We start from the raw sequence: 60948 nt of genomic DNA, 5'->3' as shown, positions 1-60948 counted from the left end.
GCATGAAAAGCAACTAAAACTTCAGCTATTCTCCATTTACTGAAAAGATCTATAAGGCTCGGGTTCCAAAGCAAATTATTGTGGTAAGACTCTCCCTTGCCTTCACCCCTCTTTTCTAGCTCTAGAAATACCCTGAGGTTTATGAAAGGAATTCAGCAATAAATGGGAGAATGATCTCAGATTCTGCCTCCAGAAAGAGCCTCAAGTAAGCAACATGAATGAAACTAAGTTTCATTTTTAGAAACAAAGTTTTATTCATTTATAAAACCAGAACTCCCCCATTTCATTCGGAAAGGGAGGCAGCAGCAATAGGCAATGCAGTAGAAGCAAGCCTCAACTTGTTAAATCAAACTGATAGGATTAGACTAAGGAAAGGAACATTTAAGATTAGCATTACCCCGCACCTTGGGGACCACTCACAACCCCAAGTAGGCAACAACTTCCCAAACCAACTGGTTAGCTGTCCCAGAACTGATAGCTGAAGTAGCTTTTGTCTTTGCCAATAAAGGAAACCTTTTCAAGCAGCTGGCTTTCATTCCGGAGCAATCTCATTTTTCTGGGGTAGAATTCTTCCTAGACTGTGTGGTGGCACAGTGGTTAGAATGCAGTATTGCAGGCTAACTCACTGCTCACTCCAGTTCGAGACTGGCTCAAGCTTGACTCAGCCTTCCATCCTTCTGAGATTGGTAAAATATTGTTGGGGGCCAGAGGCTAACTGTAAACCATTTAGAAAAGGCGGTAAAGCACTGTGAAGTGGCACAGAAGTCTGCTATTTCTATAAAACAGCAACGGTTGGAAAATGGGGCCTGACTCAAGCCAAGATTAGACATCTCCAGCACTGTATGTCAGGGAACACATATACCTGTCATTTGGGGACAGCTGCATAGATGTTCCATTTATATTTCTGCAAATGTAATGTTCTGGCTAGGGGGTGCTCAAATAGCAAAGAACAGGAAGTTGGATCATCCAATCAGCACTGGGGTGTGCACTTCTACACAATGTGCAGCTGGGACTCGGGAGCAGTGCACAATGCAGCCATCTGCAACCTATGTTATCCATCAGCCCTTTTGCAGTGTATGTATGCAGGGACACCTAGACAAAGTTGCAGGCAGTTCTAAATCAAGCTTCAATGAGACTGTTTGCAAGCAAAATTCCACCCATATTTATTCCAGCAATCTACTACCAGAGGATAGCTGTGGTTGAGTTGGCCCAATGCAACAAAGCGTAACTCAGGTTAACAAAATGTAACAGTCCCAAAAACTCAAATTATGGCCTAATAGAATGGTATTGCTATATCATACTGAATTACGGGTACCCACTACCATCTGTTTTTGCTATGAGCCCAGCCTTCAAATATCATGCAGAAACGGCATGGTTTTGAACCTCATTCTAAAATTTTTAGGCAGTTTTTTCTTTACAGGCCAGGGACCATAAAGAAGTAATGTGAAGAACCAGCCCTGGAATTCTGGACTGTTTCATTTTTGTGGGTCTGGTTTTCCCCAGATAAAAGAGGGCAATTTTGCTCGCCATCCTTTACTTCACAAATTAATACAAAAAGCTCCAGAAAATCTAACCCATTAGGTGCAAAATCAGTTTTTGTTTCTGACTAAAGATGACTGTAATCCAAAAGCAGAGCTCCAACAGGCAGTCTGGATTTCTTTCAGCAGGCTGAATTTTAAAGCTTGTAAGTTTATTCTTGAGGGGGGAAAGAATGTAAACAGAAAAGCCTCCGAAAACCTCCTTCTTATTGGCAGGCCGAGGTTTATATTCTGCCAAAGGAAAGCCACCATCCGATTCCCCTTTGAACCGGAGCGGGGGAAGCCGCCACGGCCTTCCCAAGCAAGCGACGGGTCTCCGGGAGCAAGCAGGTTTCCAGCGCCGGCTGCCCCGTGGCTCCGACTGCCCGCCGGGCCGCTCACTTGCCCGCTGGCTTTGCCCGAAGGAACTCGGTCCTGCCCTTGCCTCGGCCGCCGAAGGTGCGCACGCGGTGGATGAGCTGCAGCTGCTGCTCGATCGTGGCCCGGATGTCCACCTCGTCCGGGATGTGGACGTAGCGGACGTTCCTGCCGGTGATGAAGAGCTCCTGCAGGCGGCAGGCGAGGCCGCGGCGGTCGGTGAAGGTGGCCTCGCCCAGGCGGACGTTCATGAAGGCGTCCACGTTGACGATGCGGCCCACGGCCACGCTCTCGTCGCGCAGCTCTACGGTGGTGATGCGGCTGTGCAGGCCCTGCAGGAGCAGCACTAGGCTGTTCTCCGCGATGGTGCGCTCCTTCACTGAGTGGCTGATCTCCATGGCGGCCCGGAGCGCGGCTCAGCCGGAAGGCCGCAGGGCCCGCATCCCGGCCCCGCTCTCTAGCACTCCCTCCTGCGAACGACCGCGCCTCCCTGCCCCGCTCGCCTCGGAAGGAAGGGCCGGCCAACCCCGGCCGGCTTCAAAAGAGCCGGACGAGGCCCAGCCTCCAAAGCCGCGATGTCATTGGCCGGTCAGAGTTCTTCCACCCGCGTTGGAGCGCTACCATTGGCCCGGCTTCGTGAAGGAGGCAGGAATTGTTGGACCCCGGAAGAGGAGCTCCCTCCCCCTTCATCCCGCCAATGGCGTGTCTCGGCCTACGGCGGCCGCGATGGTCCACGTGGTGCCGGCGATTTTACGACAGGATGGGGCTCTCCAGCGACGGAGCCCAAGGCGGGGGGGGGGAGGGCGCCTGGTCAGTGATTTCTGAAGTGGGTCCATATCCCGCCAAAGGCAGCTCGGCGGGGGAGGAAGGGGAGGTTTTCCCAGCGGGGATGGAGAACCAAACTCCTGCACGGCCTTCCCCAGCCTTTCCTGGTTGGCTGCGCCGGGGGTGGTGGTGGGGGAGTGATTTTGTGCGAGGGGCATCCACTACCTACGCGGCCCGGTTCCGAATGGGCTGGGATCGCGGCGTGGGGGGGGGGGGGTCCTAGTGGACAGCCGCTTAATTGCGAGCCAGCAGTGGCTGCCGAAAAGGCCAGCACAGGCCTGAGTTGCACCGACCGAAGGGGAGCTTCAAGACCACGAGAGATGTTAGGTCAGGGACTCCTCGACTTGTGACCACAAGCGAGCCCAAAATTTCTGTTGCTAAGCGAGATGTTTAAGTGAGTTTTGCCCCATTTTGCCATCTTTCTTGCCACCATTGTTAAGTGAATCGTTGCAGTTGTTAAGACAGTAACGGGGCTGTTAGGTGAATCTGCTTCCCGCATTGACTTTGCTTGTCAGGTCACAAAAGGTGATCACGTGGCCCCAGGACACAGCGACCAAGCACCTGAATTTCGATAACATGATCACGGAGACGCTGCAATGGTCATAAGTGTGAAAAACGTAAGTTAATTTTTTCAGTGCTGTTGTAACTTTTGAGTAGTCATTAAACAAATTATTGTAAGTTGAGGACTACCTGACCTGCTGCTTTATACTGCACTGGTAAGGTCACACTTGAAGTACTGCATTCAGTTTTGGTCACAATGCCCTAGAAACTGCAGAGAAGAGCAACAGAGATGGTTAGGGGCCTGGAGGCTAAGCCGTAAGGCTGACTGACTGCAGGAACTAGGTAGGTCTAGTAGTCAAACAAAAGGGACGTGAAGCCGCAGACTGCCGGACTTGCCATCCTGCGCTTCAACCTTGCTCTGCTAGATGCCAGCCTGCCATAAACTGAGCGGGGAGAGGGGCAGGCGGACGGACGAGGAGCTGCTGGAGAGAAGGAAACAGAAGCCACTCATTGTGCCTTCTCCAGGCGTTAGCTAATTGTCCCAAGGCCAGGCGCCCGGGAATCATGGAATGTGACGGTTCACCATCTAACTCCTGCTCCTGTTGCTGGGACCCTTATCAAAACAACTTATTCCAAGGTCCGTCCCAAAAGTGCTTTTTTCAAGAGACAACTGGATTTTCTTGTTTTTCTTTGAAGCGAAAAATCTTCAAAGAAAAACAAGAAAATCCAGTTGCCTCTTGAAAAAAAGCTTCTTTGGGACAACCACGACCTGGAAGACTGAGAATCTCCTTAGAAATGTCTTCAAATGTGACTGGATAATGGGGAGATAATAGAGGAGAGGAACAGAAAAGGGAAAGTTAACTGGGGAACCTTTGGGCAGAAACTTTCAGATCTGACTTTGCTGTACTGTAACCACTTGGCTTTTAGTAAAAGTATACCTTTCACACAAATGGAGTTGAGGGTCTCTTTCCCAAGGACCCAAATTGGGCAGGTGTGACACTGTCACGGAGAAAAGGGGAGGTCACCTATTCTCTAAAACACTTGAGGACAAGAAGCAATGGGTGGAAGCTCATCAAAGGGAAATTCAACTTGGAAATGAGAAATTGCTTCACAGTTAAAACTATTAGCCAATGGAACAGCTGCCCTCTTGATGTTGTGGGGGCTCCATCACTGGAGGTTTTCCATAAGAGACAGCCATTTGTCTGAAATGGTATAGGGCCTCCTGCCTTGAGCAGGGGGTTAGACTAGCAGACCTCCACGGTCCCTTCCAACCGTGTTATTGTTATTTCTGCTCTGGCCCTTCTGTTGGCAACAGAGCATTTACCCACCGACGCTGACTGGGCCAGAAGCAATCTCCCTTGCCCCCCTATAAATGTAAACATGGCTATCTGCCTACCCTCTGGCCTACTTATACAACAACCTCCCCCCCACCCCCCGCCAGTCCTCTGTGCAGTGCGACATAAATGGATCTGGTCTTCAGAGGAGCAGTGGCCCTTGGTGCGCACATCAGACAACTTTGGAAGGTGACTGCAGAAACTGGCCTTTACTCTTTTCTGTGACTCAGCAGCTTTGCAACAGACATGCAGAATCCATGGCCAGGTAGATGGAGCTGATGCAGAGCAGACCAGCCGGATCACTTTGGGTCAAAGCAGGAAGCCCCACCTCACCCCTCCTCCGGGAGACCAAGATTGTCTGCAGGGGATGCCTTAGGCCAGCATTACATGGAAACACCACTTCCACCCTGGGACACTTAAAGCCATTTTTGATCCCCTTTAGTAGTGGACAGATGGTGTTCTTGGCAAAGAGTAAGTTTGTAAGGAAGGTCTTTGTACCCTGGCAAGGTGGCCATTTTTTGTGTTTTCTTCCCATCTTCGAATTAGCATATAATGTAAATTGTACTGAGCTTTACTGCACCCCACAAAGAGGGTGAGCAACCAGGTGGCCCCATAATTTTTAATGTGGGTCAATTTCAGGGCAACAATCGGTGGATTCTCTGCCTTCCTTTTCCCTGCCATCCACTGGCAAGAAACATAACCACCAGGTGAACTCTAATCAATTATAGGGTACCAAGATGAAATGTGCATCCAGGAGTCAGGCAGCTCTGGGAGAACAGTAACTTTCTTTAATCAGGTTTTGATTACAAAAACTTGTGAGCACTGCAGTTAAACAAGCTTGTCTTATTTACAGTTGCAGCTAAAAAGAATAGCTGCAATATCATTGTAAACTTAGCTTTTACAGTAACATAAATTGTTACTTCATAGTATGTATTTTTATTTACACAACTTACCTAGGGATTTATGGGCTTTCTTTTTAACAATAGCTAACATGAGCAGAGTCATTAACGGTACAGGAACAAAACTACTATCCAGTAGAATGTCCTCCCACACTTGTGCCCACATTTCCCTAATGCCAGAGAAAAGAACTGTAGATAGATCTCAGACAGTTCCCAAATGTCATGTCCTAACAAAAAATGGATAGCTGAAGAATCCATTGTATTCTATCCGACTTAGATCTTCTAACATCAAGCTGGGCGACCAAACACGCTTTTGCATTAAAGCTGCGTGTCTCTTCAGAGCTAAGGGTTATAGCTTATCCATCATTGCCAGCAAATCACATTCCTTGCTGCTTGTCTCACTGTGCTGTTCCAACATCTCAAATTCCCCCATGATGCGATCCAGCTCCTCGTTCCGTTGCTGGTCCTGTTTCAATAAATGTTGCAAGCAAGTATTTATGTAAGAACAGAAGTGTGGATAAAATACAATATTACCTTAACAGAGTATGACTAAAAATCTATGGATTCAAAACATCTCATTTGAACAAAACAGCTCTTTAAAAAAATCAATCCACTGTAGTAAAATTCTTCCTAATATTCAGTCTTAATTTCCTTTAATTTTGAGCTGTTGATATTTATTTGTATCTTCAGCATGTCTATCCTCCCCCATTCACAATAACCTTTTATTACAGTATTAGTGAAGAATAATGTAAGAGTAGCATATTTTTGATAGTCTCAAGATGATCTCAGTAAAATATGGACTAGAAGATTAATTAGATGCACTTGGTTGAATGATCATATCCAAAGACAGTTCGCTATGTTTGATTTCAAACAACAACTATATGATAATCTGTGAAATAAGATGTAGAAAATCCTACACTGAGCACTTAAGCTAACCTTTAAGAATTTAGACTTCGGCAAGGCATTCGACAAAGGAGACCACAACCTACTTCTTGGGAAGCTAGAAAAAAATGGGATAGATAGAATCACCTCCAGTTGGATTTGCAACTGACTGACAAACTGTATTCAATGAGTAGTCCTTAATGGATCTAAGTCTACATGGAGGGAAGTAAGCAGTGGGGTGCCACAAGGTTCCGTCTTAGGCCCAGTACTCTTCAATATCTTCATACACGACTTAGATGAGGGAATAGAAGGGGAACTTACTAAATTTGCAGATGATACTAAGCTGGCAGGAATAGCTAACACCCAAGAAGATAGGCTCAAGATCCAGATGGATCTTGACAAACTAGAACACTGGGCCATATCTAATAAAATGAAATTCAATATAGAGAAAAGTAAAGTCCTACACTTAGACAAGAAAAACCAAAAGCACATACATAGATTGGATGAAACCAGGCTTAACAGCAGTAACTGAGAGGGATCTTGGAGTATTAGTGGACAACCAGCTAAATATGAGCTAGCTGTGTGCAGTGGCAGCCAAAAAAGCCAATGCAATCCTAAGCTGCATTAACAGGGGGATACAATCAAGATCAAGGGAGGGACTAATACCACTCCATAAAGCCTTAGTAAGACTACACCTAGAGTTTTGGCCACCACACTATAAAAAGATGTTGAGACTCCAGAAAGAGTGCAGAGAACAGCAACCAAAATGATTAGGGGATTGGAGACTAAAACATATGAAGAACAGTTACAGGAACTGGGCTTGGCTAGTCTAGTGAAGAGAAGGACCAGGGGAGACAGGAGAGCAGTGTTCCAATATCTGAGGGGCTACCCCAGAGAGGAGGAGGTGGTTAAGCTATTCTCCAAAGCGCTTGTAGGCCAGACAAGGAATAATGGATGGAAACTGAACAAGGAGAGATTCAACCTGGAAATAAGGAAAAATTTTCTAACAGAACGATCAACCAATGGAACAGTTTGTCCTTGGAAGTTGTGGGAGCTTCATTAATGGAAGCTTTCAAGAAGAACTGAAGTACTAGATGGCCTACAAGGTCTCTTCCAAGTCTGTTAATCTGTTAATCTTTTCTTTTGTCAGTGAAATAACAATGTCTTTAGCCATTCCTCACATTTGTTTCCAGATCCCTTTAATCCTAGGAGCTTTCTCTAAATTCATGCTGATTTCCTAATGCCCAGAACAGAATACAAGTCTCCCAAGGTCTAAATTGTGAAAGTTGGGGGACTATTATGACCTGGCTGCAACATTTGTGAATTCAGTTCAAGACATATTTACTTACTTACTTACTTAATTTATATTGCTGCCTATTCTCCCATGGCAAGTTGAGGCGGCTTACACAATGTAAAACCATATTTAAAACAAAAATATATATAAAAAAACATAATAAAAACTAACAAAAAGAATCAAATAAATTTTAGTTGTTGCATTGCACTGTTAATGTTCAGTTAGCCAGAAGCAGTTTCTCACACGTGGGCATTCTTTGTGGGAGATCATCTGAATTTAAATTCTGACTTCAGTCACCTTTACAGATCTGATAAGCTTCCATTCCGCCCCTTAGGTCAGGGGTCCCCAAACTTGGCAACTTTAAGACTTGTGGACTTCAGCATAGCTGGCTGGAGAATTCTGGGAGTTGGAAGTCCACAAGTCTTAAAGTTGCCAAGTTTGGAGACCTCTGCCTTAGACCATTTAAAAAAATGTTGAATAGCACTAGGCCATGGATGGACTCAGATTAGCCACATCTGATGCAAAATCATTTACTAGTATCTTCTCCATATAGTGAGTTAAGCAACTGTATTGGACAGCAGTACCTACATTTGATCCATCTCAATCACAAGGATATCAGAGGAGACTTTAGATACATTACATTCACAGCAATCTCTTAGCCTACTGAAGGACTGGTCTACTGCCTCCTTCCAGCATCTCAAGATGTAACTTGTCGAGGAATGTGTGTTATGACATCACATAAATTCTTCAACTTCTGCACTTACAGTATGTCAGAATGTACATGTGGATGTACTTACAGAATGTACATGTGGATGTGTGTGTGCGTGCGTGCGTGCATGTCAATATTTTGGCATTGCTGTGGCTTGCTATAAATGCTCCTGATCAGATCCTGAAGATTTAAACTTGTTTAGGAAAGAAAGTCAATCTTTATATCTTCATCAATCCTGAGCTACACTTCCTACCTCCATTTCCTTGACTGTGTTAGAAAGGGCTCTAATATACCATCCTTAATTATTAGTCTTTACTTCCATTTCCTTTATATCCTTTCTGCTTTTCAATTTGTCAGTGAGCTCGTGAGTCATCCATAATGGATTCTTAACACTTCTCATTTTCTTTTTCACAGAAATGAATTATTTGTGTGTACACTTTTAATATTTTGTTTTTCATGATCTATTCCAGGCTTATTTATCTGATAGGATTTTGAGCCATGGTGTGCTGTCTTCCTTTAATCTAGCTTATTAAAACCTACTTCCAGAAGTCCTGCCTAATTGACCTCCCTCAGTTTTTCCTCCTCCGCTTTTCTTAAAAGCCCTGGAGAAGGTGGGGCCTCTCAATGACTATGAGTTATAATGATTTGTTCTGTTTAGGAACATTGCTATATTTCACTGAACATCAATCACAAGGAACAACTGATCCAGACTGGCTTTGGTCTGCATGTGGGTCCATGGAAGCTTCTAACTATTTTGCACAGAAAAATTATTTTCAGACTAATCCACAAATATAGTACAGTATTTCTGATGATGTGTGCTGTCTTGTTTTTGTATGTTTATTAACTGGAACAAAAACATTAAGAGGTATATGAAACTTAAAAGCTTACATATATAAATTGAAATTGGTCCAGTTAAAAGAAAATCTCATTTTTTGAAGAAATAAGACGCAGCAACGAATATCTACCTGGTCTGCATGGATATTGACAACTTGATAGGATAACTCCTCTGGACGACTCAGGGCAGCGTGTCTTAAGAGATCAGAATAAATACAATTAATTAATCTATCTCCATGTATTGACTTTTTATCACTAACTCACTTCTGGAGTATGACCTCTGATACTTCAAAGGCCAAGGCAACTCTAGATATATGAAAGACCCACCCCCATTGCTACTACCATTGAAAGTCAAGCATCATACTCTTCCTCCTCGTCAGTGGTGAAAAGATTCAGACGAAAACCCGCTTCCTTGACTAGGGGCTTCTTGATCTCCAAGCCACCCATCAGCCTGGCTAATAAATTCAACTCTTCTTTAGCAAGAGGGTTGGGAGCAGTGTTTTCCTGCATTAACAACAACATTTGTAAGAGCTATGGAAAGAAACACGTAAGTTACACAATCTGAACTACTGTGAAATGTTATTGGTGCTAATTACTACTTCCCAGTTTCTCCTATCTGGAAATCAGGCAGCTTGAAATACTGTCCTCCTTCACTTAATAAGTAGCCCTGGAGGAAAGCAGAATCCATCTTTACAGTAGTTGCAATGGATATAGTCAGATCCCAACAGAAGAAACATGAAATCAAAATTAAAAAGAAGTTCTGCAGAATACTCTGAACAAATAGCTTTTATCTGGAACAATCCAGGGATTTAGGATATTAATTCTGAAACACGAATGAATAGAAATGAGGCAAAACAGCAGCCTTGCTCTGTGTTTCTGAGGGTAAATCAAAGACACTGACCTTAACACGAGATGCCAAGTTTTTGGTGGCCCCTGATACATCTGTCTCTACAGGCCGGCTGATGCTGTATCTAGAGTGAATTGAATTTATCTACATAAGAGGCACACAGGAAAGTTGTTGAAAGCCCCAAACTGAAACTCTGAAGACCATGACTTACATGTTTGTTCCCAGTCTAATGACTCTGTCTCCATGAAGGTCAAATGAGCCTTCCCGATATGGAAGAACATAATTTCCTCCACTGCTGAACTCGATCCTCTGAATTTCATCTCCTTTATTGTTAAAAAGTCTGTAACATTGTAAAGTGTAAATACCATTTCGTTTTTTTCTTATACAATAGATAGGAGAGTTTGGGGACAGAGCAATTCTCTCATCAACCCAACCTTGTAAACACTGTTATCCCCCAAAGGACAGCCTGCAGTAAGTGGCTGGGGATCCACATCCATTTGGACTGGTGATCAGCACCTGATCCAGTTGGATAGTTAAGGAAAAAGGCAAGTCAAAGGATTCACCTAATGAGTCCAGGGATCTCTGTCCCCCAAGGAACTGAAGTTGAGGTGGGAAGCACAAAATGGCCGTTGGAATTCTGCACTTTATCTTTTAAGAGAATGGAAACCTAGGAAGAAATACCAAGGCTTGTCAATAAAGCTGTTTCACTTGGAAATCACTTATGCTAAACATTTTTCTTTTACCATTATCACCCTCATGGAAGTAATGTGTCCTACGCCTACCCTGATATGTATGTCCTGGAAAAAGATGAGCAGCGTTTGCCGGATAAGCTGAAGTTCCCCAGCAGAGAGCGAGACGTAGGTCTAGGGAAAAGAATCAGAAGCAACAATATCTGATGGTCTTAGTTCTTCTTGCCCATTTTAGAGCTAAGTGGACCAAGTATGTCATATGGTCTCATATCTGTCAGCAGATTATTATGATATTTATTTTGGTGATAGGTTGTAGGACCTCACTTTTTCTCAGTTCCAATGATCAAACTGAAAATCTAGATGCAGATGCATTATGCGGTTTAGAACTAATTTCATAATATTTTTAATATTTAAGATATACTTTTAATATGGATATAACTCTGACAAATGTATATGTAAATGATGTGATGATCCTGTTTGGTCTCTTATTGATGGTGTATCACTGAACCATCATTCTATGCCATGGCTGTTTATACAATATATTTAACTACGGTATGGTTAACTAAAATACATCGTTGTAATTCATTTAATTTTCCCAGTTTTTTGGATGGGCATTAGAGACCAAAACATAAACTAACTTTATTGTCTGGGTGATGTGCAAAGTTAAAATTGTAGATGGCTACTTAGGAATTTAGGGTGCCATGAATTCCGCTCATCTGCAATTGAGGTCCTTCCAGTAACTTTATTCCCAGAAAGCTAAATCTACTGTTGTCAACACTATTATTTTTTCCATAATTTACTTTGCCTTTCATTCTTTTATACGTTTTCTGTACAGAAGATAGAAGGTAGGGCATTCTTACATCAATGAACTTGCGCACGGTAACATCAATTTGGCTCAGAATTTTGGGCGATTCATAGACAAAATCTTTAATGGCATCTAGGTGGTTGAAAGTGATGAGCAGAAGGTCCCTGGGTCGAGGGCAGAGAAGAACTTGATACTTGAAAGCCATAGTCATCAGATCATAAAGCTACAGAATAGGCAAGAGATGCCAGTTAGTCACAGAGGCCGGGTCGGGATTTATAAAGTTACTAATACTTTGTTAGAACAGATAACTGATTTAACATTTCATGTTAATACAGCTAGCAGGATTTTACTTGAAGAATACCAATAATCCCGTCTAGCTTTCAGTTCAATTATTGTTAAAATGCAGGAAATACACTTTGCATTCATGCCCAGGACTTAGCCAAAATATATTGCACATTATTTACTTAAATGCATATGGTGATGGATAGAATTAAAAATGTTAAGATATACAGGTAGTCCTTAAGTAAAGGACTATCTGTATATCTTAACAGTTCATTTAGTGACTGTTCAAAGTTACGACAACACTGAAAAATGCATGAATATTTTTCATACGACCATTGCAGCATCCCCATGATTACATGATCTTGGCAACTGGCATGAATTAAGGACAGCTGCAGTGTCCCAGGATCCTGAAATCCCCTTCTGAGACCTTCTGACACAGCAAGTCAATGGGGAAACCAGATTCACTTAACAACTGCAGCAATTCACTTAACAATTGTTGTAAGAAAGATTGTTAAAAGAGGCAAACTCTACTTAACAACTGTCTTGCTTAGCAATATTAAGTTTGGGGACTCAATTGTAGTCATAAGCAGAGGACTTCCTATAGTAAACAGAAGCAACAGCAAAAAAGAAGTATGAAATTAATGGAAAGCCCTCAGTTGATAAAGCAAATGATCTGAAATATCTCCGTAGCAAACTTACTAGACATTATCACATCGGCATTCAGATATGTACTTAAACTTAGATCTTAAATGTGCAGGCATATTTTATATAATATAAATAGGTAAGTATTTACTTAACCACATACAGTTTCTTGAAAAAGATTGCCAGTAGTTTATTGAAGATATACATGTAAATACATTAATTCAGATGCTTTCCCTTAGCAAAGAACATCTTAGTAGCTATTTTGTTCAATAACACTATTGAAGAAAAGTGATATGAACGGAAATCAGCCAAATGAAAACTGAACATATGAATGAGTGAAGCTGAAGCTGAGAAATCAGACTGCCGTTTTGGAAGGCTGATGAGTATGAACTATGGGATGGAAAAGACCAGGCGGGACACGTTTCAAGGGCTAAGTCACTTGTTGGTTAAGAAAGCAGAAAAAGGCATGTAGAGGTGCAGAGTGACATTTCATAAGAGTACATAATGCCATATTTTGTCCTTGGCTGTAAAGTCAGTAGGCACGATGTGATTAAATACATGCACTGAAAATCAGTATTTCAGATCATTTCTCCCCTTCCATGTGCATCTATGTTTCAAATTGTGTGAACTTAATAATGGCTTTTCTTGATTAAAAAGGGTTACCCAGTTTCATAAGAAGACATAGAGAGAAAAAGAAAGGTTTGACCTCACCTTATCCATACTGGGGGCATTCAGTCTCATGATGGAGGCATGAACCAACCGCTCAAAAACTGCCCTTAGGGCTTTCCTGGAATAGAGTTCTTGCGGCTTAAACAGCTCATCCATAAAATTTTTATTGAAGATGCCCCCAATGATGTCATTCATCACTGAAAAGATAAAATAATCACAGAAATCAATTCTTTTAGTTTTCCCAGGATGAAGCAGGCATTTTGCAATTGGGAAGACAACGTGCTACTGAGGGTGCTTTTTCACTTGAACTTCCTTGCCGCCCAGGTCTTTCCTATGCATAGCAATGCTCGCTTCTGAATATCCCTCCACTGAAAAAGAGGCATGCAGAAGGTTATTTCCTGATTTCATTATAGCAATGCAGAAATTGGAAATCATTTTCTTATACTTGGAACGGAAATGCTCAAAACTGCTCCACCCACATCAGGTAATTCCTTCTTCCAACAAGATGGAAAGGAAATGTTTGCAAAATCCAAGAGGCATATTTCTCAATTTCAGCAGTTATAATTTGCGATATTACTTTTTGCACTTCCAAACTGCTTCAGTTCTGCTTCTTGCAGTCATGACAAAAATATTTTTAAATATGATGTAATTTATTGTGAAAATTATATCTCAGTTTTAAAATTCTACTATTAGTTGGGCTAATCTTCTCAGTCATTAACTACTAGAGCAGGGGTGTCAAACTCGATTTCATTGAAGGCCACATCAGGGTTGTGCTTGACCTCCAGTGGCCAGGGTAGGCGTGGCCAGCTTGATGTCACTCACATTGGGGGCGCCTGTGGTGATCCGAGCGCTCTGCCAGAGAAAACGGGCTCCCAAGCGCCATTTTTTTGCTGCGATGGCCTCCTGCTGCCTTCTGCCAGCAAAAACGGAGCTCGGGGGGGGGCACACGCCCCCCCACACTCCATTTTTACTGGCAGAGTGTGGAGTGCTTGCTAGCAGAGTGCTCGGGCCACCACAGATGCCCTGGCATGAGTGATGTCGATCTGGCCATGCCCACCCTGGCCCCTGAGGTGAAACATAACCCTGATGCGGCCCTCAGTGAAATCGAGTTTGACACCCCTGTGCTAGAGGATCCCTTTTTCTTATGAGGATCACATTTTAGGCATAGGAGTTTAATTATCAATATTTAGGTACCCTCCTTGCCAGGAGAAAATTCACAGTGGCATTCAGTACTATTAACATTAAATTTATCTATTGATTTATTGATTTAGTTAGTATCTTGCCCATCTCAGTTTGAGGCAACTCTGGATGGAGTTGTTTTTCGTCCACTCTAAGATCCATAATTTGGATCTCCTAGCTCTGAAGAACTCTCTCCTCCACGAATTACAAGATGTTAATAACCTTGAGCCTGAAGCAACTCAGCCTTTCTAACTGTGACTGTGTATGAGAGGATCAGACACCAAACAGGTTGGAAATTTATCCAAATATTAGCACTGTATCATCAGGCCTCAGATCAGATTCAAATTAATTACAGGAAGAGTTGGCTGTCCTTGAGGTAGATGAAGACACTGTTAAGTATTACCCATTTTCTCTTTCCATGGTGGAGGAAGTCAAAAATTGAATTTCTTCAGTTCTCCACTGTCAGAATCAATGGTGACCCCACAACACACTTAACTAGGTCTGTTGCAAATGTATTGGCTGCACTTGCAGACTTACTTTTAAATTGAGGTGGGTTTTGTGGGGAGCTTCATGTGCATATACTGTAACTTCACTCACATGTTGAGTGAATTGTGCAAAACCAGAAAATGGGTTTTGAACATTCCCCACAATGCCTTTTCGATCTGCCACTTTTATTTTTTCCCTACTCATTCAGCGTAGCATTTAACTGATGTTGCTAATCACAGAATCTCCAGAGGCACAATTCTGGAGCACAATTCCCTCTGGACAAACTCCGAAACAAAATATCCGTATTAAAGCCGTCATCACTCTTTCTGAAAAGATGTAACAAGTCTTGCTTGTGTGCTGATTAGACTCCAAGTCCAGAAACCTCTTAGCCATTCAATACTGATCCAATGGAAGAGCCTTTTGCATTGTGCTACCCGCACACACAAGCCCTATTCAGAGGGTAGTGGGGAGGTGCTTAATGCCTCATTTTTAACGGGGGATTCCTGAACTGTTCCAAGATCTATAGCAGAAGCCTGCTGCAATTTGCATTGGGGTGCCCCGAGACTGAATGCATCAAGGGAACAATTAAAAGAAAGGAATGCTCTGCAGCCACTGTATGGTACATTTACAATTTGGAACAGAGTTCTTTTTAGAAACCTGTTGCTCAAATCTATGCAAGTTAAGCAGGTTTTCCCCCCTAAATAAATGATTATCCCCTACTCCTTGCTTACCTGCAAGACTATGGTACAGGATAGGTAAGTGGATCAAAGGTAGCACACTGGGGTAATAATTGTGGCTGTCACTAGTGACCCACTATAAATTGCAATGATGCCAAATGCCACCATTATATATACATGTGTTCCAAACATGGGATGCCATACCTAAGAGGCAGACAGGCATTTGGATGATAATGCCACACATGTACTGTTACTTACTCCCCACACACTTATCATTGCAGTCTGCTTTGCATCACTATCTATTCAATTGATTACACGAATAATTTTTTTTATGACAGTATGAATAAATGTGGTACAGTCATATGAATGGTACTGAGAACATCTTCAAACAATAAACTTTTGGATTTCCCCATCCTGGTGTCTTTCCAGATGCCTTAGAGTTGAAATTTCATCACCCCCAACCTTGACCAAGATCTCTGAGGATGATGGAAAGTGAACCTATACATCTGGAGGGCACCAATTTGTGAAGAGCTGGATTACAAGTAGCAGATTAAGGCAGTTATCTGAAAGAATTGGTACCCTGGTTACTAATTTTACAGCAGAAGCAACTGATAGTAGGAGGACCAAACTGGACCAAATCGGTTTGCATATGCGTAATTAGACATTATTCACGGAACCCAGAGTGTTTCATAGCATTCTAGAGCTGGAAGCCAACCCTGAGGCCATATGTGCTTTACACAGGGCTACATTTGAAAGCAATGTGGAGGCTAAAACTGGCACATAATGCAGTGACTCCATCATGCCTGTACGCCAGACTTGCTATTGCACAGACTCAGAATGAAAGGAGTTGGAAGGGAGCTTGGAGATCATCTAGTCCAACTCTTTTGCCTCTGCAAGGGTCCATAACATCAACATTCCTGACTGATGGCCATTCAGTCTGTGTAAATGCCTTTAGCAAAGGAGAGCAATAGCAATAGGACTTAGACTTATACACCCCTTCATAGTACTTCACAGTGGTTTACTGAGTCAGCTTATTGCCCCCAACAATCTGGGTCCTCATTTTACCCACCTTAGGATGGAAGGCTAAGGCAACCTTGAGCCTGGTGAGATTTGATCTGCCAAATTGCAGGCAGCTGGCAGTCAGCAGAAGTAGCCTGCAGTACTGCACTCTAAACACTGCACCACCATGGCTCCTGAGCCTACCATTCTCTAAGGCAGTGTTTCTTAAATATTTACATATGTAAACATTTACATATATTACATATATTTATTGACATTACTGTATTAAAAATGTAAATTGATGCATTCCTTGTCACTACCACTTCGCATCTTCATTTGATAGGATATTAATTCTGTGCTGCTTTTCAACATAGGCTGGCAAATAAATTAGATTTTGTGGATCCAAGAGGTGTACTAAAGCCACACTTTAAGAAACACTGCTGATGGAGTCTTGATCTATTGTTGAACAGCTCTTACCAATACATTTTTTCCTAATATCTATTCGGAATTGATTTCCTTGCTATTAAAACTGTTTCTTGTACTGTTTCCTGAAATAGTTCTGAATAATTCTGCCCTGCCTTCTACATGATAGCCTTTCAGATATCCCAATATCCAAACATTCCTTGTGAGATTTTCTTTGCATCATTACTATATTGATTGCATTCCTATGAACAAACTCCAGTTTATCAATGTCCTTCCTAAAACACAATACACAGGGATGGGATACAATATTCTAGATGCAGTCTGGCCAATATAAAACAGACAATGTGTTTTATTGATCTTAAGAACCTGTAATTCTGTTGGTCACACACCCTCCTGATTTCTGATATTATCCTCTAAAAGACAATGTTTCTCAACCTAGGCAACTTAAAGGAGGGTGGACTTCAATTCCCAAAATCCCTCAGCCAGCAATATGGCGGGGGGATTTGGGAATTGAAGTCCACTCATCTTCAAGTTGCCCAGGTTGACAAATACTGCTGGAATATAATAGGAATAGAAATAGGAATAGAATAGAATATTTTATTGGTCAAGTGTGATTGGACATACAAGGAATTTGTCTCTGGGGAATAAGCTCTCAGTATACATATGAGCAGCAAGTGATAAATCATAATCATAATAAAATACATTCATCATAAATCATATGATAAATCATATGAAATCATATAAATCATATGACTTAACGATAGTCATTGGATACAAAATAAGCAATCAACATAAATCATACTAGGATACTAAATAAAATATAAATCGTAAGATACAAGCAACAAAGTTGTAGTCATACGAAGATAGGAAAGATGAGAAAGATAATAGTAATACAGTCGTACTAGATAGTTTGACAGTGTTGTGGAGATTAGTTGTTTAGCAGAGTGATGGTATGGGGAAAAACTGTCCTTGTGTCTATTGTTTTGGCATGCAACACCCTATAGTGTCGTCTTGAGAGAAGAAATGGAAACACTTTCTGTCCAGGATGTGAGGGGTCTAGAGATATTTTCATAGCCCCCTTTCTGGCTAAAGGTTTACTAGTTCCTCATCTGTTCTATTCCTTCAACATTGAACAACATGATGCAGACTTACTTAAAATGCATCGAAGCATACCTTTTGGGCAGGATAACCCTTTTTTCTAGTTATTCCAAGCCCAACTCAAAGTGCTGGTTATTATTTATAAAGACATTGATAGTAGAGTAACGAGCTACGTCAAATTCTACTTTGTGCCACGTTATTCTGATTCTCATATTGGGTCATGAATGATCTATGGGGGCCCTGTCCAAGGTTTCATCATCTTGGGAGAAAAGGGTAATTAGATGAGAAGGCAGCCTTTCTTTGTGGCCAATCCTCATGCTTTGGTATTTATTTCCAGTACAGACATTGTACAAGACTGTGAAAACAAATTTCCCCTGCAGACCTTTGGAGCTTAACGGTGACTGGGTTTGCTACTGTTTCTTCCTTTATATATTTTATGTATTGGGAGGAATAAAGTGTGTGATGAGCATGGCTATGATGTTTCGTTATGCAGGCTTTTTTAGTTTTGTACTTTTTTAAATTTGGTGATATCAGTTAAATGTTTGAAAGAATTAACTGCCAACATTATCATAATGAAAGTGTAAGATGACAGAGGGGATATTATAGACATGATTGGGTTTACTTCATTATCATTCCATATTGATTTAAAATCCATAAATTTGTTCATATGGCGGGAGAAAGATATAAACATGATTCTGAATTATGCACCAAAAATGCAGAATCTATCAATGTTTTGAAAACAATGGAACTACAGAATGAAACATATCAAAAATAATACTCTTTTATAATGGAAAGACAATGCCATTCTAGATTGATGGATTCTAGATTCACTGTTTACAAATTGTTTCCCCTTCCATGCAATGGAAAGGGAAATGCTGTGTTTAAATGGGTTTTCGTTTCACTGTATTTTTTATGTTTTTCTATATATTTCTTCTTTATTTCTATTAAAGCAAATAAATAGAACAAAACAAGCAGATCTTCGAATTTCAAATATCATCTTATTTCTGTCAGTCTATAGTCAAATCAGAGCAGGGAATTTCACTGGCTAAAAAAAATTGATTAAATTTAACCTTGATCAAGTACTGTCAAATAATGTGTAGACATTTATAAAGCATTCTCTTGAGTGCAAGACATCTACAGATTGCTTATTGCCAAAAAGTATATTAAATGCTACTATGAGAATAGGCAGTATTTTTTAAAAAAAATGGTTATTAATTTAAAATACATTTTCACTCCTGGAATTTTCTTTCCTTTTCCTGGGACATGAATCCATATTATCACCATCCAAATTTATCCTTGAAAAATGTTTCCCAATGAGTTCCCTGGCTGCATGAGGATTTGAACTTAGCCTTACAAATCTCAGCTTTCTCCTATATTGGCTTTTCCAGGCATGTTTGACTATAACTGGCACCATCTCCAGACTTTGGCTATGTTGCAAGGAATAGGAGTTGCACTTTATGCTAGCTTCCAGACTGAAGAAGACTGCTAGATGCATGCTTTTTCTTCCTATTGCTTTTGCAGCCTATTATGAAAGGTAGCCACTTTTGTAGTTATACTTATTTGGACCTGTTATTCTTCCTAAGAGAAAACAGCCCCTCACTTCTTCCCTTGCTGGAACCATAATTAGCGCTAGGAAATAATTTTCAAAAGGACAGGAGCCATCTTCTGTGGGTAACCAACAAAAAATCTTGTAGGATGTCAATAACTGAAATACAGAATTTGGTATACGTGTTCCTGAGTAATCTGCATTATCAGACTTGAATAAATTAAAAAGCGAAGCTGGAAGCAGCACAATTAGCATTTTAAGATGTTTTACAATAGGTCAATTTGTCTCATCTAATGACAATATTTAACCTGAAATTGATCTACACCTTACCTCAAGGTGTATTTGAATTAACAAATTGGCCTGTTCAACAATGATTCCAATAATTTTTCTATTTTATTTATTTATTTGATTTCTATAGTTGCTCATCTCAACAAGTTTTTGAGCCCAATATGTTGATGGATTTGCCTTATAACACATAAAACAGACCATACACTTCCACAACTTGAACACAACAAATTTTTGTAATTGAGTAACTGCTCTGAAGAGATTTTCTGCAGCATCCTTCAACATACTGCATATACATAGTTTGGAAGCTCAGTGCAGGTCTAAAAATGTTACAGTACCTCGTCTCCTGTCCACATCAGTCCATTCATCTACACGAAGCATAAAACAGAAAAAATGGCGGGTCAAGTACTAAGAATACACTGAGAACAACGTGGAAAAGAGAAAAGAATTGAAGAGCGATGTACATTTTTTTACTCTTTCACTTAAGATGTTGGACAGCTGAAAACAACTATTGGGGATATTTAAAGTGGCAGTGATATAGGCATTACAAAATGGGATGGTATCCCTTTTCAAGCCCATTTCACACTCTGGAGAAGAATTGCGTTTTCCCAGTGTTAAAAATTCTTGAAAATGAAGGAACAGCTCAGCAGCAGCTCAACTTTTATGGTGTCCCACTACAAACGTAAAAAAAATTATTCACAGAGAACCAAGCTGGGCTGAGATATCCTCAGATCCACAGGGATGGGCTATTGTTTTAGAGCAGGGGTGCCAAACTGGCAGCCCGTGGGCAGGATGCGATGCAACATGTGCAGGTCACACCCACCCCAGCTGTGTGAATGGGGAAAACGTCATGGAATGTCATCTGACACCAACACAACACCGCGAGTTTGACACCTGTGTTTTAGAACAATTCTGTTTCTCAATCAGAAGAATCTGCAGAACCAGATTGTTTGATTTCACACAAAGAGCTAGAAAAATAAAGCATAACCTGGCCAAACAACCAAACATTATTATTGTTATTTTTCAGTCTCTCCATTTCCCATAGTTTTGCTTTCAGAACAAGTACAGATGCAAAGAAACAACAGTTTGTACAGCAGTAAATAAACAAAGCTAAACTAAGCTCAGGTGTTTTTTGGATCCAGAGGTCCTGAATGGCTGGAAACACATCAAAGAGAGGAGCAACCTGGGATTAAGGAGCAACTTCCCTCCAGAAGCCTCGCAGGGCTCCATCACGGGAGGCTTCTAAGGAGCAGCCACTTACCTAAAATGGTATATATAGGATCAGGGGATGGACTACCAGAGGACCTCCAAGGTCCCTGCCACCTCATTCTATTCTAAATTCTAAATTCCAGCCGTGTGGGTGTGTGAAGCCGATTGAGTCTCGTCTCGGGGCTTGGTTTCTCGAGTTCACCCCCACGCCCCAGCGGTCCACTTCTGACACACACACCCCGCCCCCCTGGAGCGAGCCCCGGACGCTCTTGTCCCGGAGACGAAGCGGCCCCGGAAGCAGGAGCCTCCGCCTCCTCAGCCCCCGGGAGGCCGTTCAAGCGAAGCGCTGTCCCCTCCAGAGACAAGGCAAGCAACCCCGGCTCCCCCCCCACCCCCGCTCCGATTCCAACCGGGTCCAGGAACAAAGGTCGGCTATCTACGGCCTCTCCCATCAGGCGTCGCCGCCGCCAAGAACAAACGCGGCCGGTTTCCACGTTCACTGCACGCTTTATTGCTGCGAAGGAACCAGCTTCGCTCTGGGGGTCACCGCCGGGGCTCGGGGGGACCGGCAGAAGCGACCCGTCCGCCTTCCTCCGAGGCGCTGCGTCTGGGCGGACCCGAGGATCCCACCCTCCCCCGCGACCGGGGCGGGGGAGGCGGCGGGGCCTGCGCTCTCGGGGCCCTTCACGGCGGCCTCGGCTCCCCCTCCCGGCAGCCCCCTGACCTTGGCGCGCCTTGTCTCCCGGGATGCTCTGCGCGCGCAGTCGCTGGTCCACGATGTACAGCATCTCCCCGCCCAGGTTGAGGACGAGCAGCGGCAGCGTCCGCAGCGACATGGCGGGGAGGCCGAAAGAAGCTCCTGCCGGCGTCCTTAGGCGGCGAGAGGGGCGTCGCGCGTCGCCAAGGCAACGGGAGGCGGCTTCCGGTCGCGAGGGGGGGCAATTTGCAGAGGCGCGTGCTCTTCCGGGCTGGGCTGGCGGGCCTGAGAGAGAGAGAGACAAACGAGGGAAGCGGAAGGGGAGGAGTTAACGAAGGCCAATCGGCTAAGGAGGGTGTGTGTGTGTGTGTGTGTGTGTGTGTGTATATATATATATATATATATATATATATATATATATATATATATATATATATATATATATATGTGTGTGTGTGTGTGTGTGTATGTGTATGTATATGTATGTATGTATGTATGTATGTATGTATGTAGAGCCAATTTCCGCCTCACCAGCTGCCGGGCGGGGAAATGGCGCATGCCGAAGGGTTCGGGGGTGAGCCAGAGGAGGGAGGCTCTCCCGAGAGGCGTCTCGCAAGGGCCGTTCATTTGAGACACACCCCGCTCAGTCCCCTGGGACAATGACCTCCAGCCATGGATCCCGCCGCTCCTTTTGTATTACAGGTAGTCTTTGACTTACAACCACTCACTTAGTGACCACTCCAACTTACAACGGCAGGAGAAAAAGTGACGTCACCGTTTCACACGGCGGTTGCAGCGGTCACGTGATCAAAATCTGGCTGCTGGGCAGCTGACTGGCCTTTAAGAGAATAACCGAGCTGGAAGGGACTTTGGGGGTCTAGCCCAAGCCCAGGAAACTCCACACCATTCCAGACAAACGGCTTCCCAGCCGCTTTTTAAAACTTCCAGTGCTGGAGCCCCCACAACTTCTGGAGGCAAGTCGTTCCACTGGCTTATTGTTCTGTCAGGAAATTTCTCTTTGGTCCCAGGTTGCTTCTCCCCTACCAGTTTCCACCCCTCCTTGTCCTGCCCTCAGTTGCTTTGGGGAAGAGCTTGACTGCCTCTTCTTTGGGGCAGCCCCTGTGAGATATTGGAACACTGCTATCATGTCACCCCAGTCCTTTTCATCAAACTAGACACATCCAGTTCCTGCAACTTCATCTTTTAGCCTTCAATCCCCAATCATCTTTGTTTCTGTTCTCTGCACTCTTTTCTAAAGTCCAATATGTTTTATATCATGGCGATCAAAACTGGATTCCAAGTGTGCTCATTATAAAGTGTATTAACACTTCATCTTATCTTGATTCTGTCTCTTTATTAATGCAGCCATGTAGGGTTTTTAAGGTGACAACCAGCACCTTGAATTGGATCCAAAAGCAAATTGGCAGGCAATGCCGCTCCTCCAGGAGAGGTCACTTATGAGCATACTTGGGCCTGCACAAAACTATGCGGGCTGCAGCATTCTGGACCAATTGGAGCATCTGGATACTTTTCAAGGGCAGCCGCATGTAGAGTACATTACAAATACTCAAGATGGGAGGTAACTGGAGTGCTAAGGAACATCAAAACAGTTCCTGTTAAAACACCTCCTTAAGCTTGTATTCTCTTGATGAATTCTAGGAATTCATGATTTTGGAGTTCCAGTACATCTGGGGAAAACTCCACTAACTCCTTGTGATAAAAGCAAACACAATTTTACCTCAACCTAAGCATTTCTCCTTTTTAAATATACCTGACTGATCGCCTGGCAGGTTTACTAACTAATGCCATGCAAGGATTAATGGTGCCTGTCCCACTTTAATAAAAATATATGATCCAAATAGGCTGCTGGTGTTACTGCTTGCAGGCATGCCTTTTTTTTCTTTTTGTTCTTCCCCATAAGCAGAGAGTTGCTGATCTTGCTGGGTTTTGTGTCGGACTACCAGGATTGTGCTGGGCAGGTGAGTCACAAAAAGAGGTGGCAACACTTGTTTCTGGGAAAAACCAAGGAGAACAAAAGCTGTAGGTAGCAGGAAAGCTGAAAGGGAGGACCCCTGGGGAAGGAGCCACCTTTCCGACCTTCTGACAAGCCAACATAATGGAGAAGACAGGTTCACTTTATAAGCAAGTGACTCACTTAACAACTGTGGAAGGAAGATCGTAAAATGGGACATAGCACATTTGACAGTTGTCTTGCTTAGCAACAGAAATTTTGGGCTCAGTTGTGGTTGTAAGTCAAGGACTACTGGTACGTTTGAGGAAGATCAACTCTACTTTCCTGGCTACCTTGAGCCTGCCCCCAGCTGAGCCCCATTTCCCAGATGAAAGCATTGCTGGAGTGGAGGGTCCCCGTGGCTGAAAGCGACCCCCCCCCTTCATAATGGCACCTTCTGATCCTGACCCACCTTTGTGTCCTCCTTTGCTCTTTAAGAGCGAGAGCGAGTGTGCACTTCCCGAGCCATTCGACAAATCTCACACCAGCCACAGAGGCACATCGACAGTGTATCTCCCAAAACGGTGCCCTGCAATGCTCAAGCCAAGGAGAGAGTGTCAAGTTTGCATGCTTGGACTTTGCCCACACCAGAAGCTGCATGAGCCAGCCTGATGCTGCCTATGCAGTTTTGGTAGATCAAACAGGAAGTCCCCTCCCAGCCCCTCAAGAATGACTGACTGTGGTTTAGACAGCAATTTTTCTGGTGTTGTCCCAGAAAACTTCCCTGGCACCTTTGGAGGCCAAGGTGGGCTGCTATGCTATGCAGACCACAGGCCTCTGAGCAGAGACTGACCAGGCCCATTTATGCAGACTACCTACTACACGTAAGAATTAAATTTAGGGGCTAAAGTTACTTTGGAAGATCCAGCATAAATTTAGCCCTGTTTCTTCTACAATGCCCTGCTTAGAATACCTGAAGAATTACAGATAGTCCATTAACTATTTTTTTCAGTTGGAGACAGAAAAAGAAATTTGGGAAAGCTTGATTAAATACCTCCCAAATTTCACATATTCCAGTAGTAGTGGTTATTTTCACTTAGGATGAGAATCATAGGAGTACTATACAACATAGTAAAATGTGATTTTAGGGAAACAGCACTTTAAGGAATTAGTTATTACTTCTCCCCTGTGTGTGCTAGACAGAAAGAAAAGGCACTATTTTAATCCCCGCTATTTTGGAGCAGTGCAAAATACTTGTAGCTTCAACTACAGCTGTTGGGGGGAGAAAAAAAAAGGTCAACAGGTGCTAGATGAATGTGCTGCAAATGCACTAATTAAAGATTAGCTAAATATTGGATTTGTCTTCTTATACTTTGCAATAGATCTTGGAAAATGAGTATTAAAAAAGGGACAAGCAGAAAAAAATAAGTACTGTCCTCCATGCATGACCACTTAGATGTGAAGCTGCTGTATTTGCTTCTTTCACCATATCACGTCTCTAATAGGGCACAATATTTCATAATACCAAGGCGGTATGGATTGACTGCCTGGATGAGATAAAACATGCATGATGTCCTTTATTAAAAATGCAGTTATTTGTAGTGTTACAAAATTGAGATAAATTATTTCTGCCTTCTTTTGCAGTGGAAACAACTTAATTCCAGGATTCAAGCAAACTCTGCAGTTTGTGCTTAGTTTTCATAGCAGGGGTATTGTAATTTATTTCACTGACAAGTTGCCTCATAGAATTCTTGTGAAACTTCAATAACTTTCTTGCCAACAAGATTGGCTGAATTCACCCACTGCATTAAAACTGCAAATTTTTAAATACAAATGGAAGCGTTCACGGTAGATAATGAAGGCGAACAAAGTCACACTATGAGGAATACCATAATTATCATATAAAATAATAAAAGGACAATAAATAAATTCACCCTCTCCTTTTTCATTTTGTGTCCACCAGAGGCATTTTAGCAGTCCCAGAGATGAAGCCGGGCAGTCAAGACAAGCACTACTCTGCAGCACAGTGCTTGGTGTAAGAACAAGTGCTGCAATAAACTTTGACAATAAAACTTTTTAAAAATATAAATTGCATCTCCCCTACCCCCCAGTATCCTCTGTTCTACTTTTCAGAGAAAGATCATCTCCTAGGTGAAATCTTAGCACATTACCGGGATGCCATAGGAGAGCCGCATGTGTGTGCGGAGTGCAGTCATGCCACCAGGCACCATTCCCAAGCAGCAATGTTCCCCATATTTGCGTGTCACGTAGCAGCTCAGAATCAACGGGCAGCAAACTCCAACACAACCTGCCAAGCAATATAAACACATACATGCAAGCAAAGATCAATAGAAGTAGAAAAATGCTGTCCTCCATAGCCCAGACTTGTAATCCTTGCCACTATGACCTCACTTAGCCAATCCTTGGTGGATAAGAGAGTGGCTGATGATTGTGTTCTGTGACAAACTATGATCACCAGTGATCCTGCCAGCTGAAAAGCAGACATTTTCTAAGCATTCCCAGATTTGAGTGCAAGTTGTCATATCCTGTTTCTTTTTGCTCTTGCAGACAAAAAGAAATCACAATACAATAAAAACTACTGGATTAGATGATGGAAAAATGGGGGGGGGGAGTTTTTGCACCTTTTTCACATACCTCTGTAGCTCTGGAGGGTAAAAGCCCTGTTTTGGCAGGGCTGCCCTAGAACAAGGGTCTCCAAACTTGGCAACTTTAAGACATGGACTTGTGCACATTCTGGAGAAAAAGGGAAGTTTCCTGAGGATGGACAACCCCCAAAACTTGGAAGAATAAAACTTTGGTCCTGATGACTGATTCAGATTGGATCCTGTAACATTATCCTGAGACACATTTATTGGCCTTCATTCCCAAAATACTTTTAAGACAAGGTGGTTAACTTTCAACATAATAAAGTTGGCAGTTAATCCCCTTCAAACATCTCTGAGATTGTTCAGCTGTCCAAGAAAAAGAATTGAGCTGGTGTCTTGACATTTAAAACTAAAATATTGTTTAAAGTTTGCCACTAGTTGAAAAATTTACCCAATGTCTAACAAAATCCTGACCTCAAAAGCCAGATTCCTACACAATTTCTTCTATTTCCAAGAAAGCTTAAAGAGAATCCTATAGCTGCAGTTGTTGACATAACAACAGTACAACCTCACGAATGAAGGCAAAATGAATGACGGCCAAAAGCAGCTTCTTTGAGAGCAAACCCCATTCCTTAACTAGCACTGATGATGTTACCTAGTTTGGGTAATGGAACATCTGCATAAAAACAACCAAGCTCAGAGAGTACCAAGTGCCTCTCCCACCTTCTCCAGTGGTGTCCTCCAATTAGAGGTTTTGCTTCCTTAATCACCTTGGCCATCCTGGCTGAGCAGGATGGGATTTAGTATCAACCTATGTTGAAAGCACCAGGTTGGGAAGTCCACAAACTGGAAATAACCTAGAAATCCAGTCTTATTTCAGGAAGAACTAGTTCACGAAGAGTCTCATTCCTCCCTTCTCAGCTGGCTACTTTCCACAGGTATTAGAGGTAGAGATCTACTTACACATGGGACAGTCCAAACAGCAGTCATACCTCCCACTGGCCCAGCTGCCTTCTGAGGATTGGGTTACTGGGGAGACAGTCGGCTGGCAAATCACTACTAACTGGGACATTGTCAAAGGCTGGGCTCCTGGGCAGCACAAAACTGCTTCTGAAGAGACATTGGGTGTCTTTTGCAACCGGGCAAGCAGGATGGTAAAAGCTCTTCTTTGTGAAACCCTGTAGGCTGGGTGAAATGCCAGAGGAAGCAGCAGGAAGTGGGTGGAATAACACAAAGTTTGTGAAACAAGTAGTGTCCTAAGCAGCAGCTGGAGCAAATGAAAAAAACTCCCAGAGCAGCTTTTGCCTGGTAGGTAGAGTCACAATATTAGGTCACCAGCACTGCTTCAGCTTGCAGGGAAGTGAGGGGCCCAGGTGTTGTCATCTGACCTTTGTTTCATTAGCAAAGAAAGACTCCTGGTTAATTTCCTTTTCCAAGAGCATATACTTTACTGAGAACAAAGCAGTTGCAGATTAGAACAGGCAGAATTTGTTGGTGTGGTGTGAAAATGATGCAATTAATGTTCCCTTTTTTCCTGTCCATCCCCCATTATCAGTCAATGTCCCATTAAAAGTTCTCAGGTGGTTTTGGAAAGTGGACCCCGGGTTCCCACCTTTCCCATCTCCACATTCCTTTTGTTGACCTTGTGCTTGATTCGTGCTCCTCAGTTGGCCAGCTCTGCTTCAAACCCAAACCCTCCCTAACCATCCAATCTCCTCCTCCTCCTCCTCCCCCTCCCCTCCTCCTCCTCTCCCCCTCACCCCATTGCTGATGTCAAGCTGGCAAAGTATGCGATGTGAAGCAAGCAGAATGACAGCTATGACAAAGGCAGAGAGTAGATGCTACTGCTTCAGATTGCAAAACAGTGCTGTCCTGGAGACTGTTTACAATCCCGGGGTCCCAGTTTGCTCTTCCCAGGTAGCTGAACTGACACTACATACCACGCAGCAGAGCACACGTGTCTGCCCCAGCACTGAAAGTAGGAAGGTTCATAGAGGGGAAAGAATTGTATTCCCAACTCACTTTCTACATCCCAGGAACCTGCCACCTTATTTCCCTCCCCAATCTGATGTCATTCAAGATGTTTTCAAAATAACCACAACACATCTTGAACAGTTGCAGGAATTGGGCATGTCTAATTTAACGAAAGAAGGACCAGGAGTGACATGATAGCAGTGTTCCAATATCTCAGGGACTGCCCCAGAGAAGAGGGGGTCAACCTATTCTCCAAAGCACCTGAAGGCAGGACAAGAAGCAATGGATGAAAACTCATCAAAGAGAGAACCAACCTAGAATTTAGGAGAAAATTCCTAACGGTGAGAACCATTAATCAGTGGAATGGCTTGCCTCCATAAACTGTGGCTAATCCGTCACCTGAAGCTTTTAAGAAGAGATTTGACATCCATTTGTCCAGAATGGTATAGAGTGGCCTTGTCAGATCTGTGTCTCTGTCATTTCTTCAGTGGAAGAAGAAAAAAAAAGTGGGGGGGGGGGAGGAGACTGATAGAAATCCTTTCTCGATGTTACCTGAATATATTTAATCTTATATCAAATTTGTATAACCTACACATGATACAATGGAGGGAGGAAACCCAGATGGCCAGAACCTATCACCTCTGAGAGACACAGCCAGGAGATGAGGACCATAAACATTCCACAGTGAGATGTGTCCTGGGAACCTCTGGAAAAGTTCGTTCTGAAAGGGGGTGGGGGGAAATTAGGTATGCCCTGGGAAACTGTGAAAAAGACCGTTCCTTTCAAAAAGGGGGGGGGGGAATTAACATACTGGCTTTTGTTTCACTAAATACACATCGAGATAAGGGGAGGGGTTTTGAACTCCCTTATCTCTCCCTGTATGCCTGGAGAGACCTTAGACACTGCTTTGAACTCCTATATGAATTGTCTCATCTCAATAAAGGATTCCTTTTGATATGTTTGATTTTCAGAAGTTAATTCTTGTTAATTGAATGGGAAAAAGTTCTGTAGCCTGACATAAAGCAGCGTCTGCAATAGTGGTCAGCCTGGAGAGAAATTTTGTTTTTAAGAAAACAAAAAAGAAAGAAAACCTTTCACTCTACCGAGGGGACCCTGCAAAAGAAGAAAAATGTCTGAATACAGCAAGGAGCAAGGGGGAGCCGAATGCTGGGGAGAAACGTCGACACTAACCCAGCCAGATGCTGACTTGGTGCACCCCATTGAAGACAGCAAAGCTGCCTGCGAAACCTCCACTAAGCCCCAGTGGTCTATAGGTGTAGGAAAAAGAGACAGCTGGGATGGAAGAACCAGAGGAGTAACCTTCACCCGGGGTAATCATAAACCCGGGTGGAAATTGGAACTGGAGGCCCTATTGGCTCAGGAAGAATGGGGCGAGGAGCCACCGGCTGATGACCGAATGAGACGGTACATAAATCACCTCATGAAGGAAGCCAAGGAGAACCTCCAGGTGAGGGATGCACCAGGATGACAACGCAGGAGAGCGAGGGAACCAGAAAATGAGAGAATCTCATTTCCAGTGGAAATTGACCAGGCAGAGGGACAAGCCGAAGAACCAGCAGCCATACCAGGTACCTGTCCCTTAAACACCCTGGATCAGGGGATTAACCCTGGCCAACCCAGAGACATACAACTGCAGAGGAAGATCCCGCCCTTGGGGATAAAATTCGATGGAGACCCCCAGAAACTGGGATTTTTCCTGGTGCAAGTGCTCACCTACTTGCAAGAATATGGGCGGAATTTCCCAACCCAGGGGTCCCGAGTATGAGTCATCACCCTGGCCCTTGAAGGGGCAGCAGCCAGATGGATGGTGACGCTCCACAACGTCAACAACCCAGAATTAAGGAACCCCGATCGCTTCATGATGGCCTTATGGCACCGTTTTGAGGACCCCCTCGCCGATAGAAAAGCCCGCGACCGCATTAAGAGTCGTAAAACAAGGCCATCGCCCGGTAGCAGAATACACCGAGGAATTTTGTGACCTGGCCAGGCGGGTAGACTGGCCAGAGGATATCCTAGTCTGTTGGTTCAAAGATGAGACTAAATGATGACCTATACGCTGCCTGCCTGGCCCGTGGGGCCCCAAACCTGTTGCATGAATGGTACATGATGGCAGAGGAAGCGGAAATAGACATGACTCGAAACCAGCACCGCACTGGCAAGTTTTGGAAAAGGTCCCCACCCCAGGGGAAATGGGAAGTCTTCAAACCCCAATCCACCATGACTCCAAGAATGCCTGGTTGCTTTAAGTGTGGAAAGGAGGGACACTGCTCAGCAGAATGCCTTTTGAAGACCCCTGCAAGAAAGCTACACCACCTATCAGGGGGGAAACCTGGAACATCCAGCCCTCAAGGAAAGGAGACTGGCCTGAGGGGCCGAGTAGCTGTGGGACTCTGATCCCCCCACAACACTTGTTTACTCAATGATGGACTGGCTTGGGTAGAAAACACACTTTATGTCCCTGCAAGCCAGAGAATGGACCTCATGAAACACTGCCACAACTCCAAAATAGTGGGACACTTTGGGTTTGTAAAAACCTTGCACCTCATCAAAAGACAATTATGGTAGCCGTCCATCAAAAAGAACATTGAAAATATGTTGCGAGCTACCTCACTTGTGCTGCTTGCAAAGAGAAGACAAGGAGAATATCCTGGACTTTTACAAACAGTAGCAAACCCTTCTGCACCCTGGAAAGAGATCTCTGTGGACTTTGTAGTGGAGCTTCCTGAAAGTGCTGGAAATACTGTCATTTGGGTTGTAACTGATCTTTTTTCCAGATAGGTTCATTTTATTCCATGCAAAAAGATCCCAATTGCCAAGGCATTGGCAAAGATGTTCTTAATACACATTTATCACCTTCATGGAACTCCCCAATGGATTATCTCAGATAGGAGTGTTCAGTTCACATCCAAATTTTGGCGGGTGTTTTAAATCTATTAGGCTCCACCCAGGGGTTGTCATCATCAAGTCACCCAGAAACAGATGGATCAACAGAGTTAACAGCGTATTAAAACAATATTTAAGATGCTATATAATTACCAACCGGACACTTAGACTGACCTACTTCCTTTTGCAGAGGTAGCATACAATAACTCAGTCCATAGTAGCATGGGGTTCACCCCATTCCAGGTAGCCACAAGCCAAGAATTCAACCCCATCCTGGAACTACCCAACGAAGATCCTGAAATCCCCTCTCTTAAGGAGTGGATAAATAACTTCCAAACCATGTGGCCAGTGGTAAGATTATCTTTGCAGGAAGCTAGAGCCATTTTCAAAGCTCAAGCAGGCAAAAAATGCTGCGATCCTAAACCTTTCAAGATTGGGGACCGTGTATATTTGTCCACAAAATTCTTAAAATCATTACAACCCTCTAAGAAACTTGGGCCAATATTCATTGGCCCATTCCCCATCTCCAGAATTATTAACCCCGTGACAGTAGGGCTTCGACTTCCAAAAACACATAGGCAGATTCATCCAGTATTTCACTGTAGCTTGATCAAACCGGAGATCACTTCAAACCTCAGACCCTCCCACCCACCTCCAACCCACATCATGGTACATGGGGAACAACATTCTGAAATTAAAGATATCCTTGATTCACGCATTCACCGTGGATCCACACAATATTCAGTAGCTTGGAAACACCTTCCTTCCTCAGAAAACGAGTGGACAGCTAAATGACACGTAAAAGCACCCACATTACTACGAAAGTTCCACCTAAAATACCCTGATTTGCAATCCTGAATTGCAAATGTAGTGCATGATTTTTGTTTTTTCCAGGTAGACCTGGTTTTTAAGGAGGGCAGGATGTCAGATCCTTGTATTTGTCATTTCTTAAGTGGAAGAAGGGGCGGGGGAGGAGACTGATAGAAATCCTTGATGTAACCTGAATATATTTAATCTTCTATCAAATTTGTATAACCTACATATGACACAATGGAGGGAGGAAACTCAAATGGCCGGAACCTATCACCTCTGAGAGGCACAGCCAGGAGATGAGAAGACCATAAAAATTCCACAGTGAGATGTGTCCTGGGAACCTCTGGAAAAGTTCGTTCTGAAAGGGGGTGGGGGGAAATTAGGTATGCCCTGGGAAACTGTGAAAAAGATCGTTCCTTACAAAAGGGGTGGTGGGGGGAATTAACATACTGGCTTTTTTTTCACTAAATACACATCGAGATAAGGGGAGGGGTTTTGAACTCCCTTATCTCTCCCGGTATGCCTGGAGAGACATTAGAGAATGAATTGTCTCATCTCAGTAAAGAATTCCTTTTGATATGTTTGGTTTTCAGAAGTTCATTTTTGTTAATTGAATGGGAAAAAGTTCTGTAGCCTGACAGTCCTGCTTCTGCAGCGGGTTGGACTAGAAAACCTCCAAAGTCCTTTCCAATTCTGTTACTCTGATGGCACAAAGCTGGGGAAGTCGAAAAACCTAACAAGGTAAATATATCGGCTTGAGCATTTCCAGGTTTTTCTTAATCTCACATTACTATTTATTGAAAACAAAAGCCAGTTTTGTGAAATAAAACCCCTGAGATATATAATAGGTTCTTTGCAAAAAAAGAGCCTGCTCCAATTTCTTAGGCTGAATTCAGCCAAGTCTTTCAGTATTTTTATATGGACTACTCAGGAAAAAAAATAAGCTTGACAGTCAGATATAAACTCCCATGTTCTGATGAAAGAATGGAATATTTTTGACTCATACATTGAGGGTCTTCATTTCAAATTTTAAAAAAGAAACCAAGGCTGTCTGGGAAGATGAAGAAAAAAACCTGTTTTGCACTGATCACAGGAACAAGGGTGCCACCGGATTTGTCATCTGCTGATGGGACATGGCTGAGTACCGCAGGAAGAGGACAGTGAATAATGCTTTTGGTTAAATCCAATCTGGTGGATCTCCTTCCTCAGACTCTAAGAATGGTAGAACAATCCCTGCTAATGTTTAGACAACTGGAACAATAATATCTAACACAACAGTCTCTGAAAGTGACAATTTTAAGACTTGTAGACTTCAACTCCCAGAATCTATGCTAGCTGAAGAATTTTGAGTGTTGAAGTCCACAAATCTTAAAATTGACAAGTTTGGAGATCTAACATCTTTACTACACCTTAACCATGTACATGAAGTTTAAAAAAGAGGATGTGTGCATATTTGCAGATGTAGATGAAAAGTTGGTGTTCAAAGTTTTATTATCTTTAAGATTTGTTCCTCGGTTTGAGTTTCTCCACCCATCGACAGAAGGCATGTCCAGTTCAGCTTGGGGTCTCCTTTGGCTGAGCCTGTTCCTTTATTCCTTCATCTTCCTTTTCCATCTGCTTCAATCTTTCCAGAGCTCTTAGCTTTTGCTTCTCTTTGTAGATCTGAATATTAATGGGAAGGAGAGATTTAATTGGGAATTTAGCTCCTTTCACCCTGGAAAAATAAGCAGTTTTTGCTTCCACTGCCACTGTACATGGAATGTTACCATTACTATGTCTACAACTGCTACAATGAGACAGTAAGGACCAAGCCATAGTCTGCCTGATTTTATCTGAATGTGAAACATGAAACCAACAGCACTCAACCCACCAGCTCGCTGCTGCTGAGGTTGTACTTCTTCGCAAGCCACTTAGGCTTTCCTACTTTTACATGCTATCCTTACCCGCCCAACACTGGGGACAGAAATGCTGTTCACTTATTGGACAGGATCCTTATCAAACACGGCTTTCCAAGCCTTTCCTTATCTGAAGCAGGGGTGGGTTTCTACGGGTTCTGTCCACCTCTGTAGAACCAGTAGCTCTGAAGAGCAGCAGACATAGAACCGGTTCTATGTCTGCTGATGTTTTTGCCCACCCACCCACCTGGGCTCTTACCTGATCTTTATTTCCTGATTTTTCAACTTCAGCTGCCGAATGAGGCACAGCTGCAGTTAAAAAAGCAGGAAAAGAGGGCTGTTTCAAAGGCTGCTTCTCTGAATGCAGACTGCTGATGACGATTTACAGGCGCGTGGCTCCCAGCATGCAGGGAAGCTTGTAAATCCTGAACCGGTAGTTAACCCTGTCGTATCCTACCCCTGATCTGAAGCCTATGCAGAAGAGCACAACATGCCTATCTCAAGCCAATTCTCTACACTAGAGAAGCTGCTCTTACCCAGGCTGTTCCTGTAGGTCACCTTGGGCCAGCCATTCTTAACCTACCATGTCTCGAAATTCCTTCTTGACAGCTGCGCGCCGTGTGATTTTCCGCCGGTATTGTGGAGGAGGCAAGTACTCGATTTCCAGCTGCTTGCATGTGTTCTCAAAGGTATCATAGCGGGTATTACGTAGATATTTCAGCAACACAGTCCGCCGATCAGTGGCTATCATCATGCGGGTAAGGTTAACCTTGTCCTAGAAAGTTGTAGCCTCTTCAGTGAAACATCCATAGATCCAAGTATTTTAATTTTTCAACTTTCTGGATATTAACTTACTGACATTTAAATAAATTTTCAAGTTTACTGAAAGGCAGCAATAACTTGCTAGAAGGAAAATATTTTTGGACTGGGGAATAAGGATTATTATTTATTACACAGTGATCTCTGAGAAGAAAAACAGTATTAAAAATATACTTTTGTGCTTCTCAGAATTGGAACTAAAGCATGTATCGTCTAGTTCAGGGGTCGCCAACCTTTTGGACCTCAGGGACCACCAAACTCATAATTTTAAATCCCAGGGACCACTAACCGGTTCTGTGGGTGTGGCCTAATTTGTGGATATGGCTTGGTGGTCATGTGAATGGCTGGGCATGGCTTGTATGTAAATATTATAAATATTTATATAAATATTGAATTTTTTATAAAAAAAGAGCAACTTTTATCCAAAATCAGGCAAAGCAGGCAGGCAGATAGAGTTGTTCACAGAATCACAGATTCATTCGGAGATCTATCTATCTGCCATTGGCTTGCTGAGTCTGTCACAGAAAATTTGCTTGCAAGTAAACTCACAAAACTAACTCACAAAACACCATGTATGTAAATATTGAATTTTTTATTTAAAAAGAGCAACTTTTACCCAAAATCAGGCAAAGCAGGCAGGCAGATTGAGTTGTTCACAGAATCATTCAGTGATCTATCTATCTGCCATCGGCTAGCTCAATCTGTCACATAAAATTTGCCATGAGTCTGCACTGAATAATAGAACCTTCAGTCCTAGGGAGGTTCAGCTGTGCTTAAAAGCAGAGCCGAAGATCTAAAGACTAACTAGAAAGCAAGAAATCCAACCATTTCCTGCTTCCTAGCTAATCTAAATCTCCCAGCACAGCAGAACAGATGATGGTCGGAAAAAGGAAACGTAGCAATTTAGCAGGCAAGTTTGCCGGATAAGGAGTGAGTGGGCGGGGAGGGTTCCTGCGGGCCATTTGGGCAGCAAAGCCTTGTGTTTCTGCACAGCCTGGATTAATTGTCTTGGGTGGGTGCTCTGGGGGTGAGATTTCTCTGCGACTCACCAAAATTTTCTCATGGCCCACCAATGGGCCACGGCTCACCAGTTGGTGACTGCTGGTCTAGTTTATGGGATGCAGGCAATAGGATATTGGCTTGTAATGAAGTTTCTGGATTAGAAATCCTGCCATAATGTGCTAGAACTGACCAGGAGTTAGCAGGGAACACTGTTACTATGTGGCATAGTAACAATTCAGGCTGGTAACCTGAACTCTACCTTCTCCATAGTAGTGGGCAATATCAATATATCTATTTGTTGATGACTTTGGTATTGGAAAACTGAAATTTGGAATGCCAGAGGAATGCATGCAAAGAGCATGAATAATCAAGTGAAATGACCAAAAGAAAATTAGTTTTTGGTAGCATCAAGAATGGATTTTGGTGGAAATTGGATATGAAAGGGGAAAAAAACCCAAAAGAAGTTGGAGTGAAGGAAGAATAAATGTAGGGGAAAAAGTCTGAATCCTGAATAATATTAGAAGACAGATTACTCTCACAATAGAATGAATGGAGAAAGGACAGGAAAGCTGCTTGGAAACAAGTAAAAAAAAATAACGTTATGGAATCCCATGGTTATAATAACAGAATCTATGAAAAAATATCCTTAGTGAAATGACAAAATGAAAATAAGCCTACAGAGGCGGCCAGTTATAAAAAATTGAAAATGAATGAAAAAGACTGAACAATGTGTATGGACAAAAAAAAAACCCAGCTGCTAAGAAAGAGGCCCAAGAGTATAAAAATGGCATCAGAAGAAGTTAAGGGGGGGAGGGATTTTGATGGAACTTTTTAAAAAAGTTTGGGGCAAAACAGGGCTGTTCCAGAACAATGAATAGAATTAAATAATAATAAAAGGAATAAATTGATTTATGAATGTTGCAGCAGCAGCAGCAGCAGCCATTCACCCGTACGACCAACCGCACAGACACTGCAATAGTCCCCCTGACTTAGAAGACCCGGTTTACAGAGGTTACATAAAGCAAGCAGCTTTGAAGACTCATACCTTGGGGTGCATATGCAGATGTTCTTTGAGGGTGAGGATCATGGCTGTCAAGTAGGCAACTAGAACATTAAGAAAAAAAAACAGAAAAGCTTGTTATGCTAAGCTCTTCTCCTATTTTAAAGAGTATATGTGAACATTAACAGCCAGGCAGACTTTTAAGAGGTGGAATTTCTTCTTGGTGAAAGTGAGTTCAGTGTTACATGTGGGAATACTGTTGTTCTGAACACTGCTGTTTCTGTGTTCTGTTGAAAGAAGGCAGAGTGACTCTGTGGAGAGAGGTGTGAAACAGGAAGTAGGACCATTTCAGCAGAATAGCAACAGCCCTTAGACTTACGTGCCACTTCACCGTGCTTTCCGGCCCTCTCTAAGCGGTTTACAGAGTCAGCTTCTTACCTCCAATGATAAGCCGGGTCCTCATTTTACCCTCCACCTTGGAAGGATAGAAGGCTGAGTCAACCTTGAACCTGGTGAGGTTGAACAGCCAAATTGCTGGTGGCTGGCAAGCAGCAGCAGCAGCAGGAGCCCTGAAATGCTGCATTCTAACCACAGCTCCTTCTAATCGGCACTACTGGGCACCTCAATTATTTCTAGTCCAACCAATCATCATAAGTGCAATATTCTTTCTTTATACTCTTCTCTCATTCCTTTTGCTTTGATGTTGCACTTCTTTCTAATACAAAACGTCTGTAGATATTTGTATAATTATGATTGATCTTTTTTAAATTAGATTTTATATCCCTCTTAACAACATTTGTGCAAGATGATGCACACAATGCTCCCACCTCCTATTTGCCCTAATCTAGATCAATAACCCTGTGAGGTAGATTGGGCTGAGAAAGTCTGGTTGTCCCAAAGTCACCCAGCTGGCTTTGTACCTAAAGAAAGACTTGGGATCTCCTGGCCTTTTAATCAGTGTTCTGAACTGACTGTTTTATATAAGTGTTCAGGAAACTGTTTTGGTTAAAGTTGAAAATAAACTCTTCACATCACCAGAGGCATAAATGGGTGGCTACTGCACCCCTCAGAGGGCAAACAGCCTCCATCTCCTTTGACTTCATCCTTTCAAAGATCTGTGAATCAGGCACCACATTTCCCTGCCAGAGACCACAGCAGAAAAGGACAGCAATTCCTCTGCTCCTGGATAAATAGTGAAATAATTGTTGAATATAATTTAGATTTGCTTGAGAAGAGGAGAGGGAAGAAGCATTCATCTTGGATGTCATGCCAAATGCCTGCCAGGGTGGTGCGCAAGGCACCGAGTCTTACAAGAAATGAAGAAACTGACACCCACCCACACCCTAAACTGTAGGGAAAACTCAGGTTAGTCTTCTGCTCAAAAGGCAAAGGTCAAAGAAAGCTTTCTTAAGACAACAACTTGTTGGATAGTAATTCTATGCAGTGTTACCATTTGTGCAGCAGGATTTAGTCAAGGTTTGACTTTCACAAGTCTTTTCCTGCTCTACTCTGGAGTTATTGCCTCAGCGGGATGTTGAAACCTGCACTGAAGCTACAGGAAACAAACTCACTCTTTCGCCACCTCCCGGGCCATCCAGTCTACCCCATTGTTCCAGTGGCTGCCCCGGCTCTGCCTGAAGCCCCCTACCTGCCCCGGTGAAGGAGATGCTGCCATCTTGCTGGGTCATAGGCTCCACTATCCAATTCCTCTTTCCAAAAAAAAGTCCTTAGCAGTTCCTAGCAATTCAACCGGAATTTGCCTTGCTTTAACTTAAAATATATTATTTAATGAATATGTTTGTTATTGAATTTATGGCCAAGTACCAAAGAGCAGTCTAGTTACAAAACAGGTCTTGACCACCTGGGTGATACCGTTTCAGGTCTATGAAATGGGCTGTAAGGGTAACCTTGAGGAGCAGCAGAGGCACAAAGCAAGAGGGAAAAAAACTGAAGTCCAAGGCAGAACTTTCACCCGAGAAAGCATCCGAGAAAAAGATTCTCTTTAGTTCTGATGAAGATGGGGAGGGGGCGTATTGAGATTGGCAAGATTCTGTGATTTCACAATAAAAGCTGCACCCACCATTTTGGTTTCCTATGCTGGTCTGGCTCAAAGAGCTGAGAGGACAGGATGGCATTCCCCCACCCTTGAACGATCGTCCCTTTAATCTGTCTTCATGAGATTAAGCTTCTACCTCCTAGCATTCTTGTTGCCCTTCTCTGAACCTGAAAGGGCTTTTTTTAAAACAAAAATGTACCCAGAATGTGAGGTTTGAATGAGTGCAATTAAAGCAGAACACCATGTGATTCTTCCTTCTTGTGTTCTGGAAACTATATTTTTATTGATGCTACTTAAACTGATTTTATGGCCACAAATCTGACTCATCTAGGTTATGGTCACCTGCACCTGCAGAGTATTTTTCCCCTGCAGTTACTGCCAGGTCTCCTTTCTCCATCCTTATTCCAATGCATCCTGCAAGAGCTTGCATTTGTCTGTTTTAATGCAAACATACATTCTGTTGTGGCCTCCCAGCAACCAGCGGAGCTGGCAGCAGATTCGAACAGTGAGGAGGTTGGGGAGGAACCTGGGCCAGTCCTGGAGTCTGGAGAAGGCTCTGATGAGGGCTCTGCATTGGAGGCAGAGACAGGGCCAGGGCCATCTGACAGTTATCAGCTGCCTTTGGAGTTGGGCATCAGTGAGGCAGAAGAACAGCTGGACCCTGTTCCCAGTGTGCGCATGTGCAGAGCTGCCAGGAGAAGGGAACAGCTAAGGAACAAAGGTCAACTTGGTAGTAAAGCTAATGGCCCCTCCCATAGGAAATAAAAGAGGAGTGAAAGGGGAGTGGGGTTTTGCAGGAGACAATTAGTTCATTTGGGTGAAGATCTGTTCCTGCATTCTTGCAAAGTATTGTCTGCTATAGTGTGGCATCTGAAAGACATCAGCCTGGCAATTCTCCAAGCCTGATAAAGGTCTGTAATTGTGGAATATCTTGAAAGACTATTGGTTGGGACTTTGCTGGAGGGGAATTCACTGTAAATAAAAGGGGTTTATCGGGAAGAGGAGTCAGCTTCGTGCTGTTGGGGAAGCCCATGTCAGAACACATTCTAATCCTGTTTCTCTAAAGATATCAATGTTTGTTTCAGATTTGTTTCCATTTGAGTATTAGCTGTTCAATCCAATTTTGAATGCCCTGAAAATGTAATAAGCATCATCATCCATGGGATTAATAAAAATGGCAATGACTGCAAGGCCAGGACCAAACTCTGCAGCTCTCTGCTTTGTCTCCTTCCAGTGAGGAGGAACACCAAGTACAATTTTCAAGTCCAACTTCTAGCCACTTCATGTCAACAGTGAAGAATGTGAGGGGCCTGGGGCAGCAATATTGGTTCCCCCAATGATTGTCAAGTTGTTTCTGCCCTCCCTCCCTTTCCATGTGCCTTCCTCCTGCAGATGGGTGCTGGGTGGAAGATGATGTCCATCCTAGATTGGAGTGGGCAATTCTTTGGTCAAGCTGCCCTCTCCTTCTAGAACCTCTAGGCAATCTCAAGACCCATTTGTAAGCTCCTACGTGATTACCCTGAATGACAAAAAGGATATTTTATCAAACATGTTTCTTTAACCAAGAGCCTTTCTACACTAAGGAGTGTTAATCAAAAACTGGTATGACATCAGCTTGGCAATATTTGTCACACCTATTTTATTTGTGATCTCAAAATGCATATATGACACACATTTCCTCCCCACATTAATCCTGTGTGGAAGGTTTGGCTGAAGGAGAATGGCTGCCCCATTGTCAGCCATGAGCTTCCATGATTGGGGTGGGTCAATCCAACACTTTAACATTCACCAGGTTTGTATGTGTGTTTTAATTATTATTTTTGAATGTATTAGTCACCTTACTTCAACAGACTGATGGCTTATCCATACTCACTTCTGGCAACTACTGCCTTGTTTTCAAGGCATATATAGCTCATAACTTTGTGATTTTATTCAAATCACCTGCATTCTCAACTTAGAGGCCATTAAAACATATGCATTCTCTTTAGTCATACATAGCAACTGAATCCAATCACATTGACAGAAGTATAGACCTTTTATATGAAAAGGAATGAGTCAACTTCCAGATGTATCCAACAATACTTCACATCTCAAAACAATTCCACAGACAAATACAGCTACGGTGGTAGTGATTTTTTCCTTCTGCTTGACCAGTTCCCCAGAACAATAAGAAATTGAAAATCAAAACTCTCCAGATCTCCACTAGGCCCTTCCAAAACACAACGAGGTGATGCCAACAGTCTCCCTGACAACCATGGAGCTAAGCGGGGTGGGTGGGGGGGGGGGGATAGCTTCCACTTCTCTGCCTACCTTGAACCTCTGCAGATCCACAGTCATTTGGGCTCCTGCGGACTTTGGCTGCCAACTGCTCTTTCTTCATCTTCACTTTTTCCCTCTACAGGCACAAGCAGACATTAGCGATACTTGGGGAATGGACGTTAACAGATAAAAAATTGCAACTGCAGTTTGTTGTACATTTCAGACAGTTTCTCCACAAATATGGTATATTAGTACTGCTCCATTTAGGGTTTCAGATGAAAAACCTGCCTCAAAGTTACTTCCTTACTGTAGAAGAAAGTGGGAATTTTGCTGTCATAGAATTCATAAAATCACGTAGGCACTGTTCACTCTTAATCACATCAGTTGCAACTGAGATTTGTAAAGCATGCTAAGATTCTTTTCATTCAAAAACTGTTGTGACTTGGTATCATTGTACTAACCAAGTTTATGATTAAGAAGAATCATACAAGCTCAGAAATGGGTGGATTTGGTCATCTGGTTAAGTATGTTCTGCCAACAGAGTCATGAAGGACATTGAAGGTTTCCAAACATCATGGCTGTTGGTTTACAGGCAATCCTTAGGTTACAAGAGCAACTGGGACCAGGGATTCTGTTGCTAAGCAATGCAGTTGCAAAGCATGTCACGTAATCACATCATTTAACAATGGCAATTCCAACAGTCTTGTCTGCTGTCATGAGGACTGCATAGATCATTAAGCAAGGATTTCATGTGATCATAACTTCCAACTTCTTGCCAGCTTTCCCACTGACTTTGCTTGTGGGAAACTAGCAGGGAACATTAGAATTTTTATTGATTATAGGGCTGTAAAGCACTATAAAGCGGTATATAAGTCTAAGTGCTATTGCTATATGCTGCCCATCTTACTATCCAAAGCAACTCTGAGTAGAAATAGTGATCTCGTGACTGTGGGAATACTGCAACAGCTGAAACATCGAGACCCACCAGAAATCCCCCTTGTTCAGCACAATTATAACTGAATGGTCTTGAATGATCATAATCTGAGGATTACCTGTATACTAATGCTAAATGGGATAACAACATGTAGAGTTGAAATACTGTTTCTCTTGAGAATACAATTTCTAGATACTTTGATTTAAAATGTTTTGCATTCCATGAATTAAAAAAGTACACACCTCTTGAGAAATTCAACTCAATGAACTGTACAATACTAAGCTTTTGGTTTAAACAAAGTAAAGACAGTACTGAAAGCAATTAATACTGATCACCCCATCAGGCACATGTGGCAGATTGTTTACAAAGGTAAATTACTGAACTCTCACAAGATAGTTAATAATGAAAAAGTCTTAAAAAGGAAATTCAGTGATCATTATATCAGCTGAGCTCAAAGAGACAGGAGATGAGGAAAACTCCTGCTTTTTCTTTAGTACAAAAGGAGAGAGAAAAAATGACAGATTCATATTCTATTATTATACCCTAACAATAAAACAGAGTTCTGGTAGCTCCTGTTCCCTGATCTAAGGTGATCTGAAGAGCTATCTGGCAGCAGTATTTGTTCCTAAATCCCAAACTTTCTATGAAAGGAAAACAAAAAACTAACCTGGCTTGCCATTTCCAGAGACAGTATTCTTCTGACATCATCATCCACCCTGCAGGAAAGCACAGAGTCTCCCTGGATGTATTATTTTTTTAAAAATCTCCTGAGAGTTTAGCATTTGCTACTGGCTTCAAATGGTTTTTAGGATACAGCAAAGAAAATTAAAAGTAACGCTGAAGGGACCATTCCGCTCCACCCCCCCACCCCCGAATATTAACAGTTCATATATATTAAGGATGGGTATTTTATGAGATTGTATCTTGGGAGCTTTTTTCTTCCAACTGTAAAATAAGGTAGGTGACAGAATTGTCACTAAGGGGCACTGGAAACTGTTTCTCTCTTCCCCCCCACACACCCATTTCCCACCAATCCCTGCAAATCTTACTTGTCTACAGCTGAGACATTAGCATAATTTTTCCTCAACATTGTATCAGGCAGATCATCCAGATGGCTGGGGATAGCTGAAAAGAAAGAAAGAAAAAGAATTGCTCTCCTGCTGTACACTTTTGTTCAGCAATTATTTTTCAATAATGGCCAAATAAATATCTGTAGATGCCCCCAAAATGGATTTTCAAGGTCCTTCTCAATTCCCTGATGGTAAAGCAAAAGAGAATTGTTACTGTGATCAGTTAAACCAAGTCATATGTAAATTTAGCTCTCCAAATGTGTCTATTGATATGAAAAGGGGGAGGTACCATTTTGCTCTTATCACCTTTTATTTTCCCATTTCAGTGGATCAGGGTTTGGGATTAACAGACAAATGTTCAAATCCATAGAAACAAAGCATCTCAGAAACCTGACTCTAAACCAACCATTGCTTATTTATGTTCTGTTCTTTCCACCCAGAAGGCACAATGAGAACCAAACTGAACAATTTATAATTCATACCTTCTTTTTTTTTCCGGACAGGCCTGGCATATTCTCTGACTATTTGGAGGAAAGGGATCTTCCCTGAAAAAACAAAAAGTGCAAAATCAGTTCAGAACACCAGGTGGGCAGCGCAGGATCGTCTTCTTGCTGGAATTCATGTAGTGACAAAAATTAACTTGACTCCCCCTTGATGTCTGGGGACATTAAGTGGCCTGCCCATCTAAGATTAGCACTATATCGAGAGCACTTTCCCCAGTTTTGAAGAGCCAGCTGGTTCTGCTCGTTGCCTGCGTTCAAGGACACGAGAGGAAGAAAAGAGGTTCACGTGCCAGGCGGCTGTTTGCTTTGAACCCCAGGGCAGGGTTTTCGAGGTATCTTTACGCACGATCGGAGTTTATTTAACAAAGCGCTGTGTTCCCGGACACGCGAAACTGAAACAGGGCAGGGGAAGGTGTACCGTGTACGGCCAGATGTTATACGGTTCCTGCCCTCTTTTAGCCAGCCTACAGAGAGGCGCCCAGGAATGAGAACCCCAATGCAAAGACCTCCCTCTCTTCCTCACCCGGCCCTTGACCCGCCGCCGCCGCGGCGACGAGCTTGGGGTGGCTTCCCCCGGCGACCGCTGAGGCGCCACGCAGCACCAGCCGCAGCATCGCGCCGGTCACGGACTGGGCGCCGCCATCTTGCGCGTCAGAGGCCGCGCCAAGAGGCCTGAGTGCGGCGCGTAGGGAGGAGCCGGCGGGGTCGCGCATGCGCCCCGACTCAGCGATAGGCGGTGGGAGAGTGCTGGCGGATTAACGCTGCCCCGTTTCCGGAGATCAAGTGAAATCAGTTGGAAGGGACCTTGTAGGCCATCTAGTCCAACCCCCTGTTTAAACAGGAGACCCTACCTCCCCCATTTCTAACAGACGGCAGCCCAGTCTCTTCTTGAAAGCTTCCCGGGGTGAATCCAGTTCCCCCTCGCACCGTACATGGCATCGCTTCACGATCTGAACGGAGAGGTGTATCCTGCCTCTCGCCTGCCTTGTCAGAGTGGCTGAGAGCGAACACATTGCAGACAGTCCCAAAAGCGTTGCTTCCTTTCCTTTCAGATGGAAAAACGGAGTCGGCCGGGGGCTGAGCTGTAGCACTCGGGACAGTGGTGGAATTCAATTTTTTTTTACTACCGGTTCTGTGGGCGTGGCTTGTTTGGTGGGCGTGGCTTGGTGGTCATGTGACTGGGTGGGTGTGGCCAACTCAATGTCACTCACATCAAGGGGTACCTCACCTGGCCCCTCCCCTCCCAGCCATTCCTTCTCACCCCCAGCCTCAACTTATCTATAATTGTGTAAAAATGTTGTTCACCTTTTTTGACTTTATTATCTGCATACTATAGATGTACCTTCATGGACCACTGAAAGGAGGAAATGGCTCACATGCTTTACTCAAGAGGGTGATAGGCAACAGGCTTTTAAAGGGCTTCCACAAAGAAAGGAGGACAATGTATTTTCCAAAGAAGCAGAAGGCAAACAAGAAGCAATGGATGGAAACTGAACAGAGAGAAGCAACCTAAAACTAAGGAAAACAATTAACCAGTGGAACTGCCTGTCTCCAGAAGTTCTGGGTGCTCCAACACAGGAAGTTTTAAAGAAAAGACTGGACAGCCATTTCTCTGAAATGGTATAGGGTTCACCCCAAGGTCCCTTCTAAGTATCATTCTGACACCTTTCCCAGGATTTCTACTCAGAGTTTGGCATCCTCAGTTCTCTTGCCTGAGCTGGAGGTTGGACTAGAAGACCTCCAAGGTCCCTTTCAACTCTTCTTAAACACATGTGTATTTTATGCTCTGGACTATTGACATTGAATGCATGTAAACCCTGAAAAATATGTGGTAGCCCTGGGCAAAAGAAAGGCAGAAAAATCACTCTAGGTGTAGGGACAGTGTAAAATATTATCACATGGTAAATAATGGAGCAATTAAAAATAATAGCACAGAGTTTTATCTCTCTCTCTCTCTTCCTATTTTTTCTTTCTTTCCCTCCCTCCCTTTCTCTCTCTCTCTTTCTCTCACACACACATACCGACACAGAGCACTTAACAGACGAGCATTTTGGAAACAGCTCCTTTAAATTTCTCCAAGGCTGGAGTGGATTCCCCCACCCCCTCTGTCAGACTGCACTCTTTCTCACTCCTGACGCTTTAACTCACATGGGGAAAGCGATACTTGCAGCGTCCATGCCTTTCTTCCTCCCCCCCGCCCCCCCGCCGAAAGAGGACGTGGGGAATGGAAAGCTAGGAGAGTGATCCGCAAGTGAGTGACCAGGCGATCAGGTTGGGGGCGTGGCCAGCCAGGGGTCAATGACCCATGCCAAATAACTGCTACCGGTTTGCTTGAGTAGGTGCCAACCGGCTGAATACCACCTCTGACTCGGGAGCAGCAGAGGTCCCCGAGAGCGGGCGGCCTCTTTGCAGTTCCCTGGGACGGGGAATGGCTGGACAAAACCAGCCATCGTCCTTGACATTCTGTGGCTCTTTGGTGAAAAGTCCTTCTGTCCCACTTTATTCAGGGGTGCTGAGGAAAATGGAGAGAGAAAGTGAAGATTTTATCAGAAGCTGCAAGGCAAATGTTCAGAGAGGTTGTAACAGACTGGGGGCAAATTGTGACTCTCATTTCTTTTGATGCCTTCATTGCCAAACGTTTAAAGAGCATAAATCAGGAAAGCAGCACCGACACTTTGGCAGAAACTATCAGAGACATGCTGGTGACAGACAAAAGAGAGTGGCTGCTGCGTCACAACTCCTGAGTAAGTGAGAAACTCCTGGCCTTCAAGCCGCCTTTCTGAAGCTGCCAGGTGCTGCTGCCGCTGTCGCCAGTGTCTAAGCCATTAGTGGTACTGTTCTTTTTTTTTTTTTTAGGAGGGCTTGGTTAAGTGATTCCATTTTGAAGGAAGCATCAGAAACTTTCTGGTGGCTTTTGCAACATAGCTGGTCTAAGAGCAAGCTTGGCTCGTTCGATCCCTCCAGGTGGAGCCCCCTTGAACTTCTCTGTTCCTGCTGCGAATAGAAAATGGAGCTAAAAGGACTGAAGCCCCACACAGCTTGTGTTCTTGGTCCTGGACTGCCTTGGCCACTTTCTGGGTGGTTAGAGAACTGATAACAGTAACAAAGAGTTAGATCTCCTGCACATCACAGCTAGAAGTTAGGAATAGGGATAAACCTGGAGCAAATAGAATGTGTATTAGATAACTTCTGAAGCATTCGTTAGGCGGCTAAATCCAAGAGAACAATTGTTAGATCATTATTAAAATGTTTATTACATTTCTTATATATCCTGCCTTCTGCTTTAGTGAAATTGTATAAAGCAGAAGTGATATTCAGCAGGTTCTGACCAGTTCTGGAGAACCAGTAGCGGAAATTTTGAGTAGTTCAGAGAACCGGCAAATCCCACCTCTGACTGGAGATTTTATAGTATCCCTTCCCTGCCACACCCACCAAGCCACGCCCACAGAACCGGTTAGTAAATTCTTTTGAATCCCACCATTGGTATAAAGCTTTCTTTTAAAAAAAAAAGTTATTATTTTTTACAACAAACATGAACAAAACATAAAAACATAAAACCATCTTTCAATTATATACATGCAGTGTGTCAGTTGGTTACAATCTTTTTTTACTCACATGTTATATAAATTCTCACCTTATCGGTCTAGCTTGTGCTTATATAATATCAATTATTAAACATTCATTTGACTATTTTTCCATCATTTTATACGAGATATTCTAATTTTCATTATGATTTAATCTTATACATTCATCCAATGGTTATATATTTTATATTGTATTCTATATCAATCTATTAACTTTTATTTTAAGGCTTAGTAGTCTATTTCTTTACCATATCTTTTTATCTAACCATTGATAAAATAAATCCCATATCATATAAAATTGCTTATCCTCTTGTTCTCTAATTTCAAATGTCAATTTACTCATTTTGGCACAGTCCATGATTTTCTTAATAATTTCCTTCTGCATAGGTATTTTTTCATTTTTCCAGTTCTTAGCAAATACAATTCTAGCCTCTGTTAAAACACTTACAATCAAATATTTCAATTCTTTACAATATATTTCCGGTATAATTCCCAATAAAAATATCTCAGGTTTAAAGTCTATGTGTTGTTTTGTCATTTTTCCCAACCATGTGTGGATTATAGTCCAATATCTTTTTGCATCTGGGCATGTCCACCACATGTGATAATATGAACCAGATATCTGATGACATTTCCAACATTTATCCGATTTATCCTTGAACATCCTGGCAATTCTTGTCAGGGTAAGTGCCACCTGTAAAACATCTTATACAAATTTTCTTTATACGCAGTTGACATTGTCATTTTATAATTTTGAGACCAAAATTTTTGCCATTTATCTAAGTCAATCCCATATCCGAAATTTTTCCCCATGCAATCATTGTTTCTTTTACTTGTTCTTCCTCTAATTTAAACTCTAGCAAATGTCCATAAAGTTTTTTTATTACTTTTTCATCAGTACCTGTCAAAATGTTATCTAAATCAATCAACTTGTCATAGATACCTTCTGTTTTAACATCTTTATCAAATCTAGATTGTATTTGCAAATATGAAAACCAATTCATTTTTACACCTTGTTCTTCCAACGCTTGCATAGATTTAAGTTCACCCTTTTCATTCAGTATCTCACCATATCTAACTGTTTGTTCCTTTTTATATATTATTGGATAGGAAAAAGCTTCAATAGTAGATAACCATAGTGTAATTTTTAAATAATATTGCTTTTTTATCTTCTCCCAGTTTAGAAACAATGCTTCTTGAATATAGTGTCTTCTAAAATACCCCTGCGTTTTAGTTCCCTTATACCAGAGGAAGGCATGCCACCCTAACAGCAAGTCATGTCCTTCTAAATTCAAAAGTCTAGTATTCCTTAATGTTATCCACTCCTTTACCCACATCAGACTTGTCGCTTGGTAGTATAATTCCCAATTGGGCAAAGCAAATCCTCCTCTTATTCTTGCATCTTGTAACAATTTAAGTTTTATTCTCGCTTTCTTCCCCTGCCAAATGTATTAGCACTATTTTGTTTAAATCTTCAAAAAATTCTTTCCCTAATCTGATTGGAATTGTCTGGAATAAGTATAAGATTCTGGACAATACATTCATCTTAATTGTAGATATTCTCCCAAACAGTGATAATTGTAAATTTTCCCATTTCATCAAATCTGTCACAATCTGTTGCTTAAGTTTGAGATAATTGTCCTCCTTAAGTGTGCTACATCTTGGTGTTATATGTATCCCTAAATACTTTACCTTGTTTGTGACCTGGATCCCCAAAACTTCCTCTAATTCTTTCTTTCATCTTACTAACATGTTCTTTGCTAAAATCTTTGTTTTATCTTTATTTATTTTCAAACCTGCTACTTTCCCATACTCTTCTATCTTTTCTATCAGTTTAGGTGCAGACTCCAATGGATCCTCTAATATAAATACCAGGTCATCTGCAAAAGCTTGTAATTTATACTCTTCTTTTTAAATTTTCATTCCTTTTATTTCTTTTTCTTCTCTGATGTTCCTATTCAGCACTTCCAGCGTTAACACAAACAACAGAGGCGACAGTGGACAGCCTTGTCTGGTCCCTTTTCTTATATCTATAACATCCGTTAACGCTCCATTTATCATAACCTTTGCAGTTTGTTTATGATATATCGTTTCCATGGCTTGAGTAAATTTTTTACCAAAGCCCATTTGGTCCAACTGTAACAGCATAAAACGCCAATTCACATTATCAAAGGCTTTTTGTGCGTCTATAAACATCAGAGCCATTTGTTTTTCAGGATGTGCCTCATAGTATTCCAGCGTATCTAAAATTATTCTCATATTGTCTTTAATTTGTCTCTTTGGCAGAAATCCATTTTGATCAGGGTGAATAAAATTGTTTCAGTATCTTTTCAATTTTTCTGCCAGAATTGAGGCAAAGATTTTATAATCTGAGTTTAATAGGGATATAGGTCTATAATTTTTAACTTGCTGTGGGTCTGTGTCCCCCTTCAGTACAAGTGTAATATATGCTTCTGACCATGTTTTGGGTATTCTCTTCCTTGACATAACTCCATTCATAACTTCTAATAAGTGAAGATTCAATGTTTCCTGAAATGTCTTATAGAATTCTGCTGGCAGACCATCCAGACCTGGTGCTTTCCCAATGTTTTGCTTTTTTAAAGCTTCTCTTAATTCCATCATTGTTATATTACTTTCTAACATTGTTTCAATATATTTGGGTATCTGGGGCAAATTTGCTTCCTGTAAGTATTGTTCTTTCTTCCTGAAGTAAGTATTCTTTCTTCCTGAACATTCTCTTGATGGTACAGTTTTCCATAGTAATCTTGAATAATTTTTTTCTTCTCCGCATTTCCATAGCATACATGTCCTTTGTTCATTTATCAATTAATTTATTCTTCTTGAGTTTCCTTTCTCAGTTTATATGCTAGCCATCTGCCTGGTTTATTTGCATCTTAAAAATAGTTCTGCTTAGCATTTCTAATTTTTGTGCTTTTTCTTCTTTTTCCGTTAGCCCCATTTATGCTTAGTTATGTCCATTTTAATTTTAATGTCCTTTTTTGTGGAAATTTCTGTAGTTCTTTTTCCAACTTCTTGTACTCATCTTCCAACATTTTTTTTAAAAAAAATCTGTTTTATATTTCTTTTCCTTGTATAGTCCTTCATCCTTGTATAAGCCTTCATCGTGTCCCAGAGGTTGTGTAATGATGTATATACTCTTTTGTATTTTCTTTAAAGAAAAAAGTCAATTCTCTTTCAATTTTCTGTTTAAAGTTTTTTTCCTTTAATATCATATTATTTAAAGTCCATCTAGATCTCCTTTTTTGTCCTTTCCATACAAGTATTATTGGATTGTGATCTGCCCAAGTACTTGCTTCTATTTCAATATCTTGTATGTTAGAAAGCAATTCTGTTGACATCCATATCATATCTATTCTAGACCATGATGCATGTCTATTTGAATAAAAGGTATATTGTTTATTTTCCGCATTTCTCTCTCTACATGAATCTTTTAAGTTTATCTCATCTACCATTCAAAAGAAGGCTTTTGGCAATGTCTTTCTAGTTTTCTTTGCTGTTTTTGGTGTTTTATAATCCAATTTGTTATTTATTATTCCATTAAGATCTCCCATCAAACAGATATTAGCATAGTCCAGTTCAATTATTTTCTTATGTAATTTCCTGTAAAAATCTTCTTATCATTTGGAGCATAAATTGCTCTTAAAAGTGTCTTTAGATTATTGTCCGTTATCTCCACCATCAAAATCCTTCCATCATCATCTGTATATATTTGTTCTGCAGGGATTGTCTCTCTAATATATGACACCACTCCTCTCTTTTAACAATGTGTTAACGTTGTAAGTAATTTCCCTAATTTTTGTTGTTTCAATATATAATCATGTTGTTTTTTAATATCTACTTCTTATAGGTAGATTATATCAAATTTTAATTTCTCTAACTTATGAAATATTTTTCTTCTTTTAATAGCTGAATTAATCCCATTTATATTAATTATAATCAATTTTTTCTCATCCATTTTAGACTTTGTAAGAAGGATTTGTTGCTCTAGTAGATCTTGGTTCTCATTGTTCTCTGGGTACACCACCTACGGCTCCTTCCTCTTTTTCAGTTACTGCTATACATTCCTCTTGAAATTCAATTAACGACTTTTCTTTTCTTGTATCTTCCTCCCTTCCTCTAAAATATTCCAGATAGAATAACTCCACTTTTTCAACTGTATCAATTCTGTGTCTTTGTTCCTGCCAGGTAAACATGAGACCTTTGGGTATCAGCCACCTGTAATTTATTCCTCTTTTAAGCAACTCTTTGGTCAAAAATAAATATTCTCTTCTTATCTCTCTCTTCTCGGTACCTGTTTCAATACCACTATTTCTTTATCTTTGTACTTTAGTGTTTTTTCTCTTGCCACCTGCAGTATTTGTGATTTTATTATTTTCTTAGTAAATCTGATATGAACTTCTCTTGGTAGTTTATTTCTCATCGCATATCTTGTATAAACACAAAAAACCTCATCCATTCCATCCATCATCTTCTCTTTAGTTACCTCTAATGCTTCTGCCAGGATTTCTGTCATCATTTCAGCAAGGTTTTCACCCTTTTCTTCTTCTATATTTTGAAATCTAAGATAGAATTCTGATCTATCAATTTCCCATCCCAATGATTGCAGAGATCTGCCCGTATCTCTTTCCACTTCACTCAATCGGGTATCCATATCTCCAATCTTCTTATCTCTTTGTACATCTTGTTCTTCAATTTTCTTAATTCTGTCCTCGTATTGCATCATCATCTGTTGAATATTTTCTATTTTTTCATCCATCTTTTCCATTCTTTGCTTGATATTCTCTGTTCTCTTTTCAATATTATCTGTTTTTACTTGTATCTTTTGAATTCCTTGCATAATCATCTGCAGTGTCACTTCTTTCTCCTTCTCTTGTTGTAACATCACCTGTATTGATCGTTATCCTCCAGATGGTGAGGAAGAAGAAGTCAGGATTGAAGAAGCTGAAGCTGGTATTTTTCTGCTCATCTTGAAGTACAATAGAAAAATTGAATAGAAAAAGCAAGAGCAGCCATTTGCCACTCCAGTAAAAAAAAAGGAAAAGAAAAAATAATTAAAAATAAAAGAGGGAAGGGAAAAATCTTCAGGCACTTGAATACCTTAATCCAATTGGTTCCAATTATGTAGGAAAAAAGGAAAAAAATAAAAAAAGGAAAAAGGATGAAAAAATAAAAAAATTAAGAAAAGATTTAAAAAGACAGAAATCTGTATATTCCCTTTGCCGAAGAGGTAACACAAAGGGAGGAGAGGGGGGAAGTAGTCTTATTCTTGCATAAGTCCAAATATAAAAACCCAACTCGGGGGGGGGGAGGGGGGGATAGAGAAAAAAAGGAAAGAGAAAATGCAATTCTGTCAACAAGCAAAACGCTGCCACTATATGTTCAAGGCTCTTTACTAAATCAAAAAACAAAATTCCCAGTTCTCTTTTCAAGGTCACTTCAATCTTCTTTCTTCAATTTCAAATCCAGACTCCAGCTATCAGTAGTTCCACAGAAGAGCACCTGCAAACAATCTACATGCTCTTCCCACTATCTTTTCAATGAAAAGCAGAGAGTCCTTGAATGTAACAGCGAATGTATCAACAAGAAAGAAAGAAAGAAAGGAAAACAATGTATCCAAGCCTCCAGGTGGCAGCGCTATTTATTTCCCTTCCTTTCCCTTCCCCTCTAATATTAAAATCAGGAATAATAAAAAATATAAAGAATCTAAAATTATTAAAAAGAAAAAGCAAGAGAATAAAAAACTTTTCCAAAGAGTTATTTTGAAGGGAAAAATTAAAAATTAAAAAGAAAAGACCAGTCCAGTTAAAAAGTTAAAAAGTTTTAACAAAATCCAAAGTTCCAATAAAAAGAAAAAAAAACCTTCAGGTTTAATTTGTGTTTAATCTCCCTTTTTTTGGAGCGTTTCATTAAAAGGAAACAAAACCAGCACCTTGTGTCTGTGTTCTTCACTGGCTTCGGTACCAGGCCCAAATTGGGGACAACAATCTGGGGGCTTGTTTGGGATTCCACGCCTGGATTCGATTGAAAGACACCAACGACCACCGGAGGAAGGCCCCCAGACAGGTAAAACTAGTGGCTGAAAGATGTGTGAATGATCTGAAATAGGTGAAAATAGATTCCATCAAGTGATAGTTTACACACTCTTTTCTACTTTGGATCTCAAGAGAAAATGCACTCTTGGTTTTATCTATTATAAGAACACATAACCTCACTTGGGCAGAGTACCTGAGGAACAGAGGCTGGAGAGTGGGGTGATGGAGTGCCAATTAAAGATGGGCGTGTATGAGAATCATAACTGTTGGGAATGCCCCCTCATGGAGCCAATGTGGAATAAGGATGATGATGGGGACAATATGAGGCTATGGAATTATCAATCCATAGTCTTGTATGGAATCCAGAAAGAACTTCCTGAAATTTAGAATCTTGCAAAGGATTATGAAATTAGACAAAAGAAGGATGAGAGTCCTGAGGATTTTCTCAAAAGAATATACCAGGCTTTCAGGCAATATACCAATTTAGATCCTGAAGCTCCAGACAATCAGAAAATGATAAGCAAGATTTTTATAGGGCAATCAGCAGTAGATATTAGAAGAAAGTTAATAGACAGTAGAAGGCAGTCTGGGGAAAGATATTTCAGAATTGGCTGAGCTAGCTTAACAGAGCAAGAAGAAAATAAGAAATCCAGAAGGTTCCAGAAGGTTCTATTTTCCTAGCAGATGCCCTTAGACAGGTAAAGGGGGGAGGAAGGGAGCAACAATCCAGGAGAGGTAGGCGAGGAGGGGGAGTTCAGGGAATCCAAAGTAGGACACCCCACTCCACCTCTAGTAGAGGGTGTGGAAGAGGAAAGGTCTCCTTGGACCCAATCAGTGTGCTGCATGCAGAAGGAAGGACCTTGGACGAGTGAGTGCCTGATGGCCATAGCCATGCGAACAGAAGAAGAAGAATGAAGAGGCCAGGGACAAGGAGCTATTGTTCCCTCTACTCCTGAGCGCCCCCCCCGCCCAGTGGAAATCGGGGGATCTAAACACAAGATGTTAATAGATACGGGAGCAATTAGAACTGTCCTTAATAGACCTGTTTCTCCCTAGACTGCTGATGAGATACCTATTGGTGGGGCTTCAGGAAAGGCTATTTCAGCCCCATTTTTACAACCCTTAGAATGTAAAATAGGGGGCACTGGGTTGATTCACTGGTTCCTGTATGTTCCAGAATGTCCAGTCTCACTCCTGGGATGAGACATCCTCAGTAAATTACAAGTGACCATAACATGCAAAGGGGGACACATAAAGATGAAGAAACCCCAAGAGGAAATATGGAGACCAACTGCCATAATAATAAAAGAAGAAATTTCTCCAATACTACAGAAATAGAAAATGCCACGAAACCTTGTGTTTGAGCAGCAGGCAGCCAGGGAAGGCGGTATTTGTTAAAACAGTCTCAATGGCCTTAGCCCCTGGGGTGGGGGTGGAGGTAGGAATAGGCAGCCAATATAAAGCAAAGTAATATTAAATAGGAGGCAAAGCAATGTGGTGGTCTGACAATTGAAATGAGACGCAGGGAAACGTCTGAGCAATTGCCAGCCCTGAGTAGACCCAGGTACCAGCTTTTATTGAGAACAAAATGCATATACAGAAAACAAGTGACCTCAACAGGATGTTATTTCCACAGGATATATAGGATGAGAATAAACAGGATGAGAATAAACAGGATGAGAATATACATCTGCGGAAATTCCCATGGGAATGGCTCAGCTATGTACTATGACCTTTCACCGATTTATCTGGTCCCCTAAGCTTTGCAGGTCATAACAGGACAAAAACACCCATAGCAGGCGGAAATGCCCCCCCACCAGGGGCATTTTTTAGTCCCTAGATCTATGCAAAGCTATACAAGGACTTGCAGAATAAAATATATTACCACATTCCCTCCTTTTTTATTTATTCAAAGATAGGGGGTGTTTTTGTGGCATAATACACAGTTCCCTCGCAACTTCGTCTCGTACGCTGAAAAACTGAGGTACATATTTGAAATAGATTAGGGATACATTGAATACAGCAACATAACATAATAAGTATAATAACAATTGTCACAACTAATTGAAGCAATGAACGTAACCATGAGCTGTCAGGAAGCCAATCCCATAGCAAAGCCCAAGGTGACTTATCAAAGCCATCTTTTCCTGCTTCGTGTTCAGCTATGCGGTCTTCCATATCATGAACAGTTCTTGTAATGTTAGGCTCATAATTATGTATAAAAATACAACAATGTGAATGAATTAAAGCACAAACTCCTCCTTTAGCAGCTAATATTATGTCTAAAGCATAACGATTTTGTAAAGTAATTTGGCGAATTTCAGACACTTCTTCATTTAACATCTTAATGCTCTTAACAGTATTATTAAACATAGCAACAGTAAAATTATTTAAAATATGAATATCTCTATAGTTCATAGCTATTCCCAAAGGTGGGAAAGAGAGTCTGTGTAAGGTAACTTAGGCAACTCCAATTGACACCAATATTGTCCATAGTCTGAAACAGAAACATTAAACAGGATCAGAGTTGTAGCACAGGCTGAAGATATAATATCCTTATCAGGTCCCGAGTAAAGAATGTCTTGACCCTTATGCCAGGACCAATATGCTGGAAAAGTCAAAGGATGCCGCTGTTTGCAGATCAATTTAGTCTGATTCCCCAGAGGAACCTGCTGCAAACAAGTTGATAACCTCAGATAAGCAGTCATCTTTTCCCAGCCTTCACAGCGCCGCGCCTGGATTGAGAGAGAATCAGGAACCACAGGTACGGAATCAGGAACCACAGAAATGCCATCCTGCTCCTCTGAAACCTCCTTCACTGGCACCTGCGAAGGCGCTTGCGAATGATCAGGCCGAATACATCGACCAGGAACCCAACGAATTTGACCAAGATGTTCTACTGCTGCATAACCACGTCCCCACGTAATCAGTTCAGCGGGAACCCATGCCGGATCCGGAAGGAATCGCACCAACACTCGAGGCCTCACTGCATCTGTAGAAGGAGAAGAAAAATGCCTGCTGGCCGCACTCGCAGGGGGTTACCAGACAAATTTAAAAATTTAAAGTATACAAAGCTAGATTTAATTGATCTTGAATTGCCGGAAGCCCCAGGAGCTTCCCTCCTTTTTTATTTAATTTAGCTAACATGTTCTTGAGCGTGCCATTATAACGCTCTACAATAGCCTGTCCTGTGGAATTGTATGGAATTCCAAATTTATGTTCCACGGACCACTGTTTGCAAAACTGATCAAAGACTGTGCTCCGATAAGCTGCACCATTGTCTGTTTTTAAAGTTTGAGGCGTACCAGCAACTGAAAATGTCTTAATGCAATGATTGATGACATGTTTAACTGCTTCACCTCTTTGAGGAGTAGCCATTAGGAATCCTGAGTAAGTATCCACAGTCACATGTATATACTTCCAAGGTGCAAATGATGGATACTGAGTAACATCCATTTGCCAAATCATAGAAGGTTTCAACCCCCTGGGGTTGACTCCCATAGGAATAGCCGTGCCCTGTTTTGAACAAGTTGGACATTGTTGAATTATGGCAGCAGCTTCTGCAGCAGTAAGCTTGAATTGATGTGCCAACGCTTTAGCATTTTGATGAAAATAACTATGGCTGTCCCATGGCTGGACAGTGAGAACTGAAGTTACAGCACGGTCAGCTTTGGCATTGCCTTGTGATAAAATTCCAGGCAAACTACTATGGCTACGGATATGGGCAACAAAACACACATTCACACGCTGCTCCAAACATCCTTGCAACAACAAAAGCAAACGTAGAATATTGGGTGATATTCCAGGAGACAAATAAGAACCTGCTACAAAGGGTAACAAATTATATACATACAAAGAATCCACTATTAGATTAAAATCCTGATTTTGAAAATTTTGAAAAGCCAAAACTACAGCAGCAAGTTCTGCCTGCTGGGCAGACTTCTGCTCTGATGTCACTTTTGTATGCCAAATTCCAGATTTATCTTTCCAAACACAAGCACCAAACAAAAAAAATTTTTTCCTCCATCAGTAAAAACTTTAGGAGCATCTGATATACTGATTTAGGTCACACTCTGTCCCATTGATCTCTTTTTTTGCTGACTTTGACCCCCTCCAGGAGCCCAACATTGTGCTTTAAAATGTCCAGGCTTCCCACAATTGAAAAAAGTTTCTTTATTATTTCCTGCCTGCAGAGCCAGAGCTAAAGTCTCCATGTTAAAAGTCTGACTCCCCACCTTCCTACATGCGTTTATCAAATCTGTGATCTCTCGCTTTCCACTCGCAATAAGTGGATTAAGGATCTTTTTGCGATCTACATTAGCCTGATCTACCGCTAACTTCAAAAGCAATTCATTCCGGGCAAATTGATTGTCAATTTGCCTTTCAATAGCCACTTTCAATCTACTAATGAAATTTTCACAGGGTTCATTGTTCCCTTGTTTGATGTTAGTAAAGGTCTTCTCACCACCTTCGCCATCAGGGAGAGCCCCCACGGCTTGGAAAATTAACTGTGGGAGAAGAACGAACCCCTCCTCAGGCATTCTATCTCTCTGTTGATTTAAAGCAGCATCTACACCAATTTCTACTGGATTAAGTTGAATTTCCACTCCAAATTCTACCAAATCATCTCCTGATAATTCCCCTCTATTTGTTGCTTCCTGAATAGCTGCAGTAACTGCATCTACTTGAACTCTTAAAGGCAAACTCTTCTCTTCTGACAAAGTATTTTCAGTGCCTGACAGTCCTCTGGATTTATCTGGAGGTGCTGTCGGTGGCAATATACGTACCGCATGGTAAGGCGGCAAACCTTCGGGGGGTGCTAGGAGCGGTTGTTCATGAGTAGCTAATGCATCCATAACCACCCTCCAGGTTAACAAAATTGAAGAAGGGGCACGAGGCTCCTCGTGCAAAAATTTCCCTATCTTTTTCCAGGACTCTACTTTAATACTACCTCCCTCTGGATAACACGGAATATGTTTCCAAACATACTGTAATAAGTCCTCAATTTCTTTCTTTCCTACTTCATGTCCTCTACTATGAACTCCAAACTTAAACCTATTCCCAGTGATTTCTCTCAATTCCCTGAAATGCTTTGTCTGAGCCTTCGAGAAATCTCCTCCCATACTCACGAAAAGAATCTATCTCCGTCCAGCGAAGAAGATGAGGGCCCAGTCGACGTCCGCGACGATGAGTATAGGATGCAGGAAACGTATAGCTTTCAAGCTATCACGCCGAAACGTATAGCCTTCCAAACTATCACGTCGGGGTCACCACTTGTGGTGGTCTGACAATTGAAATGAGACGCAGGGAAACGTCTGAGCAATTGCCAGCCCTGAGTAGACCCAGGTACCAGCTTTTATTGAGAACAAAATGCATATACAGAAAACAAGTGACCTCAACAGGATGTTATTTCCACAGGATATATAGGATGAGAATAAACAGGATGAGAATATACATCTGCGGAAATTCCCATGGGAATGGCTCAGCTATGTACTATGACCTTTCACCGATTTATCTGGTCCCCTAAGCTTTGCAGGTCATAACAGGACAAAAACACCCATAGCAGGCGGAAATGCCCCCCCACCAGGGGCATTTTTTAGTCCCTAGATCTATGCAAAGCTATACAAGGACTTGCAGAATAAAATATATTACCACAAGCAAGGTATCCAGCCCATTCTAGAAAATGTCCTAGAATGAAGACTCATAACTCAGATGGTTTGCTGTTAGGTAGCAATACAAGGGGAAAGTGAATAGAAGGGACTATATTGCTCTTGAACTGGCAACCTTAGCTATAAAGGATCTAAAACAAAAGTCCAAATTGCACAGCAGGAAATTAAATACTTAGGGCATGACATCTCTGCAGGGCAGCTGAGACTATTAGCCCCAAGGAGGGAAGGGGTCTATCAGTTAAAGCCCCATTAACCGAAAACAGCTAAGAGGCTTCATGGGGATGGCTGTTTTTGTAGAACTTGGATTCCTATGAAGCAGTTAAAGAAGGGTGGGGGAGGGGATGGGGAAATATTTGGATGGACCAGAGAATGCCAACAGGCGTTCATACAATAAAAGAGCGAGCTTACGGGGGAAGGCAAGGGAATGATGGGTGACGAAGGGTAAAGGGGAATCTTATTCTATCAAATGCACCCAAGGATTCTTTTATTGCAAATACACGCAAGCACGCACTGGGGGGCAAAAGCCCTGGTAGACTTTGTGACACACTATGCAGGAGGCATACTCTCTACTCTGCTGCCACCCAACTGGTAGTAGTTTGTCTGACCTGTGCCAGAAATAATCCAAAAATGGCCAGATGCCCACCGTAGGAGTCCAACTTAAAGGCAAATACCCAGAAACCATTGGGAAATTGACTTCACTGAATTACCTAGAAAGCAAGGTTTTAAATGTTTTGGTACTACAGGTAGTCCTTGAGTTATGAATATTGTAATGGAGCCTGCCCATTCCATTCATAACCCGAGGTTTTGCAGGAGTGAATCCCTGTACCTTGAACGAGATCACTCCCATTTTTTCCCTATGCATTTGCTAATTGAATGCGCAGTTCGTTAAGTGCACATGAGATATGCCTGGGTGGGGATGGCCAAAGGGGGTCTAGTGATGGAACAGGCCCCAAGGCCTCCCTAACCCACTAGGATACCTCATGCTTCCCTGTCCCTGCCACGCCGGACTCACTCACCTTGCAAAGTCTCCTCTCTGCCATGGTCTTTGCCTGAGGAGAGGAGAGTTGATGGAAGCTCCTGGGCATGAAAAGTGTTTGCGGTGCCCGTCTCCTGCTCCTCGCCCCTCCCCCAACTCCTTTCCTCCACCATCAGAACACTTTTTGTCTGGATGGAGAACTGGTGGAGACTGCAAATTGCTCCATTTCAAACTCCATGCCTAATTTGCAAGCAGACGAAGCTTCCACACTCTGTCAGTTCTCCATTCGGGCAAAATGTGTTTGGGCACGTGCGGGGCATTTGGAAATGAAGCAAATTGCCTTGTCAGTGTTCCAATTAAACCCTCCATCCTGATTCAAAATTCAGAGACAAAGTCCATCAAAGTAAGAATTATTAGAGAAGTCATGTTGGCACATCGTGATGGAAAAGTGTTCAAAAAGTGTCCCAGTGCTAGTGGAAAAATGTTGGGGATGGGAGGAGCAGGAATGGCGAACACTTTTCTGAATAGACTTCTCAAAAATTTCTTTTGAGAGCAGAATCCAGCTCTGAGTTAAACATCTCCATAGCTCCCTCTCGTGGTCAGAGTGTTGTTTATTTATTTATTTTCCTTTTTCTAGCCTATCAGAGTTCATGATTAGGATTCTATGAATATCACCGTTGTATCTGATGATTTATGAATGTATTTTATGATGATGATTATCATGGTTTATCACTTGTTGCTTGTATGTACATTGAGAGTTTACATACTAGAGACAAATTCCTCGTGTGTCACACACGGCCAATAAAGCCCATTTCTATTTCTATTGATGCCTGTCTTAGGGACAGGACACTCTAAGCAGCCCAACAGGTTTTTGTTCACAAACACACACAAAAAGTGTCAGGCTGAGATTTGGGGTGGAATTTCTTGCTGAAAATTTGTGGGTTTTTTGCTATTTTTTTTTAAATGACTATATTGGGTGCCTGGAGAAGAAAATGCCCTTTATTGGGTCAGAGACAAGAGTCTGAGTGGCCAATTTTTTCCCCTTCCAAATGCAAAAATGGATGCCGCGAGGAGATTCAGGTGCCATTTTATGTTGAAAATGGTATTTTTTGCATTTTTAAAATATTGAGCATATCGGGTGACCAAGGAACAAAATTCCTGAGTCTTTTCTTTC

General features: G+C 42.1%; 4 protein-coding genes and 1 long non-coding RNA gene across 13 annotated transcripts; 1 reads left to right on the top strand and 4 right to left on the bottom strand.

Annotated features, from left to right (window-relative positions):
- Positions 1–234: 234 nt before the first annotated feature.
- LSM10 (LSM10, U7 small nuclear RNA associated) lies at positions 235–3402 on the bottom strand. The gene has a single exon (XM_026702778.2). It carries the CDS (start codon positions 2291–2293, stop codon positions 1916–1918), a length of 378 nt encoding a protein of 125 aa, XP_026558563.1. The 5' UTR covers positions 2294–3402; the 3' UTR covers positions 235–1915.
- Positions 3403–5321: 1919 nt separating this feature from the next.
- OSCP1 (organic solute carrier partner 1) lies at positions 5322–22016 on the bottom strand. Of its 8 annotated transcripts, none has more exons than XM_087939464.1 (11): positions 21734–21981; positions 20139–20168; positions 13150–13304; positions 11570–11737; positions 10803–10883; positions 10584–10687; positions 10232–10360; positions 10075–10144; positions 9538–9677; positions 9305–9368; positions 5322–5920 (listed from the first exon to the last, which is right to left on the bottom strand). In XM_087939464.1, exons 1-11 carry the CDS (start codon positions 21843–21845, stop codon positions 5804–5806), a joined length of 1170 nt encoding a protein of 389 aa, XP_087795590.1. In that variant the 5' UTR covers positions 21846–21981; the 3' UTR covers positions 5322–5803. The 8 variants fall into 8 exon arrangements, 7 of the variants coding, with proteins under 7 accessions (XP_087795590.1, XP_087795587.1, XP_026558565.1 ...); XR_015744738.1 differs by having other exon boundaries at positions 5878–5920; positions 9516–9677; positions 21734–21970; XM_087939461.1 differs by lacking the exon at positions 20139–20168 and having other exon boundaries at positions 13150–13475; positions 21734–22016.
- A 26-nt stretch (positions 22017–22042) lies between these two features.
- LOC148124877 (uncharacterized) lies at positions 22043–26280 on the top strand. The gene is made up of 3 exons (XR_015744736.1): positions 22043–22075; positions 22220–22408; positions 26226–26280. It is a non-coding gene; the product is annotated as an uncharacterized LOC148124877 (long non-coding RNA).
- On the bottom strand, positions 24135–27996 carry LOC148124876 (cornifelin-like). Its single transcript, XM_087939457.1, has 3 exons — positions 27227–27996; positions 25829–25965; positions 24135–24246 (listed from the first exon to the last, which is right to left on the bottom strand). Exons 1-3 carry the CDS (start codon positions 27333–27335, stop codon positions 24151–24153), a joined length of 342 nt encoding a protein of 113 aa, XP_087795583.1. The 5' UTR covers positions 27336–27996; the 3' UTR covers positions 24135–24150.
- A 5431-nt stretch (positions 27997–33427) lies between these two features.
- MRPS15 (mitochondrial ribosomal protein S15) lies at positions 33428–44623 on the bottom strand. 2 transcript variants are annotated; one of them, XM_087939456.1, is made up of 8 exons: positions 44344–44623; positions 43472–43534; positions 42969–43044; positions 42587–42635; positions 41037–41121; positions 36716–36774; positions 34433–34624; positions 33428–33616 (listed from the first exon to the last, which is right to left on the bottom strand). In XM_087939456.1, the coding sequence occupies exons 1-8, from the start codon at positions 44429–44431 to the stop codon at positions 33509–33511; spliced, it is 720 nt and encodes a 239-aa protein (XP_087795582.1). In that variant the 5' UTR covers positions 44432–44623; the 3' UTR covers positions 33428–33508. The 2 variants fall into 2 exon arrangements, with proteins under 2 accessions (XP_087795582.1, XP_026558567.1); XM_026702782.2 differs by lacking the exon at positions 44344–44623 and adding an exon at positions 44016–44152.
- Between the last annotated feature and the right edge of the window lie 16325 nt (positions 44624–60948).

The sequence above is a fragment of the Pseudonaja textilis genome, chromosome 10 (genome assembly GCF_049901715.1).
Source record: "Pseudonaja textilis isolate UNSWEBS1 chromosome 10, rPseTex1.2, whole genome shotgun sequence".
Classification (NCBI taxonomy): domain Eukaryota; kingdom Metazoa; phylum Chordata; class Lepidosauria; order Squamata; family Elapidae; genus Pseudonaja; species Pseudonaja textilis.
Note: the sequence above shows the minus strand (reverse complement) of the source record. Positions and strands in the feature narration are given on the sequence as shown.

Bases quoted from the DNA above. Each gene is read 5' to 3' on its own strand.
- LOC148124876 (XM_087939457.1), bottom strand. From the start codon at position 27,335: ATGTCCCAGTTAGTAGTGATTTGCCAGCCGACTGTCTCCCCAGTAACC. The intron at 25,966-27,226 runs GTAAGTAGATCT...ATTGCTTGGCAG, and splicing joins CTGTTTGGACTGTCCCATGT to GTTGTGTTGGAGTTTGCTGC. The intron at 24,247-25,828 runs GTAATGTGCTAA...TGAGCATTGCAG, and splicing joins GGCTCTCCTATGGCATCCCG to GGCACCGTTTTGGGAGATAC.
- OSCP1 (XM_087939464.1), bottom strand. From the start codon at position 21,845: ATGTCGCTGCGGACGCTGCCGCTGCTCGTCCTCAACCTGGGCGGGGAG. The intron at 11,738-13,149 runs GTGAGGTCAAAC...CCTATTCTGTAG, and splicing joins ATGCCCCCAGTATGGATAAG to CTTTATGATCTGATGACTAT. The intron at 10,884-11,569 runs GTAAGAATGCCC...TCTTTTCCCTAG, and splicing joins CCGTGCGCAAGTTCATTGAT to ACCTACGTCTCGCTCTCTGC.
- LSM10 (XM_026702778.2), bottom strand. From the start codon at position 2,293: ATGGAGATCAGCCACTCAGTGAAGGAGCGCACCATCGCGGAGAACAGC.
- MRPS15 (XM_026702782.2), bottom strand. From the start codon at position 44,106: ATGCTGCGGCTGGTGCTGCGTGGCGCCTCAGCGGTCGCCGGGGGAAGC. The intron at 41,122-42,586 runs GTTAGTTTTTTG...TTGTGCCTGTAG, and splicing joins CTCTGGAAATGGCAAGCCAG to AGGGAAAAAGTGAAGATGAA. The intron at 33,617-34,432 runs GTAGGTTAAGAA...ATTAATATTCAG, and splicing joins AGAAGGAATTTCGAGACATG to ATCTACAAAGAGAAGCAAAA.